This window comes from Lathyrus oleraceus, chromosome 7 (genome assembly GCF_024323335.1).
Source record: "Lathyrus oleraceus cultivar Zhongwan6 chromosome 7, CAAS_Psat_ZW6_1.0, whole genome shotgun sequence".
Taxonomy (NCBI): Eukaryota; Viridiplantae; Streptophyta; class Magnoliopsida; order Fabales; family Fabaceae; genus Lathyrus; species Lathyrus oleraceus.
The window spans coordinates 144546004-144618092 of NC_066585.1; the positions used below are offsets into that span (position 1 = coordinate 144546004).

A 72089-nucleotide genomic window follows, 5' to 3' on the forward strand; every position below is an offset into this window, starting at 1 on the left:
TAAATAATTTGTATATTCTCTTCTCATCTCTTCAATCATGTTTGCACAGATAAATTTTCACAAAATACCAACCTGACAACAAATATGAAAAGGGCTCCCTAGGAGTACCTAGGATGTTTTGGGTGCTTAAAACCGTCCCATTGCATAACCAACCCCCTTACCCCGATCTCTGACATTTTTACTAGTTTTTGACTCGATAAAACTTTTAGGTTTTTGTTCGCTTTCTAACCATTCCTTTGGATAAATAGAAGTGCGGTGGCAACTCGACTTGTATGGTTTACCTTAGATTTAGTTAATATCTCTAATGGTAACGAATACCCCGCTACAGTTCAGTCACACCAAGAAACTTTATGTGTGGGGACAAAAAATAATATCAACCAAAATAAATGGCCTTCAACAAAAATAACTCTCTTTGCAATACGACAACAACTTAACTTGGAAGAAGAAGATAAAAAACAAGAAACATAATAGCTTGTTTACTTAGTTTGATCGATCGATCGACACCAGTGGAGAGAGCAAATCCTCAACTTACTATACTTCCAAAAAAAATTACAAGAGATTACAAAAGAGTTAGAAGACAATTGTCCCTCAAGTTCTCAAGAGTTCTTCAAAAGTGTTACAAGAAAATTGTTACAAAAGAGTTGTCGCACCTCGAAAACATGGGGATACGACTTCAAAGGGAAGCGCGATCGCACGCTCGCAATGATGGACTGAACAGAGTCGCCACCGAACTTTATTTATTCCTAAAAAGGAAAGGGGAAATATCGATAAAACCCAAAACAAAACGACAATGATTATTGGTCGTCGCAACCAAATCAGGGTTCGGGAGTCGATTACGCAAGGGGAAGGTATTAGCACCCCTCACGTCCGTTGTACTCAACGGGAACCATTAGGTCAGTTGTGTGCGTTAACGTTAGTTGAAATATTAGGCTTTTCAGTTATTAGGTGGGAAAGAAAGAATAAAAGAAAGGAAAATGTTTTTGGATTTTTTAACGAAGGACTAAACCTAAGTTTTTTATTAGTGGGCCTGACAAGATTTATAAATCCTGCTCCTACGTATCTCAAAAGAGAAATCAAGGCTTACGTAGTTCTGGGTAAAAAAAGGTTTGTTTGTTGGTCGATTTTAGCGAAAGCTATATTGTATTAATCGACAAAAACATTGTCTTACCCAAAACAGATGAGGAGTGGACGCATACCACACATCGAACGGATTTATAAATCTACATTCGGAAAAGCGTCATTATCTCTACTCAACAATCGTGGCCGAAACATTGTTTTGTATCACTTAAGACAAGATACCTTTCGTTTATGAAAAAGGTTTTTGATTAATCGCACGACGGCGAGAAAAGGAGTTTGATTGGTTGAGTGTATTTTGAGTGATGGCGAGAACTTGGATGAGCGAGATATACATCTCGAATCCTAGCCTCAGGAGTGCATGGTATACACCATGTTCCATTTCCATCTTTATTGAAAGAGGTTAAGATAGGAATTAAGTATTTTGGAATTTGATTGAGAAAGGGTTTGAAGAAACCGCATTGATAATTTTAGACGATGGCGAGAGTTAAGATTGGCGAGGCATACGTCTCGAATCTTAACCTCAGGAGTGCATGGTATACACCATGTTCCATTTCCACCTTTATTGAAAAAAGTGTTAAATAAGATTTAGGTATCTTAGATTTGATTGAGAAAGGGTTTGACGAAACCACATTGACAATTTTAGACGATGGCGAGAGTTAAGATTGGCGAGGCATACGTCTCGAATCTTAACCTCAGGAGTGCATGGTATACACCATGTTCCATTTCCACCTTTATTGAAAAGTGTTTAGATAGGGATTAGGTATTTTGAGTTTTGTTATGAAAATGACTTGACCTAGATCAAGTATTGATGGATGTTGGAGAAAAGATTTGAATGAGTGTTTGAGGGAGCAAAGTGGATAAGTTTGGATGATGGCGAGAGCTAGGATTGGCGAGATATACATCTCGAATCCTAGTCTCAGGAGTGCGTGGTATACACCACGTTCCATTTCCATCTTTATTGAAAAGGTTTTGAATATGAATTAATATTTTTTTGAGTTTTTATTAGAAAAAATGGCTTGACGTTGAATCAAGCGTTTGATGAGAGTTTGAAAGGAATGGAATAAAATGCGAGGAAGAAATGGATTGGTTTGTTTATTGAGAAAATACTCGACGTTGGATCGAGTCATATTTTTTTGTATTTTTTTGAAATTGTTGATTTTACTCTTGTGTTAGTATTTAACTAAATAGTCAAACAAATAAAGAAATGAAATAGTACAAGATTATTACGCATCGGGGGAGTGGGGTACATTTTGTCAAATGGGGATTAAAAAATCATGAAATAATTAAATCGGACCCAAACAAATAATGCATGAGTGTAAGTGCAAGAGAACCGGCTCATTGTAAGAAAGCCCAAGAGTAAGCTATGTGAGGTTGATGGCGATGCTTAAAAAGCAATCAACTTACAAAGGTGTGAAAATGGGCTCGATATTGAATCGAGAAAAAAATATGATTTTTATAGTTTTAAAATGGTTTCGAACACATGATGCAATTAAAAGAAAAACAAATCTATATTATTAAACAATAATAAAAAGCTATGAGTAATAAAGCATAAATATAAAAGAAAATGTTAAAAGAAAAAAAACTACACATAGGGGAATCGAACCCACCACACTAAAGACCTACACACCACTCCTCTCCACCAGACCACTTACCAACTAACAGTTATTTTAATGCCAACTTAAATATGTAAACTAAGATACTTTAAAAAAGGAATTAAAATAAAAAACCAAATAAAAAAAAGGAAATTGTTGACCTACTAGTAATTAAACCTAATTAAACTAATCAAAATTAAAAATCCTAATTAATCAGATTAACTCCTATTTATGATCCTAAAAAAAATCTAATATTTTAAACTAATATTATTTTACTCTAAACCTAAATCTAATTTTAAATTTCTAATTATATCCTAAAAAATCTAATATTCTAAACTAATTACCTAATATTCCTAATTAACCTATTATATACTTAAGAAAAAAAAAATCTAAATTTCAAAACAAAAGCTAATTGCAGGGAGTAGTCTGTTTGGGCTTTAGTTCAAACCAAACCCAAACCCCATGAGCCAGTATTCAACACGATGCCAAAAAGCGCTTATGCAAATAAGCTAAGAAAACAACTCAAGGTGAGAAGTGTTTATGCAAATAAGCTATGAAAACAAATCGTGGGTTTACGTTCACAATAACAAACATCACACTTCATATCAGAGCATCACGCTCATCACCAGCTCAGTATCGCTCTCCAACTCACCTCTCCATCGCTCTCACCATCTCACGATCGTTCACACCTAAGTCATCATTCCTCAACCAAAGCGCGAAAAGAGAAAGACAAATGGACAGGACGGCTCACCTTCGACGGTGACGGGGTACTCAGGTAGTCCTTGAATCTCCAAATACTGGTTTCTTGCTTCGATTTTGGGATTAGGGTTCTTTGAGATTCCTTTCCGCCTCCACTTTTCGTTTTTTCTTCTTGACCCTCTCTCCATTTTTTCGTCTTTTTCTCTTCTATTTATGTTCACAGCTAGGGCTTTGGTTTGATGCTCAAAAGCTCAAAGAAGCAAATTCCAGAAGTGCTTTTTCTGCTCAGAAACGAGTTTGTCCTCTCTGATGCTATCTTCCGGAAACGGTAATATGGACTCCTGCTTTCTCTTCGCTTTTCGTCTCTATTCAAATTTGGGATTTTTTTTGGAATTTCACTGCCTGATGGTTATCTTGTTTACTGCAGTGAAGTCATTGGAGATTCCAAAAGCAATTTTCGGTTTTTGATTATCTCATGCAGTTGACTAATAGTTGGGCGCTCCGCTTCTAAGACACTCCATATCAGTTTCTTATAATTCAAAAGAGAGCAAATGTGTTTCCAATGAATCAGGTGAACTCTTCTGCAGCAACTTTCTCTTTGAATTCTGAAAGATTTCCATCTTGTAATCAAGATTTTGAAACTTGGGAATTGACTCCAATAACTGCTAATCCTGTTTTATCCGATGAAATGGCAGGAACAGATTTGAGAGGTCGTGCGCTTGTGCTTTATATTTTTCGTGCAAACAAACTCCTTTGATAAGGGTGCTGTCATTCGGGCTTCCAGATGCTACACATTTGACCTTTACATAATTACCGGGATCCATACTGCCGCCTTTACTAGTGTCTGGTTACAGAAGATGTTCCTGTCAATAATGTTGTTAGGTTGCAGAGGGAAATGGCATGATATGTTTGTGGTCCAGGCTGAAGAGTGAAACATGCAGGGTCAGCCTTCCTTTTCCGCGGTTATAGAAGAAAAGCATGGCATTACAATTGCTCACAAAACCCCGATAGAAGTTGGTCAAGAAGGATAAACTTTATCGGATGGAACACTTACGGTTAATGGATAACAAACTGCGAATGCACACTTAACAAACGGCAGCAAGTTGCAGTAGAGAAGAACAATCGTAAGCTGCAGTGGATTTTTAGGCGTCCAAAGCTTCTAACGAGAACCGAAATCAAAGTTGTTGCCGAGACAAACTGCAAAAGCTGTCAATGGAAAATAGAAGCAGCAACAACCAAATGACATGTCACAGAGTTGCTACAAAACCGCATACCACCAAACTCCATTCAGCGGAAAACACGTGCAAGCTTCAACGACAACACCAACTGTGGAAATTTGAACTTACAATGGGACTCGACCTTTCTACGGCATTTGTACTATGGCTAATGGTATTGGAATCATTATCCATTTTCTTTAAATTATCACGTGCGCAGGATTTAGAAGTTGAGTATGATTTTGTTAAGGATTGTTGCAGGGTATCATTGCAGTAACTTCAACAGGTTGGTTTTAACTTGTTGAATGGTCCCTTTTGTTTTGCAACAGCTTAGAGCGAAATCGCAACAGGTACAAAGATATACTTAAATATTATGTCTCTTTGTAACTCCATGAGTTTTCTTGTAACAGAGATATTTAAGCATATTTTGTCTTGCAATATACAGCATTGTCCTTGTGCTGCAAATTTACGGTTTATTATGTTTTGCAGCATGACTCTTGTTGCCCATCCCAATCAACATACAAATGACGCTGCAACCCTGTATATTGGAATTCGATGGCATGCTAGGTTGAGGTGCATCATGACATTGAGTGGCTTGGGATAGAAGCTGCTGAAATAACCAATGTGCTCTGCTACTTCCAGTTGTGCAACGAGGATTACTTGTGGTGTATTTGGTGGGGGAGGAATTCCAGACCCAATAATGTTCTCGTGCATATCTACTGCTTCTCGATTTCCAAGACAGAAAAAGTTCAAATAGTCTTGTGGAGAAAACACTGCTTCGAGCCCAACTTCAACCAAAGTATTGTAAATTGTCTTGTACATCATTTCCATTGTTTTATGCTGCCAAAATAAAATCCGTTGAGTGGCAGCACCTGTTGGATCACCCTCTGGCCACATTGGAATAATTATGTATACTGCAAACCTCTCGTTTGCCTTTATTTTTTCGGCAATCTTAAAGGCAATCTCCATTGGAATTAAATTATTTGCACCAAGGTCTTTATATTCGCTCCAATTGTATGAAGAACCAATGAAATATTGATTCTCTATATAAATGTAATGCTGCACGGCACGAATGACCTTTACATATGCTGTATGTATGCTCATGTCAATCAACACATTCTTCCCACATATTAGATTCTTTTCCAATGCATCTTTTGGCTCCTTTGGAAATCCTTCGACAGAGGTTGAATCAATGGAACGAAATATCTGAGTATGCCAAGCTTCAGGATTATCATCACCAACACTAGGAGTATCAGACACGTGAATTATATTTGAAACTCTTTCTATCTTGAGCAATGCATCATCATACAAACGCTTTTTCCTTGTAAGTTTCACAGCTCTTAACCAGCACTCCTCAAAGTTGGTCAGAATATCGTAAGCTGCTAGACCATCAATTTTACAATGCAAGTCATGCCATGGTTCCCTTGGACAGCCACCAGTACTACCCGTGAAAGTAGGGTTGTGATAGTCATCCATGTGCAGTGTCTGTAGTGATCTAAAGAGGGGATGGTGGGTTATTTGGGAATTCTTATGGTTATACCTCGGTTGTAATTTTTGGATGAATTTTGGGAATTGGTTGTAACGTAGGAGTTAGTTGTAGGATATGGATGTGATGCATTGTTATGCTTAAATGTTAAATGAAAATGTATGTATGAAAATGAGTTTGGAAATGTTTGAAAGTTAAATATTATTGAATGTTATGAAATGAGTAGGTACTATTTTGATTTTGAAATGTACTATGGATATAAAATGGATTTTTTAGAAATAATCCAAGACTAATTTAAATATCAATTTAAATAATAATAAAAAATCAGTAAAAAAACCCAATTAAAATCAAATTAATCCAATAATTTGTTAAAATTACTTTTGACATCAATTCTAACATCTATTTGAAAATTAAAATCAATTAGAGTTTTGAATCATTAGTAAAAATAACAATTAAAATTAAATTGAAATTTGGAATTAAACTTAATTTGAAATTAAAATCAAAATTGAAAAATTACAAAAGTCAAATGATTAAAATCCATTTTATAGTCAAAAGCACCATGATCAAAAAGGCGTAGACAATGACCAATGTGTAACAAAAGTATGGATTTGGGAATGAATGTATGCAAATGAACTTTAGGCAAAGTGCCAAACAAAAATAAAAAATTCAGGACCAAAATTGGGGTATGACAGTTGCCCCTATTTAAGCGTCTTCAACTAGAGAATATGAAGCAGGACGTTCTTCATATGATCATAGTGGGAGATGGTTAAATACTAAGAAGACCCGGATTTTGATCCTGAATCCCTATGACATGATGTGATATGATATGATATGATATGATATGATATGCATGGATGCATGGATGCATGATTTTTTTTTGCAATTTTTTATCTGCTAGGGATATGGTGGACCCTTAACAGGAGATGCTACTAGACAGACCAAACTGTGGGGAATGCTGACGGTCCACAGGAAGACAGACAAATGGTAAGGAACAACTTGTTGGGGAAACAAATTCTGCTGGAGAGTCAAACACACACACTGGGGAGTAATCTAAGTGGAATTTGATAAGCAGCATTCGGAGTACAAGAGATTTAGGGAGTAAGTTCACATATGACTTACCAGACCTGAATAAGGAATAAAATGCATAACAGGTTCAGACACAACAAAACAGGTTCATATATGACCTGACAATGCTGGGGAATAATCATGGAGAATAACTCTTCAGAACAGGTTCATGTATGACCTGACACCGGAATAAAGCTCAACAACAGGTTCATACATGACCTGAATAGTATTGAACAAATAGAGAAAAAAAATCTTCATAGCAGGTTCAAGTATGACCTGACCCCGGAATAAAAGCTCAACAACAGGTTCATACATGACCTGAATAGTATTGAACAAAAATTGGAAAAACTCTTCAGAGCAAGTTCAAGTATGACCTGACCCCGGAATAAAAGCTCAACAACAGGTTCATACATGACCTGAATGGTATTGACAAAAATTGGAAAAACTCTTCAGAGCAGGTTCAAGTATGACCTAACCCCGGAATAAAAGCTCAACAACAGGTTCATACATGACCTGAATGGTATTGACAAAAATTGGAAAAACTCTTCAGAGCAGGTTCAAGTATGACCTGACCCCGGAATAAAAAGCTCAACAACAGGTTCATATATGACCTGAATGGTATTGAACAAAAATTGGAAAAACTCTTCAGAGCAGGTTCAAGTATGACCTGTCCCCGGAATAAAGCTCAACAACAGGTTCATACATGACCTGAATAGTATTGAACAAAAATAGAGAAAAAATCTTCAGAGCAGGTTCAAGTATGACCTGACCCCGGAATAAAAGCTCAACAACAGGTTCAAACATGACCTGAATAGTATTGAACGACAGGGAAAAAATCTTCAGAGCAGGTTCAAGTATGACCTGACACCGGAATAACAACAATTGGACTCTGACCGTAAGCAATGGACTACAACCACCCTTTAACGGATTTTGCCAACAACAATTGGACTTGAAAATGAATGCGAAAACCGGACGTTGGTTTAAGGGCACCAAATACAAACTGGAATCAAAGGTTAAAAGATCTAGGATCGACAACAAGACCTGGGTCAATGCAAAATGAGCACGAAGTACATTTCGACTATGCATGATTTGAATTTCCTTTTATGCATGATATATGAATGATCATGATTATGAGAATGCTGACACTGGGCAGACTGGGAGTTTGTAAAGGCTTTTTATGGAAGCTCATGATTCCTCAACACCGAGAACTCAACCGAATATTTTATGATAGATGTTGTCAAGGGAGGATTCTATCCAGTTTGATGGCCACAGCTTAGCCAATGGATCCTTTTGGAGGATTAATGAATCGTGCTAGCATAATTTTCGGGCACTCGTCTTGAACTCAATAGTTGTTGACGTATGGCAGAATTTGTTTGAGCAGTTTGAGAGCACGAAGAAAAAGGTTCTGCCCCTCTGTGGCTCATCTTGCCCCAGTTTGTTGAGACTTTGGCAATGTTAACCTTGAGAGTGGGTTTGGAAACAACCTGCCATGAGACTACCTCGAGATGGCTTGCCCCAAGCGTTTGTAACTTGCAGCGGCCCGAACTTGACTAACCAAATGCTGGAATGGCAGACTCTTGGTTGACTGTCTTTTGGATAGTTGGACTCATTGAGCTCTGAGGTGGCTTGCCCCAGTCTAAGTCTTGAAGCAAATTACTCTTGGCTAACTGAACCTTGGAGTGATTGGACTTACTGAGCTCTGAGGTGGCTTGCCCCGGTCTGATTCTTGAAGCAGATTACTCTTGGCTAGATGACCCTTAGGGTGACTAGCTCGAATTAACAGATGCTTAAAATGATTTGCCCCTGACTAGACTTCTTTCACTCCATCAAGTTCCTCAACTGTGTATTGAATTTCTTTGATGCTAAGTGTTGACTCGCAAACAAGATTGTTCATTCAAAAATGGTAATTTTAATTCAATGCTTATGCAAAAATTTGAAATCAAAATTTATTGATATGAACGGGTGAAATACAGTGAACGAATCATTGATAAGAACACAATGGTGATCAAGTCATTCACAGTATGCAAGTTGGTGCCATCAAATGATTTACAAAAATCGTTTGGAGTCAAGTTAACACAAACTTGTTATAGTATGCTTTCAAAACAAACCCTGGCTCAATTAGGTCTTTTAAGGGTTGTAACGTGGTCTGGTTCATGGTTTTTTTTGAAACAAAAGGATATATGGCTCAAAATTTGCTTTTACCCACCCCTTCTTCTTGATGATCTCCAGATCCTACGTTCAGTTAATTCGATACACGCATTCGACTTCCAAGAGGGTTCGAAGGTGTGATGAGGACTCAAGACGAATTTTCTTGAAATGGCAGTCACCTTGTTTTTTGTTTTGTTGAGGATTTTGGTGACCTCTTTTGATTGATTTTCTTTATCCCTAATTTTGCCTGGACCGCTTCTCTGAAGCTTTTGGTCCATCGGGATGCCCTAACTTTTGCCTAAGTCATTTTGTGGTATTTGACCTAGTGGGCTTTTTTCTATTTTTTAAAGGTGTGACTGCCACATCATTGGTGGATGAGGACCAACCAACACTAATTTTAGCTTTTCTCAACTTCTTCGACACTTCAACATGTGCGCGAAGGATAACATGTGGTTGAACCTAATTGGAGGGTGTTCATATGGACGATTTTTTTTGAAAGATCGGATGGACGATCAAACTATCTGAACATAACTACCCTGCCCCAGGTTAAGATTAAGGGTTTTAGATCCGAAATAAACACCAACTTCTAGGCTCAAAGTAGTTGACTAGGGATTAACTCCTTATCACTCCAGTGTTTGGGGATTTGAAACAATGCCTTACATCATCGACAAGGTTTTACTCAAAAGCATACCACAACAATTTCAGGTGTTTCGTTTTCATCATCCTCCCTCCAATCTTTGTTAACACAACAGTTTGATAAACAAAAGTGAATGAGAGGAGTATTTTTGTTTTTGTTTTTTAACATAAATGAAAAACGAGTGAATACGAATGGATTAATTCAAAAGATGCATAAACATTTCATTAATCTTACCAATTCAAATAAAACAACAATGTTTAAAAGCAAATAACAACCAACATGCAAAGAAACTACAAAAGAAATGTTGAAACAGCCAAATGATTGCCAACTTTAGGGAATTGACTTCTTCAAACTTGAAGGTTTGGATCAACAAGCTTTTTGACATTGACACGGTGATCTTCAAATTCTTTTCCTTCATTCTCATCGTTGAACGCAACCTTCTTGAATCCACTACTCACTTCTCCTTTTCTTTCATTGGTATGGGTCGTGACATTGGAAATCCAAGACGGTATCTCAATGCTCTTACCAGGAAACAATGATAGCTCATTAGCCACATCCCTGACCTCTTCCTTGTGGAACAAAAACTTGAGGGGCCTCAGGGGTCCTTTCCCTTTCTCATTACCTGGCCCAGAAATCAAGGTATATGTACCCGAGCCTTCTTCCTTGAGTGTTGGTGACCTTATGTCAATCAACCCTTGCAACTTGAGCTTAAAACTCTTGCATTCCTCGATGGAGTGCCCCATTGTCCCAGTATGGTATTCGCACTTGATCTTCGGGTGATCTTCTTCAAAAACTAAACTCTTTTTGTTAATCAGTCCTCGTACCAAGGCTTTTAGCGCAAAGCAAGAATCTAGGTCATGTCCCAATGCCCCTTTATGGAATTCACATGTTGCATTTGGATTGTACCATGGCAGGTATGGTGACACAGGTGCGAGAGCTCGAGGGGTCACCAAAGCATTTTGGATCAGTTGCGGGTAGAGCTTGCTATATGGCACCGGAATCGAGTCATTGTGATCCTTGTTCCTCTTGTTCTGATTCTGATTTTTATTCTGAACCTGGCTTTGGTGACTTTGAGGAGGAATAGCCAGAGGATGTTGCTGATGACGTCTTGAGGGAGGTCCATATACTGGTAAATAAGGAGTTGCCACATAGAATTTCCCTTGACTTGGGGTGACACCAGATGGATGCGGGGTAGTAGCTCTCTTTGTTGCAGCAGTGTATATTGGGTGACCCTCTTTTCTCAACAAGACTTGCAGGGTTTCCAAGACCCATCTCATTTGGCTCTTCAAAAGATTAAGTTCCTCCTTCAGCGCTTCTTGGCTTTTCCTTAGCTCGTCCATCATCTCCTGAGACATGGTTCTTTGTTCTAAACGCGTGTTGAGAATCACTTTGCTTCATGGACAAAGGAGAGATGAGTTTTTTGGTATTTTCGAGAAATGATATGAAATGCATGATGACAAATGCATATGCAATGGTATATGAATGGATGCAATGCATGCCATGCATATTTGTGTTTTTTTTTATACACGGATTCAAAAGTCCGAGGTACTGATAAATCTGATTGTTTTCCAAGAATAGGTTCTCACCGGGTATGATCTAGGGTTTTGTTACAAAGGATCCCCAGAGTCATTGATTCACAAGAATGTTTGACGCTTACGGGAAATACTTTCCGGTCGTCAACTCCATCAAGGGAATCTATTCTGGGTGAGGTTCTCGTACCGACCCTTACGAAGTATTCACCTCGGGAGTCCGTACTACGCAACCATCGACTGGGTTCTAGACAGGGTACTCAGAGTCATGGATTCAAAAGACTGTTTGACGCTTACGGAAAATACTTTCCGGTCATCAACTCCATCTAGGGAATCTATTCTGAGCGAGGTTCTCGTATCGATCCTTACGAGGTCGGGAATCCATACTACGCAACCATCATTTCTAGTTGGCCAAAGGTTTAATGTTCTAAAAGGTCCTTAGAGTCATGGACCCCTTTGAAACATCGACGCTTACGAGGTATACACCTAGGGCGACAATATTTGCAAAAGGATCTACTCTAAGTGAGGTTCTCGTACCGACCCTTACGAAGTATTCACCTCGGAAGCCCGTACTACTCAACCATCGTCCTATCTTATGTTTTCTTTCACTCTAGACTCGGGTGTAGAGTCTTTCCCACATGGTTTGCAATCAAATACCCAAGTACCAACAATCACAATAGAACCAATATACAACAGATATCAATATAACAATAAAGATATTAAAAGCAATAAATAAGGGAAAAGCCATAAAATTAAACAAACAAAGGCACACAAACGTCCTAACTAGGCTTGACTTGCTAAGTACATGGGGTTTCCCCAGCAGAGTCGCCATCTGTCGCACCTCGAAAAAATGGGGATACGACTTCAAAGCGAAGCGCGATCGCACGCTCGCAATGATGGACTGAACAGAGTCGCCACCGAACTTTATTTATTCCTAAAAAGGAAAGGGGAAATATCGATAAAACCCAAAACAAAACGACAATGATTATTGGTCGTCGCAACCAAATCAGGGTTCGGGAGTCGATTACGCAAGGGGAAGGTATTAGCACCCCTCACGTCCGTTGTACTCAACGGGAACCATTAGGTCAGTTGTGTGTGTTAACGTTAGTTGAAATATTAGGCTTTTCAGTTATTAGGTGGGAAAGAAAGAATAAAAGAAAGGAAAATATTTTTGGATTTTTTAACGAAGGACTAAACCTAAGTTTTTTATTAGTGGGCCTGACAAGATTTATAAATCCTGCTCCTACGTATCTCAAAAGAGAAATCAAGGCTTACGTAGTTCTGGGTAGAAAAAGGTTTGTTTGTTGGTCGATTTTAGCGAAAGCTATATTGTATTAATCGACAAAAACATTGTCTTACCCAAAACAGATGAGGAGTGGACGCATACCACACATCGAACGGATTTATAAATCTACATTCGGAAAAGCGTCATTATCTCTACTCAACAATCGTGGCCGAAACATTGTTTTGTATCACTTAAGACAAGATACCTTTCGTTTATGAAAAAGGTTTTTGATTAATCGCACGACGGCGAGAAAAGGAGTTTGATTGGTCGAGTGTATTTTGAGTGATGGCGAGAACTTGGATGAGCGAGATATACATCTCGAATCCTAGCCTCAGGAGTGCATGGTATACACCATGTTCCATTTCCATCTTTATTGAAAGAGGTTAAGATAGGAATTAAGTATTTTGGAATTTGATTGAGAAAGGGTTTGAAGAAACCGCATTGATAATTTTAGACGATGGCGAGAGTTAAGATTGGCGAGGCATACATCTCGAATCTTAACCTCAGGAGTGCATGGTATACACCATGTTCCATTTCCACCTTTATTGAAAAAAGTGTTAAATAAGATTTAGGTATCTTAGATTTGATTGAGAAAGGGTTTGACGAAACCACATTGACAATTTTAAACGATGGCGAGAGTTAAGATTGGCGAGGCATACGTCTCGAATCTTAACCTCAGGAGTGCATGGTATACACCATGTTCCATTTCCACCTTTATTGAAAAGTGTTTAGATAGGGATTAGGTATTTTGAGTTTTGTTATGAAAATGTCTTGACCTAGATCAAGTATTGATGGATGTTGGAGAAAAGATTTGAATGAGTGTTTGAGGGAGCAAAGTGGATAAGTTTGGATGATGGCGAGAGCTAGGATTGGCGAGATATACATCTCGAATCCTAGTCTCAGGAGTGCGTGGTATACACCACGTTCCATTTCCATCTTTATTGAAAAGGTTTTGAATATGAATTAATATTTTTTTGAGTTTTTATTAGAAAAAATGGCTTGACGTTGAATCAAGCGTTTGATGAGAGTTTGAAAGGAATGGAATAAAATGCGAGGAAGAAATGGATTGGTTTGTTTACTGAGAAAATACTCGACGTTGGATCGAGTCATATTTTTTTGTATTTTTTTGAAATTGTTGATTTTACTCTTGTGTTAGTATTTAACTAAATAGTCAAACAAATAAAGAAATGAAATAGTACAAGATTATTACGCATCGGGGGAGTGGGGTACATTTTGTCAAATGGGGATTAAAAAATCATGAAATAATTAAATCGGACCCAAACAAATAATGCATGAGTGTAAGTGCAAGAGAACCGGCTCATTGTAAGAAAGCCCAAGAGTAAGCTATGTGAGGTTGATGGCGATGCTTAAAAAGCAATCGACTTACAAAGGTGTGAAAATGGGCTCGATATTGAATCGAGAAAAAAATATGATTTTTATAGTTTTAAAATGGTTTCGAACACATGATGCAATTAAAAGAAAAACAAATCTATATTATTAAACAATAATAAAAAGCTATGAGTAATAAAGCATAAATATAAAAGAAAATGTTAAAAGAAAAAAAACTACACTTAGGGGAATTGAACCCACCACACTAAAGACCTAGATACCACTCCTCTCCACCAGACCACTTACCAACTAACTGGTATTTTAATGCCAACTTAAATATGTAAACTAAGATAGATTAAAAAAGGAATTAAAATAAAAAACCAAATAAAAAAAAGGAAATTGTTGACCTACTAGTAATTAAACCTAATTAAACTAATCAAAATTAAAAATCCTAATTAATCAGATTAACTCCTAATTATGATCCTAAAAAAATCTAATATTTTAAACTAATATTATTTTACTCTAAACCTAAATCTAATTTTAAATTTCTAATTATATCCTAAAAAATCTAATATTCTAAACTAATTACCTAATATTCCTAATTAACCTATTATATACTTAAGAAAAAAAAATCTAAATTTCAAAACAAAAGCTAATTGTAGGGAGTAGTCTGTTTGGGCTTTAGTTCAAACCAAACCCAAATCCCATGAGCCAGTATTCAACACGATGCCAAAAAGCGCTTATGCAAATAAGCTAAGAAAACAACTCAAGGTGAGAAGTGCTTATGCAAATAAGCTATGAAAACAAATCGTGGGTTTACGTTCACAATAACAAACATCACACTTCATATCAGAGCATCACACTCATCACCAGCTCAGTATCGCTCTCCAACTCACCTCTCCATCGCTCTCACCATCTCACGATCGTTCACACCTAAGTCATCATTCCTCAACCAAAGCGCGAAAAGAGAAAGACAAATGGACAGGACGGCTCACCTTCGACGGTGACGGGGTACTCAGGTAGTCCTTGAATCTCCAAATACTGGTTTCTTGCTTCGATTTTGGGATTAGGGTTCTTTGAGATTCCTTTCCGCCTCCACTTTTCGTTTTTTCTTCTTGACCCTCTCTCCATTTTTTCGTCTTTTTCTCTTCTATTTATGTTCACAGCTAGGGCTTTGGTTTGATGCTCAAAAGCTCAAAGAAGCAAAATCTAGAAGTGCTTTTTCTGCTCAGAAACGAGTTTGTCCTCTCTGATGCTATCTTCCGGAAACGGTAATATGGACTTCTGCTTTCTCTTCGCTTTTCGTCTCTATTCAAATTTGGGAATTTTTTTGGAATTTCACTGCCTGATGGTTATCTTGTTTACTGCAGTGAAGTCATTGGAGATTCCAAAAGCAATTTTCGGTTTTTGATTATCTCATGCAGTTGACTAATAGTTGGGCGCTCCGCTTCTAAGACACTCCATATCAGTTTCTTATAATTCAAAAGAGAGCAAATGTGTTTCCAATGAATCAGGTGAACTCTTCTGCAGCAACTTTCTCTTTGAATTCTGAAAGATTTCCATCTTGTAATCTAGATTTTGAAACTTGGGAATTGACTCCAATAACTGCTAATCCAGTTTTATCCGATGAAATGGCAGGAACAGATTTGAGAGGTCGTGCGCTTGTGCTTTATATTTTTCATGCAAACAAACTCCTTTGATAAGGGTGTTGTCATTCGGGCTTCCAGATGCTACACATTTGACCTTTACATAATTACCGGGATCCATACTGCCGCCTTTACTAGTGTCTGGTTACAGAAGATGTTCCTGTCAATAATGTTGTTAGGTTGCAGAGGGAAATGGCATGATATGTTTGTGGTCCAGGCTGAAGAGTGAAACATGCAGGGTCAGCCTTCCTTTTCCGCGGTTATAGAAGAAAAGCATGGCATTACAATTGCTCACAAAACCCCGATAGAAGTTGGTCAAGAAGGATAAACTTTATCGGATGGAACACTTACGGTTAATGGATAACAAACTGCGAATGCACACTTAACAAACGGCAGCAAGTTGCAGTAGAGAAGAACAACCGTAAGTTGCAGTGGATTTTTAGGCGTCCAAAGCTTCTAACGAGAACCGAAATCAAAGCTGTTGCCGAGACAAACTGCAAAAGCTGTCAATGGAAAATAGAAGCAGCAACAACCAAATGACATGTCACAGAGTTGCTACACAACCGCATACCACCAAACTCCATTCAGCGGAAAACACGTGCAAGCTTCAACGACAACACCAACTGTGGAAATTTGAACTTACAATGGGACTCGACCTTTCTACGGCATTTGTACTATGGCTAATGGTATTGGAATCATTATCCATTTTCTTTAAATTATCACGTGCGTAGGATTTAGAAGTTGAGTATGATTTTGTTAAGGATTGTTGCAGGGTATCATTGTAGTAACTTCAACAGGTTGGTTTTAACTTGTTGAATGGTCCCTTTTGTTTTGCAACAGCTTAGAGCGAAATCGCAACAGGTACAAAGATATACTTAAATATTATGTCTCTTTGTAACTCCATGAGTTTTCTTGTAACAGAGATATTTAAGCATATTTTGTCTTGCAATATACAGCATTGTCCTTGTGCTGCAAATTTACGGTTTATTATGTTTTGCAGCATGACTCTTGTTGCCCATCCCAATCAACATACAAATGACGCTGCAACCCTGTATATTGGAATTCGATGGCATGCTAGGTTGAGGTGCATCATGACATTGAGTGGCTTGGGATAGAAGCTGCTGAAATAACCAATGTGCTCTGCTACTTCCAGTTGTGCAACGAGGATTACTTGTGGTGTATTTGGTGGGGGAGGAATTCCAGACCCAATAATGTTCTCGTGCATATCTACTGCTTCTCGATTTCCAAGACAGAAAAAGTTCAAATAGTCTTGTGGAGAAAACACTGCTTCGAGCCCAACTTCAACCAAAGTATTGTAAATTGTCTTGTACATCATTTCCATTGTTTTATGCTGCCAAAATAAAATCCGTTGAGTGGCAGCACCTGTTGGATCACCCTCTGGCCACATTGGAATAATTATGTATACTGCAAACCTCTCGTTTGCCTTTATTTTTTCGGCAATCTTAAAGGCAATCTCCATTGGAATTAAATTATTTGCACCAAGGTCTTTATATTCGCTCCAATTGTATGAAGAACCAATGAAATATTGATTCTCTATATAAATGTAATGCTGCGCGGCACGAATGACCTTTACATATGCTGTATGTATGCTCATGTCAATCAACACATTCTTCCCACATATTAGATTCTTTTCCAATGCATCTTTTGGCTCCTTTGGAAATCCTTCGACAGAGGTTGAATCAATGGAACGAAATATCTGAGTATGCCAAGCTTCAGGATTATCATCACCAACACTAGGAGTATCAGACACGTGAATTATATTTGAAACTCTTTCTATCTTGAGCAATGCATCATCATACAAACGTAGTTTTGTTGCTTACTTTCTCAAGAAAAGTCAAAGGTTCATGTGTTTATTTCCATGCCTTCTTCAATAAGTTACCTCAAAATTTGAGAAATTCAATCAATAAAAATTCAAGGACATCTTATTTTTAGTTCATATGATCATCCATGTACCTTTAAATGCACGAAAAGTCCAAGTACACAAGTTTATTCCAAGAGGTTTGACCAAAAAGTCAACATTTGAAGTCAAAGTTCAAAGCATCACAACTCCTTCAATTCTCAACATTTTTTAATGATTATTTTTTCATATGAATCCTCTCAATATCCTATATAACTTCTCTTTACATGAAAAGATCCAATTATGCTTAGAGGATCATCGAAAGTTTGGAGACATTATAGGTCATTTATGGACTTAGTGGAATTTGACATATTTTCCAGTGACTTTTTCTCGACTTTCAAGAATTATCACTTATTAAATTTTCAAGATTTGAGGCTGATTATTTTTGAAAAATATCATTTGTGATGCCCTCTACAAGTTTTCTTCAAGGATCAAAGTAAAATTATGCTTGGAAGGCCATGGAATGCTTTGAAACATTAAAGGTCATTTTCAGCCATTTGGGACTTAGAATTTTCTAAGTTACATGACCAGGTTTTTGTGCCAAGTTTAACATGTCATAACTTTGTGCTCAAGCATCCAAATGAAACCTTTCTTGACACATTATAACCTTTGTTATCATGTCAGTAAATTGCAAGAAGAATGGGATCAAAAAGCCTCTTGAGCGAGATGCTCCATTAAGTTGAACATGGTGACTTGGAACTGAAGAAATCACCTTGATCCGAAATTTGAACTTCACTAATCTCAATTGCAAGTCAAATTACCACATGCTTTGGACCTAAACATGTTTAATCAAGTTCCAGAAGTTAATTGACTCCTAAAATGCATGATTTGGCTGAGTTTTGATGGATTTCAAGTCACACTTTCCACACATTCTGATCAAATTCGTTTTGCACGAATTGAGCTTCATTCCACACATATTTGGATCCTAACACATTCTCTATAAATAGAGCAACATATTGCATTCCAAGCTTTGGAGAGCCAAGATATCTCTGCTTCACTCTGAAATTTTTCCAGAAAAATTGAATATTTGTGTTTTGAATTCCAGTTTGTTTCAATCCAATTTCTTGATTCCATTAGCATCTTTGGTCTACTTTGAAGCTTTTTCAAAAATTCCCAAGCTCTAAGACCTTCTGAAGTGCTCCAACCAGACCGAGTTTCATCAACTTCTGATCACCATTTAGACAAGGTAGTTTTGAGCATCATTTGAACTCAAACAAGTTACCACAATGTAGTCCTTCACTCTATGATATTTTCCCCTAACTCATCTAATGTTGATTGATCGTGTTCATTATTTAATTTTATATTTTGTGGCTTGCTTGCTTCTGAAACTTCTCTGAAATTATCCATTCTTAGTTTAGATAAATGCATTTTGAGCATGAGCTTGAATTCGTAATGAGGAGGCGATCACATTGGTGTTAGTCCCGTGTTCTGAATTTACCAACGATGAAACTCCAATAAGGGATCATCGGGGAAGATGACCAGAGGGTTTCAGATCATTTGAGTTTAGCCATACACGTTGGCAATTTGAAATGTTTTGATTGACCTATTTTAAATTGGATCTTGTGTTTCATTTTTTCTAATTTCCATCGTGCGCCCCAACCTGAGGATTGTTGGATCTTCCACGTCAATTAATGAGGCTAGATCCAACGCTCCAGGTTTTTTCTGATTTTATTTCTTTTTCTTTTTTCATTTTATATTTATTTTTATTTTAAAATTCATTTTGCATCCAAAAATACCAAAATAATTTCTAAATTTTTCTTCATCTGATTTTTATTTTTCAACATTTTATTTTCTTGATTTTCTATTTTCTTATGGATTTTCTCTTTTTTCCTTTGTTTTGATTGGTTTTTAAAAATACTTTTATGCATTTTAAAATTTTAAAAAATTTATTTTATGCTTCTTATTTTATTTCCAACCTTCCATAATTTTCTTGGCCATTTATTTGGTGTTTTGAAAGGCTTTATGGATTTTCTCTTTTATTTTCCTTTTAAAATTCATTTAAAAAATATTTTTATTGCATTTTATTTTATTCTTTTTCATTTTATGCTTGTTTGTCCTTTGTTGACTTCTATTGGCCTTGGATCATGATTGTTTTGATCATAGGTCTCATCAAACTCAATGGATCTTGGGTGTTGATAGGGTAAAAACCCTAATCTACCAAAATGAATGATTGATTTTAATGATGACTTGATCAATGCTTCGATCCAATTTGGGTGTGATCTCTCTTGTCCTCTTCTTCTTCATCTCTTTCTTCTCCTCTTGATCAATTGGATGGTTTGTGTCCATCTTGTTCATGATGTGTGGATTGGTGCTTGATGAACTTTAATAATTTGAAATCTACCTCCTAATTGATCATGGATCATTTAAGGTACATTGAATTGATATATAAGTTTGTTCTAAGTACTATGAAGTATTGGTTGATGTAATGGACCACTCTCCTAGCCTTTGTGTTTGATCAATTCTCTTTTCTTTTTTGTGTGACATAGCTTTAGGAGAATGATTTACATATCATTTCTCTAGAATATATTACCACAAATATTATTATTAACTGGTCTTAGATAGTTGTGACTTCTACATAAGTCCAATTACGATTGTTTAACATATCGTTAAATTTGTCCCTAAAGTAAGTCATTTTCATAAGTGAGATTGTAAGTCTCCTACTCCTCATGGAATTGTGTGAAAGATATTGTTTCCTTTTCACTTATGATAGCTAGCGGCATACTTGTTGATTTTATCCAAGTTGGAGCCCTTCTCATAGGTGATGCAGAGGTCTATATTTTCATACTTGTGGGTGAATAGTTGGGTGTTCTCCAAAAATTGGCAAATCATCTTTCTCTTTTTGATCACTGACATCACTTATTAATATATTATTGTATTGATTTTACTTTAATGTCACTTATCTTATGCTCTTTACTCTTTTGTCATTTACTTTATGCTTTAATTTTTAACATCTCATATCATATTATTTGTGTTTATATTGTTTTCTCTTTGTCCAGTTGGACTCCTTTTTTAAAAGACATTAATAAAGGAAAAAACCCCTAAAAATGGTTATTTTGATTCATGGACTTGTGGTTACTATCCTTAACATTATTGTGTACATATGGACTTAGAATTAGGACCATGACCCTTGTTTTGGGAGTTTGTGATTTGAGACCTTTGAATTCATCTGGTACCTTTGATTTTGGACTTCTTTTTAAGACTTGACTTGGTTACTTTGGTTTCATCCGATGCATGGTTTATTCTTTACTTATTTGGCTTGCTTAAGGCTTAATCTAAAGGAGGGAATTCTCGATTGACTTATGTCATAAATCTTGTTATCTCTTGGTTAGATCTTTCCTCCCCGACTTTTACTTTATGCTCTAGGATAGTCTCTTTTTCTTCACTCCTTCTTTGATTTTCAAAACCTCCTCTCTCTTTTCAAAACTTTCTTGTTTTCAAACTTGAACTACTTTCTTAATAAACACTGACTTTTGTCAAATGATTTTCAAAATATTTTTCTTAATAAATGCTAATATCTCTTAATCATATTCAAACCAATTTCAAAAGACTAAAAAATAAATAATTCATCCAAACCATTTTGTGCCCTTTGTGCACTTTTTCTTTTGAAACTTTTTCTCAAAGTTTAGACATGATTCATTTCCAAAGTTGAGATATAATTCTCTTATCCCCATAGTATTGATGATGATTTTTTACACCTAAGAGAGTTAGTGACATACTTGTTAATCTTCATCAAAGTTTCAGTCCTTCTCTATGGTGATGTAAAGTTCTCATACTTGTGGGTGATTAGTTGAGTGTTCTCCTAAAATGACAAAATGTCTTTTCGCTAAAAAAATGAATCAAAATAAACATATTTGTTATTTTTACCACGAACTACGAGATTTTGATCATCCATTGCACTTTGTTGGTATGTATGAACGAGACTTAGAAAATATTGGCAAACACAAAAAATGATAAAATATTTCTCTTCTCATCTCCCCAATCTTTTGCAAACAACAATATTTTCAAGCCAAAATGCACAAATTTTCAAAGAAGTTCCTATAGAGTATTATAGATGTTTATGGTGCTAATACCTTACCTTTGCATAACTAACCTCCAGACCCTTATCTCTTTTTATTAGTTTTGTTTTAAAACTTCTTTGGGTTTTATTCGTTCTTTTTCCCTTTCCTTTAGAAATAATAAAAGTGCGATGACGACTCTTGCTTTATGAGTTAAGTTAATCAATAGCTTAATCTCAATTTTGTTACCGCTACACATACAACAACAAAAAGAAAATCAAGTCAACAACAACAATATACAACAACAAGATACATTTATCTATAAATAAAAAAGGACATACATTTAGCAAAACAACAACAACAACGTACACAAAAATTAGGGAATAAGGAAGAAATAGAATATATTTATGTATGAAGAATAATATTGAGTCAATAGTGTAGAATGAGAAGTATAATAACGAAGAAGAAGAGAAAAAATGTGTGTTAGGGTTTTGCTATGACAGATATGGCGATACTCTCAAGAAGCGAGAGTTATTTCGCTTATATATGGGTAAACAATTTCACCATGGTCGTATTCAGAAATCGTGATGAAATGTAATGCCTTTCAAAATGGTTGACATTACCAACCATGGTGAAATGTATTTTAATTATATATATATATATATATATATATATATATATATAATATATATATATATATATATATATATATATATATATATATATATATATATATATATATATATATATATATATATATATATATATATATTATAAGGAAGACATTCATTGTAAAGAAAAAGTAGAAAATTATTGGAGTTTGGATTCGAATCCAGTCAATCCATGGATGTATAATCACAGTTATTTGTTTTGACCGTAATACAATGTCTTTTCATAAATATAAAAAAATAAAACGCGTCTAAAAGTGAACTATTATCACGGTTAACTGTAAAATCGTTGTAAGTTAGTGTTACCAAAAGTAAATTTTGTAGTAGCGAATTTGTTGAGTCATCATCATCACTATCATCATCATTATTTTAATCGATGATGATGATTATTATGATGAGAACGATGAAGACGATTCAAAATTTCTCAACAAAATTGACGTTTTACAATATAAACTAGAAGAAAATAAGTTGTTACTTTGAAGAACTTGGGGAATTGAACCAAATTTTATATGTTAAAGAATCATAGATGAATTACAAGATGGATGCAATTCGTAAAACATTGATTCATCTAAGTTGGATTTCAAATATAACCTAATTTTCAGATTATCATTTTCTAAATCAATTTAAATGAATGCATGTTTAGTGAGGGGTTAGTGAAGCAAACAATCTACATACAATATAATAAACTCAACTAGAATTAAAAAAAAAGGCAAACATTTTGAACAACAAACAACATATCAACTGATAAAATATTTCGCAAATGTACCTTTTATTGAAAATATTTGTGGAGAATGAAGACGAAAAAATGATCTACTTGTCTCGGAATGGAATCCATTATGAAAGGAGGATGAAGCTGAAGTGAGAGCGGTAAACTTGTGCTCCTTGAAAGGATGAAGCTCAAGTATGCCACTTTCACATTAGTTTCATTCTCCTTGTATTATTTCTTCATTGCAACAGAAATAATTTGTGAACTACACCTACAAGTCCAAATGTATATTATCATGTTAACCTTATTTGAAAACATAAACTAACATGAGATTGTAATTCTACAAACAATATGATAACCTAATTTGGAAACCTAAACTAGCATGACATTAACAACATGTTAACATAAACAAAATATAGTAAGAAGAACTATATTGAAGTGAGATTCATTTCAATAACATGGATTCAAGTGAGATTCATTTCAATAACAAAGATTTAAGAAGAACTAGTGTCATACATGGAACAAATATGATAAGTGAAATTCATTTCAATAAAAGAGATTCAAGTAGAGATAACCCAAAAAGCACAAAAATCATGCCAAATGAAAACCTTAAACCTAAAACCCTAAGCTTATGAAGAAGAAGAATGATAAAGCGTATGAAGTTGACTACCATGATGAAATGTCTTTCAATAAAAAAAATTCAGACGTTTATTATCAAGCCCTTAGTATCTTAACACATACACATCTAAAACATGAGAAGAATAACTAGCATTAGATATGTTACCGTAGATAAGTTCAACGAGGCTATAGAGCCTTTATAAACAAGAATAAAATATGCCCAAATAGAAGGGTAATCAAACTGAAAGAAAAACTTAAATCTTCAAGATCAGAAGCTCCCATTATCAATGAAGTCTTCAGACTTCATGTCCAATTGAATCCAAGATATTATCTCAGTCTTCATCTGAATCAGAGTCGCTTAATTCCATTAGTTATTCAACAATAACTTATATCTTTCTTATCTTCTTAGGATTCAAATTGGTGATCATTATCTTCTTAGTGCCAGGAGTCCCACTAGAAAGTTCAATAATGGTGATGTTTTTCCTAATATTTCCTGCTTCATTGACCTTATTTAAACAAGACTCAATCATATCACCAACATCCATGTGAACCATAATTATTTGATAGGTACGCTCCCATTAGATTGGTTAGATAAATCTTCAGAATTTTTATTCATGTTGAGAGGAATAAGCTTATAAGGACGAATTAGATGCATGTGGAAGAGAAAGATGTTAGGGTTTTGTTTTGAGAGTGAGATATTTGTGTGAAAACTTATATATACGTGTAAAACTTATCACCACGATTGTTAACAAAATTTGTAATAAAATGTAAGTACTATTTTGTAACGAAAAATATAAAAAAATGTTGGTGTTGAAAATCGAAGTAAGTAACTTTTCATATATCACAACTGTTGTTATTATGGATCGTGATGAAATGTCTTTCAATAAAATAATAAAAAAAATTAGCCAAACAAAAATAAAATATTACTACGATTTTTTAAAGGGCCGTTGTAAAATGGTGTTACAAAGGTGTATTCTATAGTATTGTCCGTCGTGGTTGCTCGCTAGAGCTCTGTTATGCATCGTCGCCGCTGTACTGCCGGCCTCCACAACCGCAATTGCACCGTCGTCGTTGCGATTTTGATGCCTTCTGCAAATCTCTTCACTGATTTTTCTCCAATTTTCCGATTTCTGCAATATTAAAATCAATTTTTTCTTCCTCACTTAAAATTTTAAAAGATACTTTTAACACTTTCATTTATTTTTATTAGGCATATCTTGCATTTTATTTGGTCAATCAAATATTTAAAGAGATTCTAATTAAATATTAAAACTAATAATACATCTAAATAGAGTTACAAATTTACAATACGTTATACTGTAAACTAATCCGAAGGTAGGGTTTAAGTTTGTGGATGGCATGCAATAGATTGATATGACGTGTTACTCTCATAATGATCACAAAACTATATCATAGTGGATGCCTGATTAAATAAAATATCAAAGTAGATGCTGCATTTGATTGATTTTTCGGTTGATAAAAAGGGCATAAAATTATACATTGATTGGAAAAAGAAGTGAATTATGAAGAAAGAGACCCACTATAATCTATATGATAAACTAAGAAAGTGATGGTGACAATATATTAGTGTACTTGTCTTAATCAATCAAATTAAGCACCAAGTGGAAGATAATATAGTGGATGAGAAGGAATGCCGAAAGCATTAATCTTAGAGCATTTCACATCCACTAAAGAAGGTGCCAAGAGAAAAACATCAATTAGAGCTAATCTTTGAAAAGAAAATTGATAAAAAGGTAAAGTTGCTGGATATAAAGACAAGCAAAAGGTCATTGTTTTCATGATATATATCTTCAAAAAAGATTTATTATAGATAGTAACAGATTCTGAAAGGTGTACAATATGATCATCTTAATCATGGAATTTCATAACACTCTAAAAACATGCTTAATAACCACATTTTTTAACCACCATTGTTATTCTTATGGTTGACTATTTTTATTCATCTTGGTTCATTTTTACTTGTTAAGTGAAGTTGCTTGGTGTACCAGTAGTTCATATTTATTCTTTATTCCTTATGTTATTAATTTCAAATTGCTCTAATAAATTGGTATAAAAGAGTTTTATTTACTTCTACCATTAATCTCTCATCATGACCAATGATAAAATTGAATAACCACCATAACAATATTGAAATGTTAGAGAGAGGATTCTCTCTCTAACATCCTATTCATCAAACCACAAACCAAATCAAAACAAGATTGGAAACCAAACCAAAATCAAGATTGAAAACTAAGAAGATGAATCAACCAAAATGAGCAAAGAACAACTCAGGGTCTGAATGGGTGAAGGTGACTAAAGGAGGGAGGGGTGATATACAACAAACTAAATGAGGCATGTAAGGTGGAGGAAAAAGGAGGTCAGAAATCGAGCAAATAGGGAGAAACCTACTTCATTTTCGTGATGGAATTTCCAGAAATATGTGGAACAAGGGAGCTATATGCTATATTCAAGGAATATGGGGAAGTGGTTATTCCATTAATGAAGAATATGAGGGAGAAAAGATACGGCTTTGCAAACACATGTCACTGGAAATAAGAAAATACATGCCATTGGCAATAAGAAAATACATGCCAATATTCCCAAATTCCAAAGAAGGATGAACAGAGAAGGAGGAGGAGAATGAAGAGAAAGGGAGCAAATCAACAACAAGCAAGCAAATGGGACAGGAAGATGATCATGGTCTGACATCTGAGGTCATCAAGGAAAAAGGGAGCCAGGGTACATGGAGGGGGAAACTGGCACATGCCCAAGAAATAAGGAATAAACAGAGGTACGAAGTAGGAAATCAATACACATAAAAGACAGACGATCTAAAGCCAATGTTTTCAAATTTTCAGTTTGACATAGAGGAGGACGAGTTTTCCAGGTCCAGAAAAGAATATGCATGCTTAGTGAAAAATGAGGGAATGATATATAATATGCATGAAGCTTTCAATATGGAAGGATATTTCTCAAACAAAGTTACTCATTTGGTTGCAAACAAATTCTTGATGGAAGAATTGGTCTAAGGAGAACATAAATGCATAATGGAATATGAGAGAGATTAGTTGGATCAATGTTTATCGAGATAAGAGACTAGAGGTCGGAGGATGTGGATAATGACTGGGTCATTTAGATTAGGTGTTATAGGGTGACATGCCATGCTTGGACCCCAAAGCTCTTTCAGTTCATCTCTACTCCTCTAGGAGACTATATGAGTGCAAATTTGAAGAAATAAGTAGGCAGTCGAAGATGGATGTAAGAAGGACCATGGTTAAAACTAAGTATAATTTGGCCCTCAATGAAACATTCAATGTGATAATCAACAAAGATATATATAAGATTAAGATTATTGCAGATTCATAAGGCCCGTTAAGGATTGTGATGCCAAAATAGACGGAGTCAGAATGAAAGAAAAATGAACCGGAAGAAAGGTCAGAAGATATGTCAGGCAAGAAAAATGGCGGTTCAAAGGATAGTTCAGCAGCAGCAGAAGAAGAAGAAGAAGAAGAAGAAGAAGAAGAAGATGACGTTCAAGTACTAGAAACTATTGGTGATGGGATTGGGGAGTCAAGCACATAAACTAAATCTAGTAAAAGTGAACTTGACAAAATATACAAGGTAGGGATGATAATGGTATTATAGGGAATGATGAGTTAGCAAAAAAGGCTATGGTTGTTTTTATAAGAGGTCGGGAAGGTGAAAGAATTCAGAATCTAAGGTCATATGTGCACGTGGCTCAAAGGAAGTTGAAACAAAGTAAAAATATGTCTTTGAATTCAACGGATTTCAGATACTTAAATGAGAAGGATGTGGTCAGTGTAACTAGATAAGTTTTAATGGAAGGGTCAATGGGCCAAAATATGGCATTGGGCTTCCAAGTTGTGAATAAAAAGAGAAAACAGAAAATAGTGACAAAATCAAAAGTGAAAAGAAGACTTGAACATATAGGTTGCCAAGACCCGACTCAGATGACATAAAGTGGCAATCAGGGTCAAAATGAAATGGGGAAATTGGAGGAAATTAAGAATTCTTATTTTTCAGCTTTCCATCCTCCTAAACCTAATTCTACGAATAATAATACCCTATAACGAAGACATAATGTCTCTTCAAAGGTAACATTTCCGTTATGCTCAAATTCAAGGGATTCTTAGGAGATATATTTATGAGGTTCAATCTTATGTTGTGACTCCACTACAAAATTGGAGATATTACAAGGAAATTCCAGATCTTGGGTGAATATTGATCAAGACAATGTAGGAAAGGTGTGAAGTATATTTTCACATATGGGAGTGGTAGGGAAAGAAAGGGAGGAAGTATGCGAAGACGAAATAAGATGCATGAAAGTAATAGATACATAAGCTAAGAAGATGAGGAAAGAGGCAAAAATAAAAAAAAGACATAATGATTGTAGTCACATACAATGTTAGAGGGTGCAAAACTCTCATTAAAAGAAAGAGAATTTAAGAATCAATAAATAAGGGCAAGGCAGAAGTGTATTTCATCAAAGATACAAATATCTAGATAATGAATGATGAAGTGGGCACAAGGTTTGTAGGGAGGTCAAGACATGGAATGGTAAACAAAATGAATTGTTGGGCAATTAGTGTGTATGGTAATATTGTTTTGAGTATGCGAAATTCAACCAATCTGCATCTTTTATGGTGAAGGTTATGTATGAATATAAGATTTATATTATAACAAGGTGTGTCATTTTATAAATGTTTACTCGTCTTGTCTTATTGATAGAAAAATAATATTACGGGCTAAGCTGGTAGAATTGAAAAGTAAGATTGGGGTGGGGGAGTGGTGTATAGGAGGGGACTTAAATTCCATAAAATAAATGAAGAAAAGAAAAGGTAGAAATAAAAGTTGGAAAGTAGGTTAGTTAAGTGACTTTAATGACTTTATAGAAGTAATGAAATTAGTAGAAGTACCACTACTGGGAAATAGGTTCACTTGGACCAACTTAGAAGGGTTACGATGAGTAGAATATATGGGTTTGTCTTATTTAAAAGTTTTGTTAAACTATGGAAAGTAAGTAAGCAAGAAACATGTCAAAGAGATATATCTGACTATTCCCATGTTTGGTTGAAAAGTAGTGATGTTAATTGGGGTCCTATCAATTGCTCTAATAATCACCACTTGTGCTCTCAAATCCGTGCTTCAATCTCCTAAAATCGTAATCCTTGGGAAAGTGCATAAAATACCTTTTTAAAGGCGTTAGAATGGACCAGAATGCGTCAAAAAAAGCCCAGAAAAGTGACCATCGCACGCGTGATATCCTACATCGCACGATGCAGCCGTAAATGTCATATCGCATGCGCGATGTTGCGTGATAGTGTATATGATTATTCCAGCAGTTGCACGCTTTTGCTCCCTTTATCACTCCAGTTTTCACTAAGTCCATAGTTTTCACAGTTAGCTATTCTTTACTCATTTTTTGGTCATTCTTCTTCATTTTTTATCAACTTTCATTTATTTTTATTCGATTCATCGGCTAAATATATGTAATGACGGGCTGTCATCATAACCTCAAGCTTAAATCATTGCTTGCCCTCAAGTAACTCACCTGCAACTGCATATTTCAACAGACAACAAGTCACACAATAACAATCAAACATCACCAAATTAAACATTTCTTTTACATGACCATTGTTCTAGCTCCCAACTTCTATCCGACGAATTTGGAAAAACGTCCTCAAGATTGACGAGTACTCAACCTGTCTCTTAGCTCACTATAACTCATTCAATGGATATGATGATCTCTGAATCAACATGCAAAATAAATTAAACTTAGCTTGATCATGTTTTAATATAGTTCATCATAGAAATCACAACACGCACATTAGAGGACTTTTCAGGTTGTAACTTAGCTTATGTTAGGGTAGGATATTTTTTAGGAAAGTAGGTTTAAACCTTTGGAATTAGGTTCCTAGTTCTCCTTCTATTATCATACCTCTTTGTTCCTTTTCTATAGTACTAGGTAGTTTTGATCCTTCTTATAATATCATTCTTTTCTTTTCCCATTCATTTTTTTTGAAGAAGTGTCTTTTTCCACTTTTCTTTCACAACAATTTTTGAAATTTTAGATCATATTCTCTAGTACCCCAACCCCAAACTTAAAACTTTTCTCACTTCCACGAGAAACCCCAAACTTAATCTTTTGCATATACTTTAGGAACTATACTTCTACCTAACTCCAAAGAGAGGGTGGAAAGAAAATATCTTTCGAGTAATATGGATAAGAATTTTAGGCTACGTCACTGAAAGAAAGATTTAGGCGCGAAGTGGTTAGCAATGGATATAACTATTACTACATGATGGTTTACAAAGACTCAAAGTTTTTAAACAAAAAATTGCCTCAATGTGTGTTGGTCAAACCAGATAACTTAATATGAAAGAGATCAAACTAGATAAGAGAATAATACAAGGATACACTCATAAAGAAAGAAAAGTGAACAATGGAAATATTTGTCTCACACCTTACTAGATGAGGTATATATAGATTAAGTACATGTCTGTTGATTCTTTTCTCATCCTTCACCTTCAAGTTGCTAGGTGCTATTGTGATGATCAAGTTTCTTTTGGATCATCTATTCAATACTAAAGTGCTAAACTTGCAATTTGAAAGAAACAAAACAACTATAAACTTGTTTATCAAAGATAACATGGGTCTTCATGGAAAGGTTATTCTTGAGTAGATACTTCCTCTTGAGATTATCTTGAATATAAAATAAATTATGCAAAACAAAAACTAATTAAAATTGATAGGTTGTCTCCCATCCAACGCTTCTTTTTCGTCAATAGCTTGATGATAGAAATTAAAGGTCCGATAATATTAGGGAGGAGTTTCCACTTGTAATCTCTCCTCCATAATAATGCTTAAGTCATTTGCCATTCACTTTAAAAAATTTATAAGCACGGTTCAGTTATGCTACTTGCAATTGTAGAACTAACTCTTTTACCTCAATAGCATCGTCATATGTCCTTGTTTCCTCAATAGATTATACCTAAACTTTCCTCATTGGCGATGAAAGATTCTTTTCCTTGAAAAAAATTTCTACCAATTCATCAATCACATCAATTTGGTAACACTGTAACTCTTCGTGCACATGCTTCAACGAGTCCTACAACATTTTCATATCCAATAATTTGTTTTGTATCGTCAATATAAATTAAGTTAAGGTCTCTTCCAACGATGATATTTTGAATTTTGTGTCTGTTTGAGTTGCTCTTAGATTGGAACTCACAATTACGGATTGTACTTCTCCTCTAAGTAAGTCTTCAATACAATCACCTACAAAATTCTCTTGCCCACAGTTAGTACATAATACTAATATTACCTCATTTGAAAATTCCTGTGTGGTGCCTGTTTTATCCAATTTTTGATTTGATACTTCCAGCTTGGTGATAAGTTTTTCATATCCTCCTAAAGTTAATTCACTATGAGATTTATTCTTGGTTTCTAATGTGTTCAACCCTTTGGTATTTGCAAAGTTGTACTCATTCAGACTCATTTTCTCTATCAGCTCTTTTACCTGCGGTTCAGTTAGTGTTCTTACTGTCCCACCCGCGGATGCGTCTAAAAGCATTTGAACTTTTTCTTGGAGGCCCTTTACAAAATTCTATATTTACTCTATGTCGCTCATATTGTGATTAGGGCATTTGCGTATCAATAACTTAAACCTCTCCCAAGCATCGTAAAGAGATTCGTTCTCTTGTTCCTCGAATTGCATGGTTCCAACTTTTCTTTCTGTGAACTTTGTTGTAGTGAAAAATATTTCCAAAAATTTGTCTTCTAGTTCTTTCCAAGTTTTGATTACCCCATTTGGCAGACATAATAACCAATTTTTTTCTCTACCGACTACCAAGACGCTTAACAATTTGAGTTTTACCTAGTCTTTTATGATACCCTCTGGTTGGTGCATTGATGTTATCTCATGAAACCTAGCCAGATGTTCCCATGGGTCACTATTTGTGTTCTCGTCAAAAGGTTTATCCATTAAATCTGAAAGCATAGAGCATTTGATGTTGAAATTTGCAAGATCAGCAGGAAGAAATTCCCTAGAAACTTGTGATACGCAAGTAGGCCTGCAGAAGTCCCCCATAGTTTGGGCTATTGGTTGTGCTATAATAACTTGTCAGCACCTGTCTCCTTCACTTTACCAACAACAAAAATACCACAGTAGAATTATGATAAACAAGAAATTAAAACACAAATTAAAAACAATTGCATAAACGATGCCTTGAAGAAAAATCAACAGTCCCCAACAACGGCGGAAAAAACTTGATGACTTCTCGGAAAGTGTACCGGTAATTTCGAAGTAATAAAAAGGTCGAATTCATAGGCACTGCCTCCAAGCAAAACAAAATGTGTGCAATTTATAAAAACTAGTAAAACGGGGGAGGGAGGGGTCGAGTTTCAGTGTAAAAAGTAAATAAACAAGTAAAGAATGTCACGAAAGCTGACAGGTTGTGTTGTAGAATCCCTTATTCCTCTATTGTTGATGTTTGATGCCTTGTATGAATGATCTAATCACTATAACCTCACGGAGAATTAACAAAATCGTTATAGCTGATCCCTCATGAAATAACTCACTAACCATTATTCTGAGCTTTCTATCCCTAGTCCGCCAGCATAAGCAGGGTTAGGTGATGTATAGTATGTTAAATTTCTATGCCAGTACTTGGGGTCTCCTATCCCTATTCAACCAACGTAAGTACAACAGTTGCCCTAGGTCCAACACATAGACTAAGGGTCAGTATTTCCAATGTGCCCAAAATCATATTAAAAGAGTATCTCACATAAAAAGCATTACGAATAAGAAGCAATTGAATAAGATTATAGATCAATAGGTTCATACAATGGTCAAATCAATATAGAATCCAACAATATAGAAATAGGTTCATCCTAACACAACCTAACCTAGAAGGATTTCGCTACTCATAGTGCAATTAAAAATGTCATAATTGATTGACAAAAATAACATAAGAAATCCCTTGAAGATATGGCCTTTGGTGGCTTCAAATGCTTATAAAATCACCATTTGTGCTCTCAAATTTGTGCTTCAATCTCCCAAAATTGTAACCCTTGTGAAAGTGCACAAAATCCCCTTTTTAAGGTGTCAGAATGAACCATAATGCATTAGGAAAAGCCTAAAAAATGACCATTGCATGTGTGATGCATCTTTAAATGCCCTATCACGTGCACGATGGTGCGCGAGATTATTCCAGCAGCTGCATGCTTTTGCTCCCCTTTTCCCTCCAATTTTTACTAAGTCCATAGTTTTCACACTTAGCTATTTTTCCCTTAATCTTTGGTCATTATTCTTCATTTTTGCTCGATTTTCACTTATTTTGCTTCGATTCTTCGACTGAATATATGAAATGATGGACTGTCATAAGGTGCATGGAAGATGAGTGGAAAGATATTGAGGAGTCTGGTAAAAAGGCTTATGTGATTAAAGAGAATCTTAAGAGATTAAGGGATATACTAAAATAGTAGAATAAAGAGGTTTATGGGTGGATTAATTTGAAAATGGATGAGTCTATTAAATAGTTTAATGAAATGAATTTATTGTTAGTTGATATGATCAAGATGTAGATGCTGAATTAGTGGAGAAGAAGAGTAAGATTAACTCTGTGTGGTGCAACTTACATAGAAGGGGAAGTTTATTGTTACAAAAATCAAGGCATAAATGGACAATTGAAGGGGACCTTGACACAAGATATGTTCATAATATTTTGAATTTAATAGGGAGAAGGAATGATCCTTTGTCACTTGAAACTCCTAGAGGTAGAATAAAGGGGGTTAAGAAGATGAAAGAAGATAATGTCAAAAATCTTAGCCTTAAGATTGAAGAGGGTGTTGGGTCAACTGATAGCACCAAGACAAACTACATTTATTCCAGGGAGACAAATATTAGATGTTGTAGTGGTTATTAATGAAATTGTATATTTGGAAAAAAGGGGAATAAATGAGTGTATGATGCTAAAGGTAGATTTTGAAAAGGCATATGATTGGAAATCTTGGAACTACTTAAGATATATGTTGAAGAGATTACAATTTGGAGTAAAGTAAATGAGGTGAATGGGGGTATGTATATTTGAATCTAATTTCTCAATAATAGTAATTGGAAGCTCAATTGAGGATTTTAAGGGTAACAGGAATCTTAGGTAGGGGAACCATTGTGCCCTTTTCTTTTCACCATAACAGTTGAGGGTTTATCACGTTTGGTGAAGCAGACAGATGAAATGGGTGACTTTAAAGGTTTTTGAATCAATGAAGACGTGTAATACCAACTATTATAAATTGTGTCACGATTTTTCTTGTAGGTTGAGCAGAATTTTCTCCCAACTTTCTTCTTTTTCTTCCCTTTTAACAACTTTGTTTCTTCTTTCATATAATGCTGGTTTTTTTAAGACCAAGTAATTATTCACTAATAACAACTAAATATAACTTAATTTGATTTTAAAATTACTTGATGAATGGCTGTCATTACCAACCAATGTTTTATGAAATTAAATTTTTTTATATATATTCTAACGAAATACTTTACATCCCTAAAAAATATTATAAATTTGATTATTATATTTAGGGTTAATTACAGTTTTGATTCGCCTATTTTACCCCATTCATAGAATTAGTCTCTATATTTCAAATTCAAATAGTTTTCTCCTCTCTTCGTAAATTTTTACCATGAAAATTACACTACTATGGAAAATACATATGACAACAATTGTGAAATACATATAATGGCAGTTGTATGTCTGTTGTTAGGTAGCGTTTGATTTTATGTATGTTGCTATCCACCATGAGCGTATGACTGTGGTGATAAACTAGTTAGCGTGCTACACATCACAACGACTATCTTAAACAATTGTTTTTATACGTATTTAGGTCATTGGTTTGAAACTCAGCAACTGTAGCTTAAATTGAATAAAATTAACATTTCACGACGGTTATGAAAGATAACTATTGTGATATGTATATATGAGTTTATTATAAAATATATGGATTGCTTGATTTTTACTACACCTGACTAAACAAATACAACATTCAAATTGATGTAGAACATAAAAGTATGATAAATTAAATTATTCTTGAAAAACATCTTAAACGAATAATTTCTTTTCAAATTTCATGCATCTCGTAACTTATCTCTCGCTCTTTAAGATATAGAATTTGATTCAATGACCTAAGTACTTCATAGGAACGATTCCTTCTTTTCTAGTTTATTTTGAAAAACATCAATTTGTTGACTAATTTAGGTTCATCATCATCATTGACATCATAATAATCATCAACATGATTTAAAATAATAATAATGATGATAATGACGATGATGAGTAAGAATTAGTCAACAAATTGATGTTTTTCAAAATAAACTAGAAAAGAAGGAATCGATGTTATGAAGAACTTAGGTCATTGAAACACATTCTATATGTTAACGAATGAGACATGAATTATGAGATGCATGTAATTCTAAAAATATTGATTGATCTAAGTTGGTTTTCAAATAAAAGTTAATTTTCAGCTTATTATTTTCTAAATAAATTTAAATGAATGCATTTTCAGTGAAGTGTTAGTGAAACAAACAATCTACATACAATATAATAAACTCAACTGGATCTTCTACCAATTTGCATAAGAAATTAATACTGCAAGATTCGGAAAAACAAAACATTGCTAAGTTGCAATAAGATATTTTCTTGTAACTTAGTAATGTTTTGTTCTTGTTCTGAGAAACATTTATCAACCACAACAACATTTATCACAAAATAACAACAACATAAAACAGCATGTCAACTCATACAATGTTTCACGAGCGTATCTTTTATTGAAAAGATTTGTGGAAAATGAAGACGGAGAAATGATCTACTTGTCTTAGAATAAACTGAAGTTGATCTATTTTGTGTTGCTATGAATAAAAAATACAAGGTGAATGAAGCTTCGACAATAACTTCATTCTTCTTGTATTGTTTCTTCATAGCAACATTAACCATTTGTGAATCACAATCATACTTTATGACTTAACAATGCTTTATTTTTGTTTTGAGAAACATTTATCAACAATAATAACAACATTTATCAACATTTATCAACAAAACCACAACAACATACAACAATATATCATCTCATAAAGTGTTTCACTAACGTACATTTTAATGAAAAGATCCATGAAAAATGAAGGCGTTCTTCATGTATTGTTTCTCCATAGAAACACATTGAACAAATATGGTAACTGAGATAACCCAAAAAACATGATTATCATGACAGGTGAAAGTGGAACGATCAAGAAGAAATCGTATGAAAAACAAAGATATATGGAAGAACTTATACATAGAAAAATGGAAGAAAGCATATGAATAACATGGAGGAAAGCTTATGAAGAAGAATAAGAATGATAAAATGTATGAACTTGACTACCTTTTAGTATGAAGAAGCTTATGAAGACGAGTTTGCTGCATTTGGAAGAGAGAGATGTTAGGGTTTTGTTTTGAGAGTGATGACTATTCTATGCGAAAGCTTGATAACATCGCTTATGTATATATGTAAAACTTATCATCATGATTGCTAACAAGAACCGTAAATAACCGTGGTAATATGTATTTTAATATTAATATATTTATAAGATTATAAGGACAAATCATTTTTGTAACAAAAAATATAAAAAATTATTGGTGTTTGGAATCGAAGCAAGTAATCTTTTATCTATCACAACGGTTGTTATTAAGTACCGTGATTAAATGTCTTTCAATAAAATAATAAAAAATTCAACACGAAAATGAATTATTACTATAGTCGTTTGTACGACCATAATAATATGATGTTACAAAATGTATATTTTGTATTAGTGTCAATTACATATAATTTATTTATTTTATCTTTAAAGTTGTTCAACGATATTTTTTGGGCTCCCTTTCATATTTTACACCAAAAAATTAATGACATTTTAATTTTTTAGGGACGTGTAATTTATATTTTTCATCTTTAAAGTTCTACAAAAGTTTTTAAATGATGATTTCTCATGCTATAACAAGTGACACATTATTTAAAAGTAGACGTATAATCAACTTTAAGTTGTGAAAAGAAAATCAAAATTATTTGAATTTAAAATAGGAGAACTAATTTTATGAATGAGTTAAAATAGTTGAACCAAAATTATAACTAAATCTTATTTTTAATTAATTTATTACAATTAATTTGTTTTATTTTGTAAAAGTGCTGCAAAATTTAAATACACTCATCAAAGGGTAGAATAAAACAAATCAACAACATATTTAATAAATAGAAAGAAAATAAAAATAATATATATATAGAATATATATATATATATATATATATATAGATATATATATATATATATAATATATATATATATATATATATATATTATATATAGATATATATATATATATATATATATATATATATAATATATATATAATATATATATATATATATATATATATATATATATATATATATATCTTTCAAATAATTAGCAATGTTATATCTCTTAGTTCAATATATTCATTTTTCAATAAGATGAACTTTGTCATTTAAAAAGAGATAAAGATGTAGCTTTTTGTATGGTTTTTATTATATTTATAAAAAAATTGTTTAATCCAAAAAAAATAAGTCATTAAAATTTAAATATTTTTATTCATAAAAGTGCTATGGCAAGGGTTCTAAGTCAGTAAAACAAATTAATCACTACATAACCACATATTATTAAATAAAATACAAATATATATACTCATTATGGCCCCCCAAAATTAGCAAATTATTATTCTTTTTAATTAAATCATTACAATTAATTAATAAAGAGTAAATTAATAAATTTAATTATTTTTATTAAAATAATATTTTAAATAATCTATTTGTTTAACTTAACATAGTATTTATAAGATTTTATAATATTTTTTGTTAGTTAACTTTTTTTTCATGTTACTATATTAATTTTCAGTAAATTTTTTAGATGAACTTTTTTAATAATAAATATTATTATATGTTTTGTGATAAAAATATATATTAATATATATGAGTTTTAAATTTATTATCTTCAAAATCAAAGATTCATGAATTTTAAAGATTATTTTTTTAATAAAAAAATATTGTGTTTTTAATTAACGATCTAAGTGTTTATGGTTAAAATCATACTTCTAAATTATTTGAAACTGCATATATAATAAATTGTAAAACTATTTTTTTTTAAAGTAAATAGAATATAATAAAATTAAAACCTTATAACAAAATAAAATTGAACCATATAACTAATGAATTCATTGTAGACTATCCGGTGCATGTCATTTTTAGTTATGGATGGTCATGAAGTGAACAGAATGAATTTGTCATTCTGTGAGGGAACACATGAAATCAAACCATCTGGCTTTCACGTGGATGTGGCATAAGGCGACATATTGCTTTGTTCAAGTGCTTTTAATATCATTTCTATGATTATTGAAAGTTTGAAAGGACAAATATATACGACGAGTCGACAACTTTGTCTTTAAAAAATAATCATGTTATAACTTATAAGACGAAGTACGTACCTTGATATCTGCCTTGTTTAGTCTTTATTGCCAAATTTGTTAGAAACATAAAATGTATTTAATGATGTTTTTGTAATGAAATAATTTTTATAATGATGATTACTATCAAATAAATTAGGGTAATGCTAATTTGTGCCCTTAGGACACAAGTTAAGAGATGAATATAGAAACAAATTCTTGGAAAATGTGTATTGAATTTATTAAAAACTTATCATTAATAATTTTATTTATTTTTCCAAAACAATTTTTTTATTTGTGGGTTTCTTAACATGTGCCCTTGGGGCACAAGTTAGCATTACCCAATAAATTATTGAGTTGAGTCACTTACTAAATTATTTTTTTCTAGTTTTTCTGCATGTTAAGTATGTAATTTTTTTTTTGGTATAAAGTATGTTGTAAGATTTGATAGAGGCGAATCTGATAGTAATTGAAGTAGATAATTGTCAAATGAGTTAATTTTAGGGAGGCACTCTACTATCGTAAGTAAATTGAATTAAAGAAATTCAGAGTGAATAAAATGCAGAGAGAAACTCTACCGAATTTGATCCATCTTCTTCATCTTTCTTCCAAAACCCTAATTCTCCTTTATTCCAAAACCCTAATTCTCCTTTCTTCCTAACTCACTTTCACATATTCTTTTTCTTGTAAATCATTGTGTGGTGGAATCATCTTGCAATCAATGTATGGGTGAATCACTCAAGTGAAGAGTGGGAACGAGATAACGATAAATCAAAAAGATTGATTCTCGTTCAATCAAGATTGATCGGATTATCTCCAAGATTAGGGTTAATTCCAACATCTGGTATCTAGAGTACTAGTTGTGATTCTGGGAAGCATGGCGCAATGACTTCTCATCCGAACAGACATTTTCCAGCAAATCTTCTAAACTCGAATGGTAAGAATTATGAAAATTAGTTTAAGCAGATAAAAGTTGTTTTCTGTTATCGAGTTCCTATCCCTCACCATCCTTGAGTTTATACGGATCCATAACCAAAAGCAACAACCACGCAGAAGAAGGCACATCAAGAAGAAGAAGGCTTGAAGTTCGTGGCTCTCATCTCTCATTCAAAGCTCATAGAAATATACACTCAACTCTCAGAAGAGAGAATAGAAGAAGAGAAGAAGAAGGAAAGAACGCAAGATCAAGAGCATGCCTATTTTCCGTTGTCGTCGCCATTATATCCATCATCGTCTCCGATGGTAAGTGCTCCTTCTTCTTTGCTTCGCCTTATTTTGAGTTACTACAATGTGGCGGAAGTCTTAGGAAATCAAAGCCCCGTTGAATTGAGCTTTGATTCTTCCTTTTGGAGATTTAATTTGAGATTGTAGGTGTGAGGGTTCTTGAGCATTTAGGCTCGGTTTATGGGATTTGGTACGAGTCAGTGGGAATCAATGAAGGATTTAGATAGAGTGCAGTGAAACGGTTTGAGTGGTGTAAGATTCGAAGTGTTTGGCCCTCTGTCGGCGCCGAAGGCAATTGTCGGCGCTACGGAGGAGGGTGTCCAGGCCAAGGTTATGAGGTGGTGGGTTACGTTTATGAACGTGTTATGTGAGATTGGATTGAACTCCCTCCATTCATAAGGACAGATTGGGACAACCTTGACATTAGGTCCTTCATAGATTACTCTTCGCACCTTGTCATCACTATGTGCACCTCACATGCCAAAGTTGTACAAGGCCATGTGCCTTGCGCCCCTCGGGCCCAATCAACTTGTTATTTGCACTCCAAACCAGATTTACACCCCTTTGCTCAATTATTCCCTCTTATTTGATATTAGTATTTTTTTTCTCCCTATTATTTTCTATGGTTTTTTTTTTATTTTATACTTCACATTGTGTTAATAATTTAACGTGATTTAATTCTAACTACTAACTTTTAATTCTTTTTATTTTCAACCTTTTATTCATTTTTTTATTGCTTGATTGATTAATCTTCCACACTTCAAATCATTGATAGATGGACGTTTCAATTTATTCATTCTTCTTTGATTCAAACATGTCAATAAATGACCATTGGATCATTTTTGACACTTTGAATCATTTATAGGTTATCCCTTAATGCGCCATATTTTGAGACCTTTGATTTGTGGATAGATAATCTCGAGTAATCATTATTTTCTTACAAATTAACATCTAACATCTAACTTCTAACATTTACATTATGCAATGCTAACTTCTAACTTCTAACATTTAAATTCTCGCAATTTAATTCTTGTCCATTAGTATTCATGCACTTTATGTTTGTATCTTTTTATTGCTCACTTGTTCTTATCTTGACATATAATCAAAATGAACAAAAACATGATAAAATGGAAAATACTAAAAAGACTTAATTTTAAGGATATTGGACCATGGACTTGATGTTTGACCTTAGCATTAGACATAGAGTATTGTGGACAATATGGACCTTGTGTGTGACCTAAGCTTGGAGACTTAGAGGACTTGTTTGTACCCTTACTTGGAACTTGGACCATTGTGATTGACCTATGCAACTTGGAGTATTATGGACTTGTAATTTTTTATTACAAGAGAGAATTCATGGCACTACCTTAAGGAGACATACTTTGTAATTCCATTATTCACTTGTTAGCTTAGGACACAATGCACACACAAGGCTTTTTCTTGTGCTACATTATAACGAGACCCTTTTATTTATCGCAATTTCCCTTATATTTTTCATGTATCCCTCTCCCCACTTTGGTGTACTTTCTACTCGCTTTACTTTGCCTTGTTGTTGCTTTTTAGCCAACCTTAGGAGTTAGGATCGTCACCATTTCTTAATAAGAAAACAAACCCTTGATCCAACGTCAAGCGATATTTTCTCAAATCAAGTTCAAAACACAATAAAATGTGATTAGGATTGTACGCCACAAGCCTTAAGTGGTAGAGAAGGGATGAGAATGGATATTTCTTACCCTCATTCTGAGTATTTTGAACACAAGACGCTTGGCTTGGTAGTTCGAAATAGTCACCTTTACCCATAGTCTTTAGTGCAATCCGAACTCAAGAACAATCTCTTTCCAAAACCAAGAATCAAAATCAACTCATCAAACCCTTTGTTTGTGCCTTAGGGAATCACTCCGAAAATCCTTTTTCAAAGTATAAAATCAATAAAACAATCAAATACTTTTTACCACGAACTACGGGACTCTGATTTCTCACTTCAACAAGCGAGCATACGTAGGCATGAGGACCCAAATCCTTGGCGAGAATACTAATAAAAAACTCATTTCCACTACATAAACCTTTAGCGAGTAAACATTAAGATAACAACACCCATTAAAGCATAGACATCCTAGATGGTTCCCATCGAGTACGATGGATGTGAGGGGTGTTAATACCTTCCCCTTGCATAACCGACTTTCAAACCTGTTCGTGGTTTCAATGACCATTATTTTGGGGTTTTCTCGATATTTTCTCTTTCCTTAAGACGTTGATGGGCGTCAGCGCTATGAAGGGGAGACTGTCATGGTTTCCAGGCTTGGTTTTCTAAGTCGATCATCACTATAAGGAAGGGCTAGGAGTTCTAAGAAGGTGACAAGCATCACCATGGTGACATGTTACCCGTCATGCTGTCAGAAGGGGTATTCTCGTCCCTGTTGTGTGGTTCAAGTTATCAGTTCGGATTTTCGATGTTGTTCTGTTGTTAGGGTGATGAATGGCTATAGTATGGCTGTGTTGGTGTTGTTAATTAGTTATTATGAATTTAATTAATTAACTATGTTAGAAATATTGTTGTTGAATGGTAATTCTCTTGTTTACATGTTGTCGTATATGTTGTAGCTATGGTATGAGATATATACAGTGTTATTTTGTGCTATTACATGATGCGAACATGATTAGTATTGTTATTAAAATACATGAGTATATGATGATTAATTATGTATTGTTGGTGTACATTGTTGTTATTATTGATGGATAGTAATTCATAAGTGAAAATTATCATTGTGTTTCAATGCATATTGTTTATGGTCAAAAGCGGGGCCTTAAGAAATGTTATTGTTATTGCATTTGTTTGTATGGACATGCATCATTGTGTTGTGTAATACCCTAACTTTTTATCGAGTATTTTTATTTAATTTTTGGTGTGTTTTATTTATTATACTTGAATTTTTGTGCTTTTTGGTGTATAGGAGTATTTTGATAATTTTATAATTACCTGGATTATAGAAATGGAGAATAGAAAAAATAAAACAGAATTATTGAGGTTATTAGAAATAATTGAATATATTTAATTATTTTGTGATAAGTTGAGAGAGTAGAAAATTAAGGAAATTTGAATAAATATTTATTTAAATTAATTATTTATTTAAATTAAATATTTATAAATTTTAAATTAAAATATATGAAAATTTTAGAGTAAGGAGCGAAATTATAATATTTAACAAAATTTGAGGATTGAGGTGTGGTAAATAAATGTTGAGAGGAAAATTGAGAATTTACTAAACCTGTTAGGTTATTTAAATTAAAAAGTTGGAATGTGAGAAAGACTTATATGTAAAAAATTTAGAGAAACAGAGAAGCGGCTGCTAAGAAACCCTAAGAAGAACTCTAGAAAGGAGAAGAAACAATTTAACCATAAAATTTGCAATTACAAGGTAAGAGGGAATTATCTTATTGATTGGTGATTTGGGCACCCAAGACGGTGAGGATTCCTTACCCTACCATCAACGCATTGAGCTAATGCAATTTTTCCCTTATTTCTTATTATCCGAGTAACTTTGACCAAATAAGGTTTGGGCAAAACCTTATTGGTGTGATTGATGAGTTGTGTGTTTGTTTGATTGCTTTGAGACCCAAAAAGGAGATTTGGGATAAATCCCCAAAGGTCTCTAAAGTGTTGTTGTTTGTATATTTACATAGCTTGTTGTTGACTATGATGTTATAGCTATGAATTTGTGTATTTTTTTTGTTGTGATTACATTTTGAGTTGGAATTTTGTCTAAAATTTCGAGCGACTCTTTTTGAGTCATTTGGTTCCCCAAACTTTTCTATCTGTAGAATTGTGTGTTTTCCCTCTTTTTCCTAGAATTGTAACAATTTTTTTAAAAAAATTCTCAGATCCCATAAAAATTATTTCTTAAAAAAAATGATACCTTTTTCGTTAAAAGAAAATAAATAAAAAATCAAAAAAGTTGACAAAAATAAAAAATCAAGACTTTTTTGAAGAAAAAATTTCGAAAATCAGTTCGTCAAGGGTACCACTTGTGAAACCTTTAAATTTAGAGTACTTTGGATACTTTATAGTACTTTTAGGGTACTCTATAGTCATTTTTGAGAACTTAGAGGTAATGAGATGTTTTGAGTTTCCCTGAGAAAGTTTGATGAGCTTGAGGTTTGGGTAACAAAATAACTTTGCCCTTTTTGATAATAAAAAATAAATTTTTAAACCATAATTTTTAGTATAGTAATCCGGAGGGATTACAGCGACGGTCTTAATTGCCGATTTTTAATGAATAGTAATTCGAAAGGATTACAGTGACAATATGTAATTCACAGCCTATAGGTTCAAGAGTGGAACCTTCTAATGATGTTTTTGAAGATGTTGATGATGTTTATGACGTTGATAATGTTTGTGATGTTTGTGATGTTGATGATGTTGCATGTTGATATTTTACATGATTCTGCATGTATTTATTTCAGAGTTAGGTAATACTTAAGTCCAGTGACAGCCTAGTTCAGAGATGGACTATGGCGGTCTCACGTCCAGAGAGGGACACGATTCAAGAGGAACCGGAGACATGGGTAAATCAGTAACATACCTCTAATCCCCAAAACTAGATACCACATGCATTTTAGATAATGAGTTGGTGGAATTAGCATTTTTATAATTATTTGACTTTCATTGTGTTTTCGTATGAAAGGTGTACTTGTGAATTTGTTAATTATGGTATTGTTACTAAAATTCACCGTGTATATATACATATATATATATATATATATATATATATATATATATATAATATATATATATATATATATATATATATATATATTATATATATATATATATATATATTATATATATATATGGTGAATGAGAGCATAAAGAAATCCAATGAAAAGCAAAGAAGGCAAGAATAGAATATAATTGTTATACCAAGTGCTTAAAAATAAACAAAACACAAGCATGAATAATGAAGGATACAGAGTGAACACAAAATACTTGACATGCTACAAAAGTGACATGATTATGTGTTATATGCCTTTGGTGCTCCCAAATTGCTGCACACGCATGTGCTCAATCAAGGTGATAAACAAAGTACCACCACACAAACCAAAAATAGGGATGAAAACATAACAATGAAACACAATCAAGAATATTGCTAACAATGTAACATATTTAATCATAATTCATGAGAGAAATAGATAACAAACTGACACATCAATCACTTTAGTTCAGAAAAACTGAAGATAGTCTAAAGTCACTATAAGCATATAAATTAACATACATCAGTTGGACATTTTTGGAAGTGAATATACATGAACTATCTAATACATCAAGAACATAATTATATGGACCATAAACAACATGCAAAAGGAAAAGCTTACATAAAAAAATGGAAACTGAAACGATAATACCTTGCTTATGAGATTATGAGGAATGCATTCTTATGAAGTATGACTTTTAAGGAAGGTTAGATGGACAATGTATATTCAAAGTGAATTAACATAAAATTTAGGTAAGTGTTGAGATGTCAAGAATCCCTAATTCCCTTCGAATGTTAAAGAAGGATTCGGCGCAAGTGGTTTTGTAAAAATATCGGCAAGTTGATTTTTACTATCAACATGCTCAAAAACGACGTCATGATCGCGTAGGAAATAATGACGAATATCAATATGCTTAGTATGATCATGTAGCACCGGGTTCTTAATTAGGTTAATAGCACTAGTGTTGTCACACATAATTGAAATACGGCTTAGCTTTATATCAAAATTAAGTCATTTCTTTTTAAGCCACAAAATCTGAGACAAAAACTACCAGCCGCTACGTATTCCGCCTCGGCAGTTTACAACGCAACCGAAACTTGTTTCTTGCCATGCCAACTAACTAAGGAATTTGAAAATATGTGACAAGCTCCACTAGTACTTTTCCTGTCCGATTTGAAATCGGAAAAATCAGAATCGGTGTAACCAACTATGCTACAATCACTTCCTTTAGTATACCATAGCCCATAATTCAAAGTACCATGAAGATACCTAAAAATACGTTTGACGGCTTTGAGATAGATTCATTAGGAGCCGAATGATATTGGAAACACATATAGACACTAAACATTTAATCTGGCCTATATGTAGTGAGATATAGAAAAGAACAGATCATACCTCTATATTTCTTTACTCCCATATCCTTACCATTTTCGTTTCTTTCCAAGTTACTGTTTGTAGTCATCAGAGTGTCAATTGGATTTGCATCAACCATTTCAAATCTCTTTACAAAATCCTTACAATACTTGGTTTGACAAACAAATGTGCCTTCATTAATTTGGTTGATTTGAAGACCTAGGAAGTAATTTAACTCTCCCATGAGGCCCATTTCAAACTCTCCATGCATAAATTTAGAAAACTCTTTGACAAGTTGCATATTAGTAGATCCAAAAATAATGTCATCAACATAAATTTGAAATATTCCAAGCAAGCATAAGCTAGAGATAGTATAACATACATGTGAAGATATTTAGATAAGGTCACTACAATCACTTTAAATGAAATACACATTGGTTATCACTTGAAATTTTCATAAGTGAACACTCATAACATATATCATACAAAGTAAAAGTTGAAAAGATATTACCTCACCGTACGAATAACGGAGGATGCACATGAATTCCACAAGAAACTCTCGAATGAAAGTTGGAATAAATGCAAAACGTTCCATACAACCTTTAAAAAACAACAATCTTACCACTTTTCTCTTTGACAAAGTACTTGAAAGTATGATTAATAATGTATCCAAGAAGATTATTAATTTGATGATCATTGGAGGTCTCCAAGTCAAAGATAAATCATCCACTGCAGCTGGACTTTTAACCTTCTCCTTTTCATAATCGTTATCTTCTTCCTTCTCACATTCCACCATTTTAGGCTGATCAATTCCTTTTTCGGTTTCATTGAGACTGTCTTGTGAAGATATACATAGAAAAGAAACACATATCTTGACATTTCTCGGATAAAACATTAATAGTAATCAACATACTTTTACCAATTAAAGAATACTAGAAGTTGATTCCTTTTGGTTACATAACCCTTCTTCCTTTCCATAAAGTCAACGAAATAGGGAGATGTAACACATCACATGCCTTAAGTATCCACAAACAAGATCACATACTCTCTTCATAGGTCTAAGACATTTATCTTGTAAAATCAACAACAAGTACTAGGTACCCGATCTTCATTGGGTCCTTGGGGTGAGTAAAAACAAGGTTGCATTTAGGCAACCATTGAAAGGCTCCGTTAGGAACTAAAAGTTTCCTAAATTTGCATTTCTCAATAGTATGACCATTCTTGCAACAATAGAGATAAGACAAGTTATGATGAGATGTGCCTTTTCTATTAGACTCCTTTTTAACAAATTTATGTTTCTTATATGAATGGTTCAAAGACATTTCATACTTAGACGGATCAATAGCATAAGCAATCTTTGGTTGTAAGGATTTTTCTAATTTGACTTGAAGAGAAATTATCTCTTTTTGCCAATTATGACAAGATTCACAACCAAACCTAGAAGGTTTTTCACCCTCATTCTTGTCACTTTAAATATCTATCATAGATCTCTTAGTAGCTTCCAACTTCCTTTCGGATTCTAACACTTTAGCTTCTAATTGCCAAACTATCTTTTCATGTGAAGCTAATTTCTTAAAAGAATGTAATGCTTCTCTATGAAGATTATCAAAAGCGTCTTATAATTGAGAATACGATAAATCACTAGTAAGCTCAAGTTTAGAAGAACTTACTTGTTTCTTCTTCCTTACATTTTCCATAAGACAAATCCGATCCGATTCTACACTTGAAGTGGAGCTTTCATCACTTGAGGAATCACTTGCACTTTCATAAGTCAATCAACAACAACAAATAATCTACAAGTTCGGATTCTACTATTGAATAGCCCGGATATGCGTAAAGGTGCCAATGTTATGATAATAATCTACAAGTCAATCAACAACAAATAAGCATAACTAATTGAATATCCTGCAATAGTAAAATTCTATCTCCAATGATATCCACACACAAAAAACTAAGTCAAACAATTTATCGAACACTTGGTGTGTGAAAAACAAAGTTTGGAATTTCATATAGAGCTTGTTTTTCTAAGAAATTCAATCACAACCATATGGCTAGTGATCAATACAACAAACATATGATTCAAAATGTAATCAAAATTATGATCCAAACTATGTTGATCCAGTGATCAAAGCAATCGACAATTTACAAATCGAAAAATAAAAGAGAGAAAGAGAGAGAGAGAGTACACAAGGATTTGTTTAGAGAGTTCCCTAATCGACATTGCTTTGGGTATGTATGCCCTAAATTCGAACTCGAGTTGAGATATTATTATAATAAATCTTACATTACAATTGTATGTATACAAGAGATGAGACATCAAATTCCACAAACCCTTAGTTTGTTTTTGACACTAGCACCTCCAAAAACCTTGATCAAAGATTGATCAAGACACCAACAATGCCACTTCATTTCACCTATTGTTGCTACTTTCTTGCATGACCTCCCTGTCTCAAGGTTTTCACCCGGCTGAATCAATCCCAAGCACACACCTGTTGAACCCAAGATTTGTCAACACGATTCACCATGTCACGCTACTCCCATGCACGACAAACATAGTCCCAAGTGAAGGAGAATTGCGGTCCAAAACGCAGCGGAAATTAAAAAATTTCTCCTTTAGAGATCCTTACGAATGGTCATGATCAGTGATAGAATATTTACCTCTTGTGACGGTTGAATCCTTTGGTGCAGATCTCTTGTGACGATCAAACCCTTTGATGCAGATCTCTTGTGATGATCAAACCCTTTGATGCAGATCCACTAAACGATCACGAACGTTGAACGATGACAACGTCTCTACTCAGTCCACACGAACGGGTTCCTTCAATCTCAGTGCTAGCTGGTATGAATGAAGGCTTTGAGTGAGAGAGAGAGAGAGAGAGAGAGAAAACGAAAATAATGCAACCGCAAATTTTTGCTTCTGCACAAGGGTTCTATTTATAGAACCACTTGTGTGGGCTTCAAGCTAAAAGCCCACTTAAGTGTATTTTGGCCCATATCTTATAATATGCCCAAAATCACTTAAGCCCATGGTACCTTACCATATTTCGTATTCTACTCAAGTACACCGTACCTTACGATGTTCTATAATCCACTTAAGGGCACCGTACCTTACGGTATTCCTTAGTTACTCTATCTCTCATCAATCCGTCCTTTGTGTGTGACCCTGTAGGTTTTCGTGACGTTGGCAATTATATTAAATCACGCATTTAACATAATAAACAGTGAGCGGTATCTAGCAACACATCACTGCTACCCAAGACACGAAAATGTCATGTGATCTGACAAAACCATCTGTGATAATAATTATGTGTATAATTACCCTTTTGCCCTTATGTCTATATTGAACACAAGGCATAGACCGTGTCATCCTTGTCCAGTTCAATATTGGGCCCATAGACATTTATCCTGTTATGCAGGATGAGCAAATTCCATCTAGGTCACTCATGTCCCTCAGCATGCTTTGTGGAGTACCCATCAACTGTCTTTATGGTTATCCAGTTACGGATAACGTTGGATCAACAATAAAGCACTCGACTCTACATCTAGGATCCATAGTGGTTTCAGGTCGAAGAGTGGAATACACTATTATCACCATGAGAATAACTTATGACACCTTGCATAACTTTCTATATAGTATTCTCATAGCGGGTCAATCCGGTATAAATATTACTCCTAATATTCATACCTATGTTTAAGACTCGATAACTCTTTATCCATGATCCATGAGATGTGATCATCAGTCTACAAACATAATAGTCTTAATGCTTTAATGTTATCCCACTTCACACTAAAGCTCGACTACGGATACTTTAGGAATAGTGTCCTTATGTTTAATGTGTTCTCATGATTAAGTCACACTTAATACATTAAACGGACTATCTATTCCAGGGACTTTATTAATCAAGTTTGTTACGAGGGGACATGTGTTTTCACCATTTCACTATCTGTTTGTTACGTTTGTTATTTCAGCGACTGATACTCCATATTTTCACCTCGATTATCTCATAAAATTGATGGGTAAAACAGTGTTGAGTTTATTAAATCTAATGTGAATTGCTTATTTCACTAAACCCTATACTAAATATATAACTTCTCAAAATTGATTAGGAAAATAATTATATGAACAATAGTATTATATTTGAAGAACAAATTACATTGATTATAATTTTGAAGCATCTTGCAACTCATCATTCTTCTCACACTTCCTTTTGTACTAATTAATTCTTGAAAGCATAAAATTTGATGCTTTAAAAAATGAACAAATATGGAAGAAAGTTGAACAAAACTAGAAGTATTGAAGAGACTTTAACAATAAAAACAAAGGGAGATGAATGATGAGTTGCATAATGCTAAAAATTCATTAATCAGTGTAACATAAGTTTCAAATACAACATAATTTTGCATATGATTATTTTCAAAATTAATTTACTAGGTTATATGTTCAAAGAAAGGTTAGTGAAACAAACAATCGACATTAGATATAATAAACTCAACTAGACGGAACAAGATGAGAGTTGCACAAAGAATCACAAAAAACATAATCTCAATATCAACAACAAAAACAACGAGAAAACAACAACAACATCAAACACAATATCAAGAACAACAACGTCAATAAACAACAACAATATCAATAACAATAACGATAAACAACCTCAAAGATTTAGGGTCTCAACAACAAGAACAACAAGATCGACAAAAACAACATCAATAACAACTACAAAAACAACAACAAAAGCTCTAGGGTTTCGGATCTCAACAACAAGATCATCAACAACAATATCATCAACAACAACAACAACATCAACAACAACAACAACAATATGACAAAAATATAAGTAGTGAATAGGTTTATCCCTTAGTTTTTCAAATAACCGACATAATATATTATATTTTTTTAATAAAAAGATAAGGTTCATCGAGGTATTTGACCTCAGTTTTTCAATACGTGGGGTGAAATCGTCGTCATGAAATATATTATTTATAGTAGTGCACATATCAAGTACCATCACTTGGTTAATCTTCAAGCACCATCACTTGAACAATCTTCAAGCACCATCACTTGAATCAACATATGAGATGATATCATCTAAACCAACAAGCATTGAATAACAAGATTGATGAAGACTTCTCTTAATAGCTTTATCAACATCAAAATCATCTCAACAAATTGTTATAAGCTTCATACCTACAAGCACATAGATCCACAAACATAAATAATATAAGCAGAGAAATAGGTGATAATGTTAAATGTTCACCAAAATATATAGAATTGATCACAAAGATACATTAGAAATAAAATAATGAAACCTAACTTCAACAATTTAATCTCATATGTTAACCTTATTTTTTAGTTTATAAACAAACATCTTTCAAACTTTTTTTTTAAATCATAAAGATTGTTTAAAGATTATAATATCGTAATAGTCTTTGTGAATACTATACACAAAAATACTTACTTTTATTATTTTTTTGTTAAATAAAAAAATCATTTATAAAAAATGATTTTAATTTTATATATACATACATACAAACTTATTCGATATTTTGTCGTGAAGAACTATATATCAGTTTGCCAAAAATGTACTACATTTTGTGGTCCAACCAAGCAACCCAAACAATCGATAGGAATTCAAATACATCATCTTTATTCGACCATAAAAAATCATCTTTCAATTCGATCACATTCCACTAGTTGTATTACAATGAAGATAAGCTACTTCCACTTTTTCTATTCATGAGATTAGCCAACAACTAATATATCGTACGCATGCATTTGTATTGAATTAATACGTAGAACAAAACAAAAAAGCTGAATTGTATATTAAATGCCACATTACAATAACCATAAAGTCTCAGCAGACAGCGGTAGTTTTTTTTTCTAATGGAATATGTGGACATGATTAGATGTGAGTTTATATGACGACGTCTCTCGCTTTCACTAAGCAATGAGACATATTAGTGGTCCACCACACATGAAGATAAATTTTACAATCGATGAAACTCAAAAGATAAAGCATGTTTAGTTGGACTTCTATCAAAACATTCGATGTTTTAGACAATGATTTATGTATCAAACCAAATTAAATGCTTGAACGTGAGTAAATATTTACTCACTCAGATTTGGCTATAAATTAATTACTTTTTTAATTCAATAAGAAACAGAAAAAATAGTTCCCAACACATTAAACACTAAGAACACTCTCAAACAACTGGTTTATGATGAAGTGTAAGATGATAATGATGTCTTTATCATGAAGAAAAAAGGAGATTGAAGGTTTTAACAAAAGTCATGGTCGAACAAGGACGGAAATTGTTTGAGCATGAAGAGAAAAATGAAACACACAATCACACTATTAATGCATTAAACTAGAAAATAACATAACTTGAGGGAACTTTCAACAATAAAATTAAGTGAATGAACTTTTGGAGGAATTTGTGTTTTGTTGTTATCATGATGTTAATGTATAAGTTGATAGTAATCTTAATTATGTAACTGTGAATTGATTTAGTTGTGAAATGGGATAATTTATATATGTTGTAATATTTAATGTGTACTGATGTTGTAAAACGATAATATCTTCAATGAAATTACGTTGATGTGAAATTAGGCACTACTTGGTGTTGTCATGTTAAGATTATTTTACACATGTTGTCATGTTGTAAATATGCATAATTAATTATGCACCTATCATTATACTTCATATGCACCAATGTTGTCAAGAACGCGATCCAGATCGTGGAATCGCACGATTTTGCGATCTCAATCATCTCCATCGATCTGGATCGCAAGCAAGATTGTTTTGTACAGAAATCACGGCGAAATTAATTGATTTCGAAATTTGAAGGTAGAATCCCGTAAATCTGGGCTTAGTTATTCGGGTCAAGTGCGATCCGATTTACGATTCGTGTGTTATAAATACGTAAATACCTGTTTTTTTTTTCAATAGCTTTGAATCCTAATGGTTAGTCTTATGTAAAATCGGCGACGACACAGGCTTCATCTTTCTCAAATTTTGTTGTCAGAGAAGAAGATGTGAGTTGCTCTGTTTTTGTTTTCTTATTTGTCTCTTATTTTTCTGCATTTCATCTTCCACTTGAGTTATTATCTTTATTTTAATATTGTTTATTGTTTGGTTTGACAATGTGTAAGGACTGATATGATTTTAATATTGTTTATTGTTTGGTTTGACAATGTGTAAGGACTGATATGATTTTAATATTGTTTATTGTTTGGCTTGGCAATATGTAAGGATTGATAGAACGTGACTAAGATAGGATAAGTCCGATTTTCTTATCAGCTCTCATGATGTACTTTAATATAATATATATATAATATTATATATATATATATATATATATATATATATATATATATATATATAATATATATATATATATATATAATATAATGTACTCCAATATAATATAATATAATAGTTGATAAATTCTTAAACCATGGAACATATATAATACTATGTACATTAATAAAATATAATAGTTTCACGCCTCAATTCCGATGTAATATTCTTAGAGATGTTGCACTAACATAACTATTAGAGTACATAGCCATCACTATTCACTGCAATTTTATTTCTTTAGGTCACGTGTTATTTTTTAAATTGATTTTATTACAACTTTTATTCATACATATAATATAATATAAAAATAAAAATATTTTTTTTATGTTACAAGTAGTAGTTAGTGACATTATATTGCAACATTTTATTTGTTAAATTATATTACAAACACATAAATATAGGTTAGAAACAAGTTATTTATCTTTTTAAATTTGTTTATTTATTTACTCTTTTTATAAAAATTGTTTGTCTTTTTTAATTTATTTATATAATTTCTAAGATATTTTTTTTACACTCTTTTTCGTTTGTTTTATATTACTATGTGTTTTAATTTTCAAAAAATATTTGTATTTTTTAATTTTTTATATAAAAGTTATTTGTCTTAGTTTTTTAATAGGACATATGGTTGGTGGTAGTAGTACGTCGCTTCCTCCTTCAATAAACCCAAGTGTTAGAAATGTGAGAAATAAGAAAGTTGCCAAAAATGCTCCTGGTCAAAGGCAAGATATGGCATGGGAACATGGCACTCCCGTAAATGATGGATCAAGAAAGATCAAGTGCAACTATTATCATAATGAGTATAGCGGCGGTGCTTTTCGATTTAAGCATCATTTAGCAGGGACGAATAGTAATGTTGAACCTTGTGTGTCTGTTCCAGATGAAGTTTGCAAACAAATGTGGATCATTGTTCATAGATTGCAAACAAACTCATCAAAAAGAGAACTCTAAGTGAAGATGTAGTAGAGGTTGATGTGGAAGATTGTTAAAGAAAAAAAGTTGAATCTTCTGGTCTTGCAAATATTTTCAAGAGGGGGATAACTTCTCAATCAACTATCAACGATGCTTTTACAAAAAAAAGGAGGACACTAACTTACAAGTTGGAACTTATTTTTACAACAATGCTATCTCTTTTAACGTTGTAAAAGATGAAGAATTTATAAAGATGTCTGAAATGATTGCCCAATATGGTAAAGGATATAAACCACCATCTTACCATGATATTCCAGGTAAATATTTAAAGAAAAAGTTGAGTCTATAAATAGTATATTGGTGGAGCATAAAGCTGCGTGGAAAAAGTTTGCATGTACAATAATGACTGATGGATGGACTGACCAAAAGAGGAGGACTATCATAAACTTTTTAGTCAATAGTCCTATGGATACTTTCTTTTTAAAATCAATTGATGCATCTAGCATTTCAAAGACAGCTGATAAAGTTTTCAAAATGATGGATGATATTGTTGAGGAAGTGGGGGAAGAAAATGTTGTCCAAATTGTAACAGACAATGCTGCAAACTACAAGTTGGCTGGACAAATGTTGATGGATAAAAGGAATAAGCTTTATTGGACACCTTGTGCGGCTCATTGCATTGATCTAATGTTAGAGGATTTTGAGAGCAAGATACCTATGCATAAGGAGATTATTGTTTCAGGTAAAAATATCACAACTTACATTTATGATAGGTCTGGTCTTATAACTTTGTTGCATCATTACACTGAAGGAGGTGAGTTGATAAGACCTGGCATCACTCGCTTTGCAACATCATATTTGTGTTTGGGTTGCTTGGATGATAAGAGGGGAAGATTGTATAGGATGTTCACTTCCAAGCAATGGAAGGATAGTCAATTTTCCAAGAAAAAAGATGGAAAATTTGTTGAAAATATAGTCACAAACAAGGACTTTTGGAAGAATTTGATTATTTGCCTTAAGGGTGCTTTTCCATTACTTAAAGTCTGCGTATGGTGGATTCTGATGAGAAGGCAGTCATGGACTATATCTATGAAGCAATGGATCAAGCAAAAGAGGAAATACAAGCTAGCTACAATAATAATAGAAAAAGGTATAATTTTATAAAATATCATAGATTAATTTATTTGATATAAAAAGTATATTAGTATTTATTTATGAACTAACTTAATCTTTTCTTTCTTAAGCTACCAACCATTATGGAAAATTATAGATAACAGATGGGACAAACAATTGCATAGGCCTTTGCACGTTGCAGGCTATTATCTTAATCCAATTTTGCATTACAAACCTAATTTTAAAGTAGATAATGAAGTGAAACAAGGAATGTATGCATGTTTAGAAAGAATGATGGGAGGAGACATGGATATGGTGAATAAAATTGATGGTCAACTTGAGGATTTTAAGAGTTAAAAAGGATTCTTTGGGAGTGAAATAGCTCAACGTGGACTAAAAAACAAGACACCAACTCAATGGTGGGAATCTTACGGTGATGCGCACCCAGAGTTGCAAAACTTTGCTATTCGTGTTTTGAGTTTGACATGCAGTTCTTCTGGATGTGAGAGAAATTGGAGTGCTTTTGAAATGGTATATTTTTTAAATTTATCATATATATTTTTCATAGCTACTATATGTTATGCATTTTAATTTAATATTTCCCCTTTTTAGGTTCATACAAAGAAAAGAAATCGGTTGAAACAAAAAACTATGAATGATCTTGTGTATGTGATGGTAAATACAAGATTGACCAAGAATAAGGCTGAAAGGAAAAAGCGAGATCTAACAATTGATGACTTCCAAGATGATGACGATTGGTGGTATGTTGCTGAGGAAGAAAATGCAGGTGGTAATCATGTAAATGTTACTGATTTAGATGAAGATTTGATGCAAAGTACTGGTGCTAAATCAACTGGACATGTAGATGAATTTGATGTCCTTGAAACTATAGAAAGTGACAATGAAGAAGGAAATGCAGATGAAGGTGATGAAGGAGATGATGAGGGTGATGATTATGGTGGAGGAGATGATGAGATTAATGAAGATGAAGGAGTTGATATTATAGGAAAAAATCCAAACTATCGACGCCTTTGTGATTTGTACTAACCTCTATGATTTTGAGTATTTTATTTTATGGAGTTTGTTATTTTAAGTTAAGATTTGAGATTTTTAATTTTATGGTTAAGATTTTTCAATTTGATGGTTTGTTATTTAATATGCAAACTTATATACTATTTAATATAAATAATATAAAATATTTTAAGTATTTTATTAGTAAAATCTTACTATTTTGGTTACGATCTTATGTTTTACGATTTTGTTATTCCTTCTCGATCTTATAAAATTAATTGAGTAAGATCTTTCGATTTTAATTACGATTTTATATTTTACGATTTTAATATCTCCTCCCGATCTTATGTAAGATCTCGATCATGACAACATTGATATACACCACATTGATTATTTAACTTATCATTAGGGATTAATATCTAAAATGATCTCCAAAACAAATTTCAAAAGCAACAACATAAAAAAATTAACTTAAGTACCCTCTATAGCCTCTCTACCTTGATTCTGGCCATGTGGGTGTGTGCCATCAGTAGCATATGCACCATCAATAGTCCGAGTTTTGACCCTTTGACTATGCACCACCAGTAGTTTGAGATGGTGGCGGAACTTTACTGGTTGGCTTGTTATGGCCATTTTTATTACACATATCACACTTAACCACAAATTGAATCCTCCTCATCTTGCAATCAAAATCACAAATCTCTCATTATTCTAGATTCATTTTAGCTTTAGGACTTCTTGACATCTTTTTATTGAATGGTTGCTACATATTAGGATATGTTGTTTTGACCCATAAGTTAGAATCATAAATAAGAAACATCGCTAAATTATAGACCGCTTAATATTGTGCCCTTTTGTAATTCATAGGGACACTTCTACTCTTAATTTTGGAAATGGCATGACAACTAGGCAATCATATAACTTGCCATTTTCTACACGAGCGACCCTTTTATCGCAAGTTCACACTAAATTTGTCTCTTGAAACTAGGGGTGGTAAAACGGGCTCGGCCCGCGGGGCATGCCCGTTTTGCCCGCACTTTTGTGCGGGATGGGCCAAGGATTTAGGCCCTCACCCTCAAATGTGTCCGCCCCGCTCCGCCCCGTTTTTTTCGCGGGCTTTTGCTGGCACGTGTATTTACATAAATTTTTATATTTTTAGGCTTAAAGAGTGCAGTGCCCGCGGGCTTTCCCAGTCCCGCCCTCACTTTTTTACGGGGCGGGTCTAAGTTTTAGGCCCGCATCCTCAACTATGACCGCCCCACCCCGCCCCGTTTTTTTGTGGGCTTTTGCGGGGCGGACCTAAACAAGGCGGGCATGCCCGTTTGCCACCCCTACTTGAAACCACACAATAATGCCACAAAATACTACAAAGAAAATCCATAAACAATTTTTGTATTAGAAGAACACGATTAACTTCATCAATGTAAATTTGTCGCAACCATCATCCACCAGTCAAGTCTTAAAATTGTAGGAAAGGGTTAGAAACATGGTTATTTTAGTGATAAAATGGTGTCCCATTTTAGGCTTTCATATTTATTGAAATGTTTTCATTTCATCAAACATGGTAATAGATATTTATCCACACATTTCACTAGTTTTATGACCAATATTTACAACCAAAGGAATATTCAATGGGGTAAATGAGGGGTAAAGGTTGAGGTCAACCTAGAACAACAATGTTATTTGGACACTAGAGTTGAACAAATTACATAGTAAAAAATTATTATTTTAAACATGGATTCCCAACATGATATAAACCCAAGACTCAAATCCATAATGAAAAATATGTTTATGGAAATAACTCTCAATCAAACTCCACTATGAGCGATGAGCACTACTGCAATACGAAAAAGAGTGGAATGTCATAAAGGTACTTCAATAGGAAAAGAGATTGTGAGGAGTCTTGATATTTCTAATTGGCTCTATTCAAGCATTAATGGTAGTGAAGAGTCCTAAAGTCAATTCAACATGAAGAAATAGAATTAAAAAGAACATGGGCATGCAACAAAACAAAACTTAGAATTTGAGATTCAACAATTAAAAATATCACTATATGTGTTGAAGAGCGTTAAAGATGGTGAGGAAAACTCATAATTTGTCAACAATATTTTTTCAATTATAGTTTTTTTCAGTATAACTATTTGTAATGTAAATTAAAAAGGTGTATTATGGATGCACTATTTTATGGTATATGATGAGTGTGTATATGTTAAAACAAGAAAAACAGATGATATTCATAACCTAAGTATGCAATACTAATCACCCATGACCTGACCCACGTTTGTTGAAGTTTATTATCTAGAACCTTAAAACATATCCTTCTTCCTATCATCTTCGTAATAACTCCCCACTTTCATGACTTAGCGATCCAACTTTCCTTTTTTTTAAAGGGATAGAGGAATTCTAGACAATCAATATCTCCAAAGTTTCTTTTCTTTACTTTCATGACTATAATAACCACCTCCTGATTTATCAATCTATCACCCTCACCACCAACTTCTCCTTTTTCTGATGTATCCATTAAGTTCTCACGAATGACCATTGCCATTTAAGAAATTTGTCTTGTAGGTTTTCTTTTCTTCATGTCCATGCACTATAACATTATAAATTATTGGCGTGAAGGATTCGTTTAAGAACACATGTTCCCCTCTTTACACTCTCTTTGTATTTCTCTCATTGAGATCATATTCCTCTGTTTGATTCTCATGTTCTTCTGCCTTTAATCCTAATATAGCTATACTCGTTGTATTCTCTATACAATGCAATTTTATTTTATTTTAAAGTCATTCTTTTTAATTTCGTTTGAATTGTAACTTCTTCCACTTGTTGAATATAATGTAATTCAAATTCAAGATAGTTTGCATTTAAATTTCATGTGAGTTTACATTTGAATTTGAGTTGAACTTGGGTGAATATATAAGCCCAAAGTGAATTGCATTTGTAACTGAATTAACAGATTTTGAAATTGACAAAGTTAGTTAGAAAATCTCCCTCTCTCTCTCTCTCTCTCTCTCTCTCTCTCTCTCTCCACACACAGACATTCTTCCATCTTCATCTTATTCATTCTTTTGCATTGTTAATGGATGTTCATAATTGAACTCTAACAATTTGTATTTAGAGCTCTACTTCGAATCACAGGTAAGCATGAGCGTAGTGGGGTGTGTGATAGATTTTGGTTCTGAAGTTTGAGTTGAATTGAAGTTCAAAATTGGAGAGAATCAGAGGTCTTGATTCTAAATGTTTGGGAAACACGAGTGTAGTGATAACTGAGTGATTTACACAAGAACGAAGATGAACAGCGGAAACGGTAGCTTAAACATTAAACTTCCAGTATTCAACAGAAATAACTAGAATCGGTGGTCGGTTCAGATCCATATGTTATTTGGAGCTCAAGATGTTCTTGATCTCGTCAATAAAAGTTTCACGTCGATTGTTGAAAATGCAATAGAAGTGCAAAGAACTGTGCAATGAGAAACGAAGAAGAATGATCAGAACATGTTGTTTTATATCCATCAGTGTGTGGATACAAAGGTGTTTGAGAATTTTTTTGATTCGACAACGGAGGAGGCGGTATGGGATACACCGGTACGGAGCTATGATGGTGATGTATCAGTGAATAAGGTCAAGTTTCAGTCCCTACATAGGAAATATGAGAATATTAGCATGAAGAACAATTAGAAGGTACCTGATTACATCTCCATAGTGATTGTGGTCACTAATGAGATGAAGTCTTGTGGAGAAACGCTCTTTGAATAAGTAATCATTGAAAAGGTACTGAGATCACTTACTCCTCAGTTTGATTACATATTTGTCTCCATAGAATACTCTATAGATACCAGCACCATGATAATTGAATAACTTCATAGTAGTTTAGAGACACAAGATTTGCGTCTGAACGGAAGAAACTCTAAACAAGAGTTAGAACAAACTCTGAAATTTCAGACTCTACAAGATTCTCTCGAAAGAAGAACTAGAAGAAAGCATAGTTAGAAAATAATAAGTATGGTGGTGGTGTTCAGAAGTCCGGACTCTCCAATTCTTATAAGAAACATCAGAATGTTTAAAAGAGAAATGAGAAGTTTAACAAGAGAAAGGTTTAGTGCTACAATTGCAACAAGTTTGGCCATTTTGCTGTTGATTGTTGGTCAAACAAGGTTAGCAAGGGTGAATAATCCCACATAGCTAGAGCAGATATGATGATGAACCTATGTTATTGATGAAATATGATAATGTAGGTGGATCAATGGTAGATTGGTGGTATATGGGCATTGGCTACTCAAATCACCTAATCGGAAACGAACAATGGATGGTTGATTTTAATTCTCGTAAAAGGACCAAGATCATATGTATTGATGATGAGTATCTGAATGCTAAGGAATGGGAAATGTCAGAGTTAAGTTAAACAGTGGCAAAATTGTATTGATCAAGGATGTATGGTATGTTTCTGGCATGAATAGCAATCTGATGAGTGTAGGTCAACTTATTGAAAAAGTTTTTTCAGTAACCATGAAGGATAATCTCTTGAAGTTGTATGGTTGTAATCAGAAGTTAGTTATGCAGTCTAAACTAGGAAGAAATAGAATATTCAAACTGAATGTTGCTACAACAGACACTCAATGCCTTAGTGCAATAAGTACTTAAGTGGAAAGTCAGTTGTGGTACAAGAGATTGAGGCATCTAAAATACAAAAGCTTAAGGCATCTAATTTCAAAGAATCTGGTAGATGGAATTCCTAAGATTGTGGCACTAGAGAAATTATGTGATATATGCATGAGAGGAAAACAACCAAGAGTTACATTCTCATCAGAAATGCCTCAAAGAGCAACTCATGCTTTAGGTGTGGTGCATTCTGATGTATGTGGTCCATTTGAGGTACATTTACTTGGATGGGACAAGTACTTTGTGTAATTTATGGATGAGTTCATAATAGTGACATGGGTAGCACTCACAAATTTCAAACATGAGGTGTTTGTTGAGTTCTAGAAGTTCAAAGTGAAGGATAAAAATCAAAGTGGACAAAGATTGAAGATCCTCAAAACTGATGGTGAAGGTGATTTCAACTCAACAGAGTTCAAGAAGTTATGTGAGGAACATGCTATTGAGCATGAGGTGAAAACTCCATACACTCCATAACATAATGGTCTTACTAAAAGGAGAAATATAACTTTGTTTGACATGACAATGAGCATGTTGAAGGAAAAGAATATGCCTAAGCAATTGTGGGATGAAGAAATTGCTACTTTAGTATATGTGCTCAACAGATGTCCAACAAAGAAGTTAAAGGAAGTAGTTCCTATTGAGAAATGGATTGGAAAAAAGCAAAGCGACAGCCATTTCAAGGTGTTTAGTTTAGTATGTTACAAACATATACTAGATGTTACTAGAAGAAAATCGAATGACAAAAGCAAGGTCATATTGCTTATAGGTTACCACAACACAGGTGCTTATAAGCTCCATTGCCTAGTGTAGCACCTCAAATTTGCACCTATCATTGTACATACATTCTCATATTAGGTCATAACATAACATGGTCCACTGCATAGCATTGCATTGTCCCTTTTGCCTCAAGTGCAAGCCAGTCAGACAGATTAGGTCAAACTGGTCAGGAGATCAGTCAGTCAAGCAAGCCAGTGCATTTTCCATTGAGGCAAGGCCCTAGGGTTGGTCCGACATGTTCACATGACTTGGGGATCCATTTGAAGTGTTTTGGTCAAGGATTGGATGTTCAGAAGTCATCAGTCAATGCACAGTTTGCCAGAAACCCTAAAAAGTCAAACTTGGTCAACTGTGTCTGATTTTATGGTTTTGATGGTTGGATTTAGTTTGAGAGAGCTCATTCATGTCCATATAGGCCTTATATATCATGTCAAACACCATCATGGAAGAATTTGAAGCCAGACAAGAAATTTCCAAAAATAGAAACTGGACCTGTAATGGAAACTTGCCAAAAATGGAAACTTCTTGATCCTAAACTTACATCATGATACAAGCTTCAAATGAATTTTTGCCCAACATGAAAGTTGAAGATATTGTTCTCCCATTTCCAAAAAGTCCAAGAACTCTCAATTCCCATGTATGGTTGGCAAGTTATGATCAATTCATTTTCAAAAATTCTTGAACTTCAAAAGGCCATATCTCTCAAACCATTTGGCCAATTTGGGTGGGGTTTTTTCCAACAAGTCACATTTGACCTCCTCTTTCCAAATATGTAACCCTCATGCACCAAAACCTCATGGATCAAAATGGCCTTTTTGCACTTACATGAATTAATTTTCAAGAGAGGTGAAAAAGTGAAACTTTAATTTAACCATTTCCAACCATTTTTGCCATTCAAATATGTTCAGATATGTTGTTTTGGTTGTGTTACAAGCCCAATTTCGTGTCTTTTACCCTTGCACCTCACCATTGGAACACAAGTGGTCATTTAGCAAAACTTACAATTAAACTAATTTGTGTTTAGCACTCAATTAGTAAACTTAAAACAGAAGTATATATGTCATTTCTCTGCCATTTTGCAACCCTAGCAGCCACATTACAAACAGAATTTTCTCACTCTCTCTCATTTTCTCATCTTGGCATTTTTGAAACTTTCCTTGAAAAATTGCAAGCACTCGAACCCTGGCTCTTGGTTTCATCATTTACCATCATCTTGAGCTGATTGCAAGCCTCATACACCAACTGTACAGCCATTACAAGCTCTGTTTTTCCAAGCACTCATCAATGGCAGGCTGGGATTGAAGTAAAACCAAGCACTCTTGAGCTAAATTTCTTCATTCATCCATCATTGGGAAGCTTTGTATTCAACTGTTTCATCACCAAACCACCAAAACAGCATTGTTTCATCTTTGTCTTCAAAAACAAGTAAGAATTCGAGTCTCTCATTTCTCTAAATCATGATATGCAATGTGTAGATATCCTTGCCCTGGTCACAATGAACTTTGAATGGTTGAAAATGGTTGAGTAGTTTAGGAGAAATCTAGGTTTCCAGTTTGTTGCTCATATGTATTTTCACTCGATTCATGATGCTTGCTTAGTTTTAATGTAAATGAATGATGGATTTGTAATGCTGGATGCTTGCTGGTCATTTTGGTATACCCAATTTCAATTTCTGGAAAATTTTGTTTGAATCGATTTTGTTGTTGAAGATGAACAACACTGTTCATGGGAAACCCTAGCTTCATAACATTTCCCAGAATTTCACGTTGCATGCTACTGTAGTTCATGTTGGCCAATCGTTTTATTTCATTTCAGCAGCCAAAACGCTGCGTTTGGATTAGTGGCATGGTTATTTACAAGTTTGCCATCAGCGTGACACATGTCCCATTAACATGTTATTTCATGTAATTATTTCATCTTTGTATGCTCATCTTGCAAAAATCATAACTCCATCATTTTTTATCCAAAATTAATGAGATTTTTTGCATCTGATTCATCATGATCTCTATTATTTTGTCATATTTTTTCCAGAATTTTTGGATGGTTGGTTTTTATTTGGCATTAGGGTTTGTGACATGTATCAATATTTTGTACCTTTTACCAAAACCTTTGTGAAATAGTCATGCTTTATCCTTTGACTTTGAAAATTTTTGTGCACAAACTAGACACATCCATGGTGATTTTGGTATAAAGTTTATGAATTTCTCATTTCTGGTCATTGAGTTTTGATTTTTTGAAGTAGGGTGTGACAATTTGTGTCACACCATTGGTGTGCAACTTGATGATTTTCATAGCCATGCCTCTTGACCTCAACATGCTTTGATTTTTTGCATGAATTCACTTGAGTATGTCTAGTTTACATGTGATTTTTTGTGGATTTGTTTATGGCATTTTCCGATTGATTGAGATTTTTGTCCCCTGTTTGGTCTTATGTTGACTTTTTGTGACACATGTTCTCATTTCATTTGTAAAATCCTCATACTTTATTAGATGGACATGAAATTTTATATGTGATTATTAGACATCTTAAGCTTTGCCATGGTTTTAGTCCCATTCATTTCTCATATGCTATCACTGATTTATGATTTTTTCAAGTTGATGTATGTTTGGTTGACTTCTTTGAGCATGTCTAAAATTGCCTTGCCTTTCTGATTTTCATTGACCACCTTCTACTTGTCCAAATGAGTTGAAATTTGACATGCTTACCATGCTGTGGGTTGTGATTGATCATGATTTATTTGATGATTTTTTGAAATGTTTAAGATTGCTTTTGATTCAAGTCTTGCTGTTGACTTCTATGAGCTTCCATATGCCATGCTTTGACTTCTTTTGCTTATAAAATGATGATGATGATTGATATGATTGTGGAACCAATTGAGTTTGTTTCTTGATTGTTTGAATTTGATTTTGATTGGAGTTCATTTGCTGTTTTGACTTTCTCATTCCCTTTTGACCCTAGGCTTGTCCTAGTGGTCCTGTTACTCACATTTGAGTTCATGTTTTCAGGTTGACCAACAATTATCCAATGAGACCAATACAAATTGGTTGTGTGTGTTTGTTTATCATGACTAACCTATTTTGTTTTGTAGGTTGCTTGGCTCACATGCTTGAGCCTTGTGCATTACACACTTATCTGCTTGTGTTGACTGTTAACCTTTGTTTCATTCTAATTTAATTTTGACTTGTATACTAACTGTGCTTGACTGATTTCAGGTACTTTAGTTGCTTTTAGTTCCTTGTGAACTTTGCTTTGCTTTGCTTGATAAGCAATTTGCATTGAGGTATAATTTCTCATCTTCATGTAGTCTGGAAGACCTGGCATGTTACTTGGCCAGGCAACTGTCTGAAGTCCTCCTTAAGAGGCAATGTTTGTGATTGTTTAAAATTGTCCCTGTACATACTCAAAGACCTCCTAAGTGAAGAGGCAATTGGCAGAACCCAAGGGATATGCAATCTATCCCCTGCTATTCTGTGTGTCATCTGCTTTGCTCACACCACTGTGTTGATGCATTGCAGATACAAACCCAAGATTTGGTACAATTGTACAGTTGAGTCAATTTCAAATGTGTAGAAGGGTTCCCACCTTCTGAACCCACACATTCTTGTCTTAAGCTCTCCCAGGCCAGGGATAAGAGTTGTGAAGTCTTATCTTCACTCACCTTTCATCAGCTTCACCTTAGCCCCTCAATGGCAAGGTTAAGAGCTAACACTACCCAGTTCCAGTGGTTTGTTTGTTGAGGTTGATATGACCCCTCGACTAAAACCTAGCCTTGATGTTTGAGCCCCTTGTTGGTGTGTTTATTTCATGCTGTATGTGCTTGTGTGGTGTGATTGTATCCCCTAGGTTTGCTAGACTCCGCGTAGTCTCGTTGGCATGTCAATTAAGGTAGCACGGTTCCTTCGTATAGGACTTCCTTTCTTGCTTGAGCTTTCCTAAAACACAAACAAACATTATCCCCTCTTAAGGATACGTCCACTCCTTCTACTACAGGTGAGTAAGTCTCCAAAGGTCGAGCATCAGGTAGATTGCGCAGTGACGTTGTCCACTTAAAAAACACAAACCAACGGGAATAGTTTAGCCGAACTACGGCAACTCTGATTCTCATGTCCAGATGAGATACGTAGGCACGAGATGCGATGTCTTGTCGAGTTTGACTAACAACTAACACTAATTCTCTTCTCTCGCCCTCGTTGCGATTGAGACCTCCCCTTTCTCTTGCCCTAGTTGCAATCGAGACCCTTGCTTCCTGTGCAAGTTAGGTTAGGTGTGGCTTGCTTCCTGTGCAAGTCATGTTTAGGATAGGCTTGCTTCCTGTGCAAGTTAGCTAGAAACCTTAACTTAGGGACGACTTTGCATGATAACATCTAGGCTCGAGTCGTAGTCTCCCTAGTGTTGTGTCTCCCTCTGTTATCTGGTTAGGCTAGTCCTTTGTCCCTGCGTAGGGGAAATACGTCGCCCTGATCCTCATACCAGATGAGGTACGTAGGCAGGAGATGAGCTGATCTCTCCGGGCGCCTTTTTTCTTTTCCCCCCTTTTTCTTTTTCAACCCTTTGTGTCTTAACCACCCTTGCGTGTGTTTTGGTTCGGATGCTGATATAAGTCCAGTGATTGGCATTCAGGCTCCATGTTTGCCTTCTTGTGTGTGTTTGTTGGTTCGGATGCTGATGTAAGTCCAGTGATTGGCATTCAGGCTCCATGTTTGCCTTTGCCTGTGTTTGTTTTGCGCGCGTGTCAGCCGAGCTACGAATGCTCTGATTCTCCTTCGTCCAAAGGAGATACGTATGCATAGGATGCGACATCCTAGCGAGCATGTGTCGTTTCCCCAGTCCGAACTACTTCGACTCTGATGTCTATGCCTGATAGACTAAGTAGGCCCAGGATGCGGTATCCTGCCGAGTTAGTCTTGTCTGTTTTCTTGTGTCTCTTTCAGCCAGTGTGTGTGTGTGAGCAGTGTTTTAGCAACCATTTTCCTTCCTTTTGTGCGTGGATCCCGTCGAGTACGACGGATGCGTAGGGGTGCTAATACCTTCCCTTCGCATAACCGATTCCCGAACTCATTCTCTTTGGTCGCAAGACCATGTCTTTTTCCAGGTCTACTCTGAGCATTTCCTTTCCCTCTTTTGGGATAAATAACGCACGGTGGCGGCTCTGTTGTTCTTGTTTTCCCGCCGGTTTTTCGCGTAATGCGACACCTAGTCACCAACAAAGTTGAAGTCAGCAGAGATGTCCTAATGAAAGAATTATAAACCTAGGATTGGAGCAAGTATTAATCCAACTCTAGTGCAGTGCCAACACTAGAGTATAATCATGCCTCTAAAGGACATTGTGCTTCTGAAGGAGATTATGCCTCTGAAGGTGATTCTGACTCTGAAAGAGAGTCTGAATTTGAAAATGACTTAGACTCTAAAGGTGAGTTTGACTCTGAATGTGAGTCTAACCTTGAAGGTGACTCTGACTCTGATGGTGGATCTGACTCTGAAGGTGATTCGGCCTTTGAAGGTGGTCCAGACTCTGAACGTGGAGCTTCTGAAGGTGGAGCTTTTAAAGTTGGTTCTACTTCTGAAGATTTACAAAGTCCATGGAGAGTTAGACAAATACTATGGAAACTTGCATACTTTGAGTTACTGCAAGATACTGATATTGATTCTAAAGGGAAAGTCATACATAGTTCTATGATGGTGGACTCTGAACCTGTTAGCATTAATGAGGCTCTCGAGAAGAAGGTGTGGGTGAACTCTATGAAAGAAGAGCTTGAGGCTATTGAAGGAAACAAGATATGGTAATTGACTGTTCTACCTCAGAACAAGAAAGTCATCAGTGTGACATGGATTTTCAAGATAAATATGGAGTCAGATGGTTCAGTTGTTAAGCATAAAGCAAGGTTAGTATCTAGAGGATTCCTACAAAAGTCTGGTTTAGACTACTTTGAAGTGTTTGCGCCTGTAGATAGACATGAAACCATAAGGCTAGTTATTGTTATAGCTACAAATATAAATTGGCCTCTGATACATTTAGATGTAAAGTCATATTTTCTAAATGGTCCATTGTAAGAAGAAGTTTATGTGTTACAACCTCCTCGATTTGTGAAGGAGGACAAAGAAGGGATGGTGTACAAACTTTATAAAGCCTTGTATGAGTTGAAACAAGCTCTAAGGACTTAGAATATGAAGATTGATCCATTTTTCAAACATCTGGGATTCAAAAAATGTGAAATGGAATATGGTGTGTATGTGTAGCATACTTATGAAGGTAATGTGATTCTGGTGTGTCTTTATGTATATGACATACTTCGAAGATAAAAAAGTTTAAGAAGGTGTTGATGAATGCATTTGATATGACTGACCTTCGAAATATGGTATATTTTTTAGCGATGGAGATTTTACACTCTGAGAAGGGAATCACTGTGCACCAACTGAAGTATGAACTTGAGTTGCTGAAAAGATTTGAGTTGATGAATTGTAAGTCAGCAGTCACACCTGTTGAGACAAATCATAAGCTGAATTTTGATAATGATGATGAGGATGTAGATGTTACAACCTTCAAATAATTGGTTAACTGTCTGAGATATTTGTGTAACACCACGCCTAGCATATGTTATGCAGTTGGAATGGTGAGTAGATTTATGAGTAAACCAAAGTGGTCATATTACCAAGCTGCAGTCAAGATTATGAGGTATGTAAGAGGAACTATAAGACATGGAATTTTGTTTCCATATGGAGTATCATATGATTCTGAGCTAGTATGCTACTCAGACTCGGACTTCTATGGAGACATAGTAAACAGAAGAAGAACTACAAGATACATGTTTATGTATCTGAGAGCCCTCATTTCTTGATGCTCTAAGAAGTAACCAATGGTTGCATTGTCAACCTGTGAAGCTGAATACATATTGGATTCTTTGTCAGCTAGTCAGGCGGTTTGGCTGATGAATTTGCTGCAGGAACTGAAGTTCAAGGTGAGCAAACCAGACAAATTGAGGATTGACAACAAAACTTCGATAAGTCTTGCTAAGAAACTAGTTTTGCGTGGAAAAATCAAGCAAATTAATATTAAGTACCATTTTCTATGCAATCAAGTTCAGAATGGAGTACTTGAGGTTGTTCATGTCAGGACTCGAAGCAACTCATAGATGTGTTATCCAAGACAATCAAAACTGAACACTTCATCAACTTGAGGGATGAAATTGGTGTTGTTGATTTTTTTAACTTAAATATGAATTAAGGGAAGGTGTTGAATATAATGTAATTCAAATCAAGATAGTTTGCACTTAAGTTTCATGTGAGTTTAAATTTGAATTTGAGTAGAATTTGGATGAATATATAAGTCTAAAGTGAATTGCATTTGTAATTGAATTAACATCTTTTGAAATTGAGAAATAGTTTAAAAAAAATTCTCTCTCACTCTTCCATTTTCATATTCTTCATTCTTGTGCATTGTGAATGGAGGTTCATTGTTGAACTCCAACATCACTTGCATGTTATTATTGATCTGAATTGTTTGAAATTGAACTTATTCTCATTATATATATATATAAACCAAATCTTCCATTCTTTTTTAAATATAAATCAAACTATTGATGCAATTGATCAAGAGCATAACATTTTCCATTGCAAATTACTAGATGCAATATTTACCTTTGTCAAAGTTTGTGCTGAAGAAAATTGATGTCATTTGCAAATCCTTCTTGTGGACAGGTGGTGCTGACATCAATAGGAAAAGCCTTGTTGCTTGGAAAACTGTTTGCAAACCTAGAAGGCAAGGAGGTCTATATATTATAGATTTGGATACTTGGAACAAAGCTACCATGATGAAACTCCTCTAGAATCTTAGTGGAAAGTCGGACAGCTTATGGGTTAAATGGGTCCATAACTATTAATTCAAAAATAATAATGTGATGGAAGCTAAGATCAAGCCTAACAATACTTGGATCAGGAAGACGGTTATGTAGCAACGAGACTCTATCCCACAGATTCAACAGCTTTGGGATCAGATGTTAAGCAAAAATAAATTTCGGATGAAGGTTATATATAACAAGTTGAAAGAAGATCCACAAGTTATTGCTTGGAGGCATTTGATGTACGGTAATGTTGTCCGTCTTAGAGCAATCATGACCATGTGGATGACATGTCATGGCAAATTAGCCACTAAAATACGCTTCATAAGTTTGGCATGGTGGATAACACCAAATGTTGCTTTTGTGACAATGTCGAAACTATAAACCACTTGTTTTTTGAGTGTGCTGAGATGAATAGGATATGGAGGCGGGTTCTTAATTGGATTCAAATTACCCATGTGTCTAAAGTTTGGAATGAGGAAATGCATTGACTTGTGGATTATAGTAAAGGTAAAGGTTTGAGGGCATCCATTCTTAAATTTGCGGTTGCAGAAATTATATATGGTATTTGGAGCTATCGGAATGATAATTTTTTTGGCCAAAGTGTGGTTAACACCAATTTGAGGGAGAAAATTATTGATATGATTGTATATAGAGGATGGTATAGTAAAAAAAAAATAGAAAACACATAGTTAGATTGATGATATTTTAACTATTTCTTTTTTGTGATAGTTTATCGTCTTCGCGGACTGAATCCTAACAATCGTCTTGTTTTGAAAGTATTTTAGAATAATTTATTTTATTATTCAACCAAATTATCCATTTTGTGTATATAGCCACATATACACCTAATCCTCAAATTTATCATTATTGTTCAGGATATTAAGTAATTAATTTCCTGTAAGAACTTTTACACGGTATATATATATATATATATATAATATATATATATATATATAATATATATATATATATATAATATATATATATATATAATATATATATATATATATATATATATATATATATATATATATATATATATATATATATATATATATATATATATATATATATATATATATATATATATATATATATATATATATATATATATATATATATATATATATATATAATATATATATATATATATATATATATATATATATATATATATATATATATATATTAACTATAACTATTTCTAAAATCATGCTTATAATACATAACAGTTAAACTCAAAAACTATTTGATAGATCGGTTGAGTCTGCACATCTAAATTAAATTACAAAGAAAAAATCAAAAATATAATTTAGAGTTTTTTTTCTTTTATACATGTGGTGCAATTATTACACATATATTTCACTTAACCTTTTTATCTAAAAATTAACAAAGTGTGAATAAATAAAATAAACGTTATTGCTAAAAATATTAAAAGTTGAGTATCCTCTTTAGTATGTCATATGTTTATTTTTAATTTTGAGTTTGATATTTTTAAAAGTTTGATTGGTCTGTTAAACTATTTAAAAGTCTATTTATGTAAAAAAAAAAATTAATGTTTATATAGAAAAAAAACCTAAAAAATCATTTGCGAATAGTTCATGTGAAATTTTGAATTATTAACTTGAATAATCTTTTTTTTTTCTTCACAAATATTATTTGAGTAAGTGTACCCAAAACAAATTACATTTGCTCAACTGTTAGTTAGTACTATAAGAGGAGTGGGATTCAAACACGCCTCTATACTTCTGAAATTAAGATTTTATCATTAAATTTTTCTAAAGCATGTTGGAGTCACCATTATTGGAAAAACTGTTGGCTTATAATTGAATATGTTATATGTGTCTCACTTCAATGAACAATTGTTTCATAAAGCTTAATAGTGCTGCTCTATGGATGCCACATCAAAAAAGAAAACATGCAATGAACAAGTGGGAAAAGATGGGGAAGCTATGGGTATGGGAGTCCAGATGAGTATGATACAGATTGATGGGTCAATAAATGGCAAAGAAAAATATCTTTTTTATTAGAAGAAAAATATGTTAATGATAGAAAACTTATGTATTATTAGTATCATCTAGGAAAAAATGGGACCACTTCTTTTTTCAGCTGAATCAAATTGACCATTGTGTTTTTCCTTTTGAACGTTAATGAATAAAAATACTCTATGTGCATGAGGATGCAAACAATATATCTGACCCATTTAGATCTGTTCGTAAAAGTTTGAAAAGATTAAAACCAAGTGAGGTGGACATTATATAAGGGATGGACTCAAAACTTTGATCTATCAAAAAAAAAAAATTGACTGATATGGCGGACCCGCAAAATGCCACATTTTTATTTTAAAAATATTAATGTTTGTATCCACTAAAATTTGTAAAAATTAAAACGTGATAGAGTAGATATATTAAAATATATGAGACTAAAATCTTACCACATTCTTAAAATCTTACCTACCCAACCGAACCGACTAAACCTGATTTGTCACCCACTACACACAGGAGCATAGTACTATATTTTATAAGTTATATTTAATCAAAATTATCTTGGTTTTTAATTTTTCTTTTTTCCTTTTCTCTCTACTTTAATTAGTGAGTGAAATTTAGTTGGAGGTGAATTCACCGGAGAGAGCTTAATCTATTATGACTAAGATTCATTATCTTAGTCTCTCTATTAGAGAAATCCTTGTAATTTGTGGTTTTGGAATCTTTTGTTAAAGAATTTTTTTTTTATAAAGATGGAAGAGCAATATACTATGGTTGGTCATCTTATCCTTTTTCAAATATGTTTTGAAGAATATTATCATTAGAGTTTGGAATTAGAGCTTGGAATCAAAAGATTGATCGATGAATAATAGAGAAATTAGAGTGTAGAGAGAGAAATTAAGTGAGGATAAAAATATTCTATTACATTTTATTAACCATAACAAAAATACTTTTAAGGTATTAATACAAGCGATTGA

The 72089-nt window shown here is 33.8% G+C and overlaps 2 protein-coding genes and 1 pseudogene across 2 annotated transcripts; 1 reads left to right on the forward strand and 2 right to left on the reverse strand.

Moving 5' to 3' along the window:
• Nucleotides 1-5095: 5095 nt before the first annotated feature.
• On the reverse strand, nt 5096-15192 carry LOC127102489 (phospholipase D beta 1-like). Its single transcript, XM_051039856.1, has 3 exons — nt 15057-15192; nt 7188-7192; nt 5096-6109 (listed from the first exon to the last, which is right to left on the reverse strand). Exons 1-3 carry the CDS (start codon nt 15190-15192, stop codon nt 5096-5098), a joined length of 1155 nt encoding a protein of 384 aa, XP_050895813.1.
• Nucleotides 15193-16731: 1539 nt separating this feature from the next.
• On the reverse strand, nt 16732-45759 carry LOC127102490 (phospholipase D beta 1-like). The gene is made up of 2 exons (XM_051039857.1): nt 45501-45759; nt 16732-17543 (listed from the first exon to the last, which is right to left on the reverse strand). Exons 1-2 carry the CDS (start codon nt 45757-45759, stop codon nt 16732-16734), a joined length of 1071 nt encoding a protein of 356 aa, XP_050895814.1.
• A 7681-nt stretch (nt 45760-53440) lies between these two features.
• Nucleotides 53441-55888, forward strand: LOC127102491 (uncharacterized; annotated as a pseudogene).
• Nucleotides 55889-72089: the final 16201 nt, after the last annotated feature.

What these genes read in the sequence shown, in the direction of transcription:
- LOC127102489 (XM_051039856.1), bottom strand. Translation starts at nt 15,192, where the DNA reads ATGGAGAGAGGGTCAAGAAGAAAAAACGAAAAGTGGAGGCGGAAAGGA.
- LOC127102490 (XM_051039857.1), bottom strand. Translation starts at nt 45,759, where the DNA reads ATGCAACTTGTCAAAGAGTTTTCTAAATTTATGCATGGAGAGTTTGAA. An exon ending in GGGAGTAAAGAAATATAGAG is followed by an intron (nt 17,544 to 45,500) that starts GTATGATCTGTT and finishes TGAGAAAGTAAG; the next exon opens with CAACAAAACTACGTTTGTAT.